At 43.8% G+C, this 54,013-nt stretch overlaps 3 protein-coding genes across 5 annotated transcripts; 2 read left to right on the top strand and 1 right to left on the bottom strand.

The window, feature by feature from the left end:
• The first annotated feature begins 382 nt into the window (after nt 1-382).
• LOC142592684 (syntenin-1-like) lies at nt 383-26,801 on the top strand. Of its 2 annotated transcripts, none has more exons than XM_075704249.1 (8): nt 383-591; nt 1,286-1,344; nt 2,557-2,754; nt 7,150-7,329; nt 11,977-12,152; nt 14,380-14,521; nt 19,856-19,977; nt 25,495-26,801. In XM_075704249.1, the coding sequence occupies exons 2-8, from the start codon at nt 1,291-1,293 to the stop codon at nt 25,547-25,549; spliced, it is 927 nt and encodes a 308-aa protein (XP_075560364.1). In that variant the 5' UTR covers nt 383-591; nt 1,286-1,290; the 3' UTR covers nt 25,550-26,801. The 2 variants fall into 2 exon arrangements, with proteins under 2 accessions (XP_075560364.1, XP_075560365.1); XM_075704250.1 differs by lacking the exon at nt 383-591 and adding an exon at nt 598-762.
• A 2,252-nt stretch (nt 26,802-29,053) lies between these two features.
• Nucleotides 29,054-40,596, bottom strand: LOC142592685 (uncharacterized). Of its 2 annotated transcripts, none has more exons than XM_075704252.1 (4): nt 40,434-40,596; nt 39,236-39,357; nt 33,911-34,132; nt 29,054-30,097 (listed from the first exon to the last, which is right to left on the bottom strand). In XM_075704252.1, the coding sequence occupies exons 2-4, from the start codon at nt 39,316-39,318 to the stop codon at nt 29,944-29,946; spliced, it is 459 nt and encodes a 152-aa protein (XP_075560367.1). In that variant the 5' UTR covers nt 39,319-39,357; nt 40,434-40,596; the 3' UTR covers nt 29,054-29,943. The 2 variants fall into 2 exon arrangements, with proteins under 2 accessions (XP_075560367.1, XP_075560368.1); XM_075704253.1 differs by lacking the exon at nt 40,434-40,596 and adding an exon at nt 40,239-40,392.
• A 212-nt stretch (nt 40,597-40,808) lies between these two features.
• Exd2 (Exonuclease 3'-5' domain-containing 2) lies at nt 40,809-52,218 on the top strand. Its single transcript, XM_075704248.1, has 3 exons — nt 40,809-41,954; nt 47,919-48,160; nt 51,301-52,218. Exons 1-3 carry the CDS (start codon nt 41,016-41,018, stop codon nt 51,929-51,931), a joined length of 1,812 nt encoding a protein of 603 aa, XP_075560363.1. The 5' UTR covers nt 40,809-41,015; the 3' UTR covers nt 51,932-52,218.
• Nucleotides 52,219-54,013: the final 1,795 nt, after the last annotated feature.

The raw sequence follows: 54,013 nt of genomic DNA, 5'->3' as shown, positions 1-54,013 counted from the left end.
GGAAATCGCCACGTGAATCTGGAGACATTCCCTTTAATAAGTGGTCCGTCATGTACGACAAGCGCTCTAAGCGCTGGTAACAGTTTTGATCAAAGAAGTGAAATTTCATATCCACCAAACAATGCGATTTGGCGCGTCTAAAAAGTTTCGGTTTCAGTTTCTTATCGTTTCTTTCAGTCTGTTCTTTGCCTTTTTATACTTGGCGCGCATTTGTTAAACATTTTAAAGGTGCCGCTAAACTCATACCGCTCTTTTATTTTTATTTGTTTAATTTGGCCGTCTTTTTCATTCGTTGATCGTGTGTGCATGGTGTGCGTGTGTACAGCGTAGATCACAGTAGATAACCTGGCACGCTCCTCGCCCTGACGTCAGTCGCTGTGTCTGTGGCTCTGTGCTCTTCTTTATTCTATGGTGTACTGTTAATCCTGATGCGACGTTGTGCGTGATAAGCTTCGCCTGTGGCTTCGCTCTCGTCACTCGTGCCTTCCGAAAACTGCCCTCCCCTTCTCGTCACGTGTGTGAGTCACTTGCGACCGGAAAAACGTAACGGGTGTGTGTGGTTCTTGCTTCGGCAGTCGTCAATACATTGAGGTAGGTGTGCGCGTATCGCATTTGACGTTTGTTCAGGATCCTGGTGACGACGGAAAAGCTTGCCAGCCGCTAAGCTCCGTGAAGTCAACGCAACCGACGAAGCATCTTCGCCCCTGTGCCGTTGCAATTGTTTTGACTGTTCTTTGAAGCGCAGGACTGACGTAGAGAGAGGTAACCGCGTTGACAGGGTCAGATTTAGGCAATTCCTGCGTCTCAGTGCTTACAGTTGAGAGTAATGTGGTACGTCGTTTAAAGCTGACGTGAGTGCGGGCCGGAGATATGTCCCGTTAACTCGTCTAAGTTCGATTAAGGGTCATTTTTATGATTTACATCGTCGCTGTCTCGTGTACATTACACTGTATACGCTTAGGACAGAAATAGTTCATGGTGGCAGAGCACTTAACAAAACAAGCGGCACTACTCGTGGCCTTGGTTTCTAACTTTCTGCCGCAAAGTTTGTTTATGCTCCTCGTTGTACTTTTCTAATCCTATTGGTGGAATTACTCATGCGACTTTCCTGTGACTCGGAGCTGATAAGAGTGCTGCCCGTTATCGAACAATCGTCGTTCGGAAATCCACACTCTGGCGTATCTGCAGATAACAGCTATACAGCGCAGTGTGCGCATGCGGCTTGGCATAGGTTTTTTCTTTTGCCCGAGTTCTCAGCTGGCAGTGCTTTTTTTCCCCGCTGCAGGCAAGATGTCGAGCCTGTACCCGACTCTGGAGGATATGAAAGTGGATCACATGATCCAGGTAAGTGCTCTATTTCATTCACTGCGAAATTGTGCTCGCCATGGTTAGTAGCTAGGTTACATTGGTACCAAGCGTTGTAGATAGTTACTGAGTGAGGCTGCAATGAACGCTGCATAAATAAGCAATTTGGTCTGCCAAACTGTGTGCTGGCTAGGGCACTTCCATAAGCCACTGCTATAATTTTTACTTGAACAGTGCTTGCACACCATCACACGCCTCAGGACAAATAAAAGAAAATTGAGTCAAACATGTTTAGGTCGACCAAAACGTGTAGCTTAGTAAATTCTGTTACACGCTTGGTTCCGCATTGTTGCCTGTGGAAAACCTGGTAAATATACATGTCTGGCTCCATTATATTACGAAGTGTATACATCCTGAAAATGTTACTAGTGTTGGTGCATTGTTATAACATTGACAAAGGACTAAAAAGAAAAAAGTTGCACGTGTCTGCTGGCTTAGCAGCTGGGATTCCAAGTCTGTGACAAGGCACACTTCCAGGGACTATGATTATTGTTTCAGTAGGTTTTATAGATGAGCTTTCTGCACATATGGTTTGTTTTTGCAGCTTCATTTACTTTCTGTTTCTTTTAATTTTTTTGCCCTTGCAACTGTATGCGGTCAAAAGCGGCAAACCATCTTTTAAATCATAAGGTGTTGCTTGATAAATTTCTGACCTAACCTTAATTCCTATAGTTGCAGAGGCCAAAATGCTTCTCTTCTGACTTCATTTTTTTTCTGTTTAGTACATATATTGCAGTCTGTGTAGAGCACAAGCAGGTAGAATTTGTACTTTAGGATTAAAGGCAACAATACATTGGGTTGAAATGAAGTACAAAGTTTTTTATCCATGATAAAAATTATGAAAAAAGTAAACATTTATACAGCAGACCAGCGTCAGAAGTACATAATACAGGAATTGGTGCAAAAGTGGGACCTGCTTCTGCATTCTATTCCCTGTTATGTCGTAATAACAATGAGCCCTGCTAACAACTATATATGGCGGAAGTAACAGCACAAAATATCAGTGTACAAACAAGTTTAAACGACCAAATGGAGAGAAAAGGGAGAAAATGTGTGTTATGTAGGTTTTGAGTACAGATTGCCATGAACGTTGCAATTTATTCAACGCAGCGACTCCTTTTATTTGTTCCGCAGCCGGATGTTTCCATTCAGCAGAAAATTCATGCTGTTCATTCCCTCCCACATGCACAGGCGCAGACAAAGCCCCTGGAATCGTCTGTCCCAGCAGCTCCAGTGGCGTCAGCTCCCCTTCCTTATGGACTGTACCCATCAGCACCAGTTGATCCGGAGAAATTCGAAACCCTTTACCCCACTCTAGATGACTACATGGGCCTCTCTCTGTCTCGGGATGTCCCACCCGAAATTACTGCTCTGGCAACCATCTCCCAGGTTTGTCCACGTGTGGACAACACTGGGGCTCTTCGATTTGCCACGCTTGGGCAGCCCGCTGGCTGCCCGCTAGCTTAAGGAGAAGCATCGCATTGTCTTGAGCCGGGAACGCTAGTTAACCGGGTCTGTTCGGTGTGGAAGGGACCAGTCTGCTTGAAGGCGCGCAGTCACCCCCAAGCTAGTCCCTCGCAAGTTACAATGTTGCTCTTTACCATACTTTTCGAATGCAATTCATTCGATCACAGCTGCCTCAGCAATGAATGCCATATTTGCAGATCTGCAGGGGAGCTTGGCACTTGAGGCTAGAGGAAAAAGGCCATTGAAGGCATCCAAAAAGTGCAGCAAAACTGGGTACTTGGCATTTATATACATTGGCACAGTCCACTGTGGTACCGATATGGCAACAGCACAGTAAATGGGATAGATTCGTTAGTATATCTGTAGCCCTGTCCTATACAGAGTCTTTCTCATTGAATAATATACTGTGCAGCCTAGCTTAGAACTTCTACAGTGTACCGAATTGGTAAAAAGTCCGTTACAAAAGTGGGCAGTCAACACAGCAATCTTACAAGTGCTGGAATTTTATTTTTGTATTTTGTTTAGAGAGATAATACCAGAGTATTTCACAACAATTGAAACGTAAAAAGTTAAGGCAGCAGCAGAAAACTGAATTTGCAAAATATGAAATGAGATGAACGTAAGTGACCAACCACGCTCCCAATCAAAAGTGCAAAGTGTGTAAATGCAGGATGGGGCAAAACTAATGCTTTCTATAACAGCCACCAAAAAAAAAGCAAATAGTAATTGCACTGCACTCAATTATGCATGGTGGCAAAATGCCAGTGTCATGCACACAACGCACAGTGCCTGAGGTGATGGGATAAGTCGGGTGGAATGCCGTCTGCACTTGACACAACCAGAGACCGTCCAGACAGAATGACAAATGCCTGGCGGAAGTGCGGTGGGCTGACTAATACAAGGAAAAATGAAACGTCTGCGTGTGTGTGCTGTGGCAGCCTGTGGGTAGCTAGAAGTGGAAAATCGAAGAGGCCCACTTCGTTATTTCTTTGTGTCTACTCAACTGTTACAGCTACTGCTGTGCTGAGAATTGTTTTATTTTGTGGAAGTGCATTACATTTTCATTTAATCCGCTAGTTCTATCAACCTTTAGTTAGCACAAAAGTAGCCCGACATAGACACGGTGGCCCGTCATGGCAGCATTGCATGCAAGTTCTTGCGTAAAAGTGGTACCTTACTTTCGCCGTATGTATGATGTCACATGTTGGGCCGTTCAGAGCTGTTCATCATAATGTAAAAAGTTTTGTTCATCCATAAGCACGGCTTGGACAGGTATAAAGAGAAAATGGCAGGTCTACACAAGGACTCTTGAACCTAAGTGTCCCGAGTGCGTCGCACTTCAGAACCGTGTCAACTGTTCTAAGTAGATTGCATGATGTCGCACAGTTGTCTTGCATGGTGCTCCCTACTTGGTATGACGAGCTCCAGGCATGCCTTGTAGAAAGTTTTCCAAAGCATGCGTTTGCACTTGCTCACACTAGAAGGAGGCTCCTTGCAGCTCGTCGCGAGTGTTTAACCGTGCACTTGGAAACTTTTAAAGGGGCCCTGAATCACTTTCTATCAAAGTCGAGCAATGCATTTGAAGTTAAAATAGACTATTTCAGAAATATTTTGCCGCAGAAAGTACTTCAGTGTGATCAGCAGAAGCAGAGATATTGGCAGTCAAAGTTCCCGTGTAATCTCCTTTGCGGTGCTCCTGCTGCTTCGATGCCTTGCGCTGCAAAGGCTGCGGCAGAGCAGGCAATGCCCACAATGCTCTGCCTACTGAACGTTGCTGTGGCACATAGTTCAAATTTGATTTTGGATGTTCACACAGACTCCACTATTTCCGATTTTGGTGCCTAGGGTGCGCCAAGCCTGGTTGTCCTCGGCGAGCAGGCTCGTTGCGGCACCCCACGGCGGTCGAGGTGTCTATACTACATAGGAGATCGTAGCTACATGCAACTGTAGTACTAATGCACCGCATTTGCTTTATGCACGACAGGGCTTGAGTGCTTGCTCGCACTCATGGGTGTGGTGTGGACTGGCTTTGTCCTGCACCAGCTTCACCGACGGATAGTAGCCACATCCAACTTGCCCATCTTGGTGAGCTATCAATAGATTAGTGCGAAGCAAAGCCTGCCAAGGTGTCTGACCTTAAGTTTTGCGTGGTTCGAGGCTAGTTGAGTGTTCAAGACTAATCAAAATTAGCGAGCCCGGATGGCCACGACGTCAATAAGCAATCTGGTCAAACTTTAATTCCTACATGGGCGGCCGACCGGGAGCAGATGATAGCCAGCTTCTACCGGAAGTATGAAATCTTTATAAAAATTCAATAGCAGATTTTCCTTTAGTTTAGCTTGTTTATTAACCTGTATCAATAAATATACACAGTAACTGTAAGAAGTGTACTACTCCAAACACCCTTCTTGGTTGACGTTGGCTATTGGCCAATAGCAGCCACATATGGGAATCTGCTAGATAGCGAAATATAGCGCCTGTAGAAAGGAGAAGGCTTCTTTTGAAAAGCGAGCAGTTGAGAGAAAGGTGAATTCACGCTCCGCTTGCGAGCTCCGCATGCCATTCAGTAATGCAAAATTTGGCCGCAATGTTCACAGCAGCATGTGCTATCCGTGGACTGAGTTTTTTCACCAAGCCCAAGGTGTGGTTCAGGGCCCCTTTAAGATGACATTCTGACATGCCGCTCTGGATGACCCGGCATGTAATGTCGGCGAGACCCATTACAGTGGCTAAAGTGTTCCGATGATACCAAGCATGAGGTAACGGGTTCAGTACCTGGCTGTACTGGCTGCATCACAATGTGGGTTGAATGCAAAAATGCTTGTGTTCTTCACTTTAAATCCTAATGCTTTAAATCTGCGTTACGTATACCTCAGGTGGTCAAACTCAATTTATAGCCCTCCACTACAGCAGCTCTTGTAGCCCTCATGTTGCTCTGAGACATAACTCGTCAGCCAATCAAATCTCTTAACCGGGAGAACGAGATGTGCTGCGAGTTTTGGCAACGCAAAAGAGAAATGGCTACATTGGTGACTAGGGAAGAGAGGGAGATGTCTCTGAAGTCTGCCTTCGTATTTTATGCTTCTGCTTAAACAACTCTGGTAGTGGCAGTTTTTTTTTTAATTTTTATTCCTTACATATGTATGGTGCATATCTGTTGACAGGCTGTGGATGGTGCATAAAAGCAAGCTATCAGTTTCACTGCTTAGGGAAAAACTAGTTCACAATGGCCCCTCGTTAACTTGATTTGCCCTAGTGAAGGCTTTTATTTAGTGCAACTGAAAACTGAAATCCAAGCTTCATCTTCCGACAGTCGTATTCTGTTTCTGCATGAGGCTGCTGTTTTTGTCAAGGTGCTTTCACTTGCTCCATCAGTCAGCCAGTCCTTTTTGGACTCAACCTTGTTTCGTCTGGCCACTACATGTCGTCGTCCTCTTTCCAGTATAGCTCTTGTTGGGTTAGGAACAAACAATATGCTTCCATTCTTGAATCCTTGCTACACTGCGTGCTACTTGGACAATTTCTATGATGCCATCCTGAAAACTTGCCTCTGCATTCCATGCATGACTGCGTCCATCTGCATTCGAGCCATTTGCATTTCTTCTGGATGATAGACCTATATTGGTATTGCTTTGGCTCCACTCAACCTTGCCAGTTGTACCATAATTGTTAGTTATTTGTGATGTTTTCAGATCTGGGGCTTCAGGAATATTTAAAACGGACACTAAAGAGAAACACCAAATCAGCTTAGAATGAGAAACCACAGTGCCAATTGTAACTAAAAAAATATATTGCCTCTTGGTTATTATTATTCTTTCTTGCTGTGGTTTTCTAAATCTTCTCACATACTTGGGCTGTTTTGGTGCAGTGAATGTTATCAAAACTTGCAAAGTTTTTCTATGGCTCCTTTAGAGTGCAATGCAGTCCATCTTCACCAATTAAACAGGTAACCATAGGCACAAGCAGATGGCGTCAAACTTTATGACATCATGGCTGGCTAGTGCTGGCTTGGCAACACTCCAAGGCAGTGTCGCCACTTGTCTTTTATTTTTGTCTTTTTAGCATCGCTTTTGAGTTTATCGATAAGCAAAAATCACATTGCATTCTAAAGGAAGCAAAAACATGACCTAGCAAGTTTTTCAGAAGTTTGTCTAATTAAATGTGTCCCAAACGTGTGAATAGACTTAAATATCTGTGACATCATACCAGCATTTAATAATTGTCTTTGGTGTCTCTTTAACCTTCCATTCCACATTTGAGTGTCGTTCTGTAGTTGCACCTTTTCTTTTGTGCATGTGACCATCATGTCTTCCACAGAACCAAGTGGCAGTGCCACAGCCTGTGGGAACCGGCGGCTTCCTCTCAAACATGGTCGCGCCAATTTCGGGTTCCTCGGTTGGCCTGAAGAGGGCACACGTTAGCCATGGGATTCGTGAAGTCACCCTCTGCAAAGACAAGAAAGGCAAAGTTGGACTGCGTGTGCAAGCCATCAACCAGGTAATATGACTGCATCTCTTCTGTTTCATCTATATTTTAAGTAACCAGCGCTACAAATACTGGAGATTGCAAGAGGTCAATAGAAAAGAAATTTCTTTTTAAAGATCTAATGTCAGTTTATCTGATTTTTCACTTATGGATGCATCACATGTGACTTTGGGCAATAAGTTTTGTATCCAGTGCATGCTATAGGGGCAAGATCCTTTTTCACATTTCTTGTCTATGCATCCAATAGAGTACTGCTGCCACTAGTTGAAATGTACAATGCTTTATGTATACAGCAGGCTTCAGCCAATTCAACACAGGTTTATTCAATTTTTCGGTTAAGTAGATCCCGGCTGGGGGGGAGGTCATAGCCGATTCCCATTTGTGTCCAATTTTTCATTATTTCGCTCCTAAAATTGGCCTTCACTGGATAATTCAAACTTGACCAGTCAGCGCATACATACTTGACCCCTATGGCGACCCCAACACAAACCCCTTCAGTGGGAGCATCTGTGTCAGCGGAGCGTAGGGACATTGTATGTGTTGAGCTGTATATACGTATATGTATATATATGCTCCCGTAGGAAGTGGATATTTTTGGCCTGTCATAACAGTATTTTCAAGCAATGAGAGTAGCTCACACTGTCTGGCCATGATACTTACCCAATTCTTATGCACGCATGTCTTTTTTTGATAAACATTTGTCTGAAAATTGCAAAAATGCTTGTGTTCTTCACTTTAAATCCTAATGCTTTAAATCTGCGTTACATATACCTCAGGTGGTCAAACTCAATTTATAGCCCTCCACTACAGCAGCTCTTGTAGCCCTCATGTTGCTCTGAGACATAAGTCGTCAGCCAATCAAATCTCTTAACCGGGAGAACGAGATGTGAAAATCAGATATGAAGTCAAAACCGCCTTTGTGGCATTAAAATGCTTTACCGCATAACATGGATATAGGGCGCCAAAGCTGTCTTAAAAAACCTCAGAGGCAAAGCTGGCTTTAGAAAACAGGCTGCCATTGTGCCACATATATCAGACCTTTGTCCATTTTTCTTGCTAAAAAATTCGGTGTGCGCTAGATTTCTACTTCATTTACAAGCTCAGATGTTATTTCTATGTTAACTTTCTACTTTGGATACATAGGAAGTGGGAGCACGTTTAATTTGGGGGCTGGTGAATCGATGGTGTGTTGATATTTTTTTGCATCTTGTTTAATTCGACCCGCCAGGTAAATCGATCACTTTTGTGGACCCTGTCAAGGTCGAATTAACGGAAGTCTGCTGTAGTGCCTGCCATCTTTCGTCCTTTTCTGTTCCTATTGTCGCCAAACTATCCATTTACTGTTCTATTATGGACCTGTAATGATGTAGGCGATTCATTTCTGGACAAGTTAAGGAGAAGGATTGAAATCACCTCATCCTCCGAGGCTGAGAAAGGGAATGGCTGAGCTGATTCTGCCAGACCAGGCAGAATGTCAAGTATATACACAAGTCACAACTGCTAGAAGTATCAGCACAGCCTCATATCGGTTCGCCGATATTGATCTTGTAGCTGACTTCTTTCTGTTAAGATCAAGTCCACATAAGCAAATAGTCGATGCTGCACACGCTTATGCTGCTTGCATGTTTATATGCCCGTTTAAACGCTTGTTTTGAGTTTGTAATTTGTCTTTTCCCTGCCATCTAGGCCAAAGTTAGCTGTTACTGTTTAGCACAATGGGGCAAGTTAGTGTCGATTGGTGGTTGAGGACTATTAATGGCAGTGCAAATTAGGGCAGAGAAGGAATTGTACAGGATGTCCTGTGGGATTTTTCTGTCCTCGTTGTTCACGCTTCAGCATGTCTCGTATAACTGATAAGCCTTTCAGTCACAGTCAACGCTTTTGTCATCCCCTGTTCCATCTGGTATCCTTGTTTTTTAGCACACTTTTCTGTAGTGTTTTTTATCAGCTTGTCTATCACCTGTGCTTGTAATCTCGCTGGTAGTGTCTGCGGCTATCACAAAGCGGTATTGAAGGCCAGGCTCTTGCATGATGTTAGTAGCGGTTCTGATAAAGCCCCATTATTTATCTTGAAAATGAGTGCTGTCATTCTCTTTCTCTCTCTGGAGAGGCGTTATGCACCTTCCAGAATTCCACTCGCTATCTTGCTTGTGCATGCCATGCTTTCTCCCCTCGTCGTTGTAGTTTGGCTGTGAAGTTCAACAAGCACATCCTTGCAGCAGCAGTGCAGCACATCATTAACTAAACAAAACTGGCATTACTTGACATTAAGCCAATAATGACTCTTGGCATGAACATCTCGCTCTTGTACTATAAAAAGCAAGCCCATGTGCTTTTAATCTGACTTTGCGGACACTTCGCATATTAATATCAACGGTTGCTGCAAGAAGTGCAGCTTTGGTAAATATGGGCACTTGAGGTCATACTGCAGAATATTTGCAGAAAATTCATGATTAGTATTTTTCCACCTTTCTCAAGAATTACGATAGCTGCAGTGTGTCTGCACATATCGCTTGGGGCCTGTGCTTCCTTGACTACGTAGTGCCTCCATGACTGCTGATGGTGTCTGTGCTGCATTTAACACCTTTTAATACAATATAAAAGGTGTTGGCTGCAAACACCTCAAATCTAGTGTCATGGATGCAATACATTGCTGAATACACCTCTTTCTGAAGTGTTCTCTGGGCTGATTGAAGTTAGTATTGGTATAGCTTCTGTTCATAATTACCTTAATAAATTCTTTGTAGATTACTTGAAAGCAAGCTAGGGGTCTATATTTATTCACCCGTTTGAACATGTCTTTGCTTATGTTTTAATATTATTTTGGCATTCTTACAAGTCTAGTACGTGTGAAGTCACAGGGCATCTTGTATGAAAGGTCGCAAGCTTAAAATGGTGTCTTTCAACTATGCCTAAAATAAACCATGACTGTTGTAGTTTTAGGGAATTCCATACCCACGCAAATTGTTGGTATATTCTAATTCAAGATGTGTTGTCATTGTAATCAGACACATGATAATATTGCTTTGATAGCATTAAAAATCTTCTGAACAGGCCTGTCGTAGACCATGATTGTCATTTTAGGGATCACTGCACTTGCAAATTTTCGGCATATTGTAGGTGTTTATTTTCTGTTTGTTATGCCATCAGACCATTGCTAAAGGGGACAGTTGTTGCCTCCAGGTGACCAGCTTCGGTTAATGCAAGCAAATTTTGCCATCTTTTTGCCAAGCCACTTCTAAATTCTTCAGTTGCTGTTTCAGTTTTCTAGTAGTGTTTATGTCTGAAAGTACAGTTAAACCTCGATATAAAGAAGTCAGTAAAATCGTGAATTTGCTTTATGTCAAAATTTCGTTGTACTGAAATTCGGCCTTTTACGCAAACAAGTACAGTCGTCGATCGATTTTCCTTGCATGAAAAAGGGCCACAGAATTTTTCGAATTATCGGCAGTGGAAAAAAAACAAATTTGAATGAAAAAACAATTCATTTTAATGAATTTGGGAGTCGGCAACAAATGATATGCTTTCATGCCATGTCAACAATATCTTCACAATGGCAGTACAAAGTAAGCGAAGCGCCATAGTTTACTTTGTAAACTATGGAGGCAGTGTGCTCACTGGAGTAAACTATGGCGGATTTCGACGGAGAGATCAGTCGAGGCCACAAGTGCATCTCGCATTCGACCATCGTGAAGTGCAGATGTCACACATGCGACCTTGAGTCCACGACACAGTCAGTTTACACTGTTTCTCCAATTCATCAGTTCGGAACTAGGTGCACGTGAGCTTTCACCTTTCCTACCAGTATGAGCACATACCATGTTTTGCTATACGCGTCTGCAGTGGTTGCCAACTGATTGCCCGCGAACCCTGCTTCGCGCATGTTGCCATTGACGCAGCCTGTGCGCATGATATCATGCCAGATAAACATGTATTTGGCCATGGGTACGAACATTTATCAAGGCAGTGTTGTCTAATTGGGATTCAGTGGCAAAAATTTTGGGGATGCTTAAGCTTCACCTTTAAGAGTGGAGCACGATAGCATTCAAAGAACCCTGAGTGCTTCTTACGCTTCCTGGCAACTGTTGCTTATGTAACCGTAATGTTCACCAAGAAACGCTGGTGGCGAATGCTATGCATGAAGGCAAGCTTTGTAGTTCTTTTTTGATGATGTGCAAGGAACTGAGGGTACCACGCCACTCATACTAAGACCTGAAACGGCAGCTGGAAAGCGCTACCGTATTGAAAGGAGTTTGTGCTTGAGCTTCCGTGTAACAGAATTATGTTTTCTTGTACATTCAAATTACAATCCAACGCTATCATGTGTGTACGTTGTGTGTAAGTCGCACTTTACGATTTTTCTGTATATTTTACCTTCAGAAATCCGATTAGTTCAGTAACTTCCTTGTGCCGCATGGAAGGCCTGTGCGGTAGGGTATGCGTGGTTTGAAATGGGTTGGCACTGTAAGAGTTAATGATATTGTAAACTTTACACGCGATAAAGCAAACATGCAGCTTTTGCCTGTTTGCCGTGTGTTACCAGCTCGCCCAAGTTTCACGTCCGGTTCGTGGTAGCATTTTTGCTGTCACTGTGGACGGCACCTGTGTGGCGCTCGCGTTTTCTCATGAACTTGGTGCGGTGTGCCTGTTTCTTTATAGGGCATCTTTGTTGTGCTCGTCCAAGCCAACAGCCCAGCAGCCCTGGCAGGTCTTCGCTTCGGCGATCAGCTGCTGACCATTAACGATGAAGTTGTCGCTGGTTATTCGGTCGACAAGGTGCACACACTCATCGTCAAGGCCAGTGCAGAGCGCATCGTCATGGCTGTCCGGGACAGGTGAGCGTTGCAGGCAGCCACATCCCTTGCTGGTTAACCTGCACCGAGTGCTAGCATTTGCTACTGATCACCGCAAACTGTTGCATGGAATGCAAACCTGAATGTAATGTAGAGGCTAATTGGGGCCATGAAATGTAAGATTTTTCATTTATAAACACAAAAGAAAGAAAAGCAGATTTATTTTAAATGTGCTATACTTAAAGAAATATGCTTAAACAGATGTGAACTTTGCTGCCCAAATACAAGATTTAAATTTGACATGCTGATATCTGGAACGAGACTTCATATTATATCCAGTATTCTACTATACTTTCTTAGCACAGTCAATTAGCTGACCTACATAGAAGATGCATTAATGAAAACCTGAACTAAAAGCCCTAGAAGTAGGCTGAACCTTACTGTGCTGTTATTGACCGCCGTTTTTATTTGAGCAATGTACAAAGCATTCGCAGCATTGAAATCATTGTAAATGTGTTACATACTGCAGAAGTGATGGAATAATTGGAAAAACGCCTATAATGGTAACAATGAAATGTAGAATGGTTTCTGGTTGTGCTAGCACGATTTTCCTCATCATGCAGGGAATTGCCTAGCCTAAAAGGCGGTGAGAGCTAACTTCTGTTCTTGGTAGCGTTGCTCATAAGAACACGTCTAGGTACAGATTTACTGAGCACTGGCCATCCTCAGTACATTTCGTGCATACTCCGAAGCCCTTCTAAATGGAGGGGAATTGCAGAAGTGTATGCCTTTTGGTAAAATTTTAATGCCATGTAATTAGTTTAATTTATGGTATTTTGCTTTGTTTAGACCAGTGCATGGTAAGTTAATGGCTGTGGCATTCTGGTCCTGAATGCAAAGTTGCAAGCTTAATTCCCAGCCATGGCAATCGCTTTCCAATGTGCATGTAATGCGAAAACACTTGTGTGTAATGCTTTGGGTGTCAAAAAAAACTCCAGGTAGTCACAATTATTCTGGAGTCCTCTACTAGTGTGTGCAGATTGTGGTTCTGGTGCATAACATCCCAGAAATTATCTTAATTTTTTGCATCTTTTGCATCGCCCAGGCATCACTCGTCACTTTTTGCAGCCTCGTGATGGTTATCAACAGCCCAGACCATGTCATCAAGACGGCTCGTTCCTTAAGGGGCCCAGAAACACTTTTTGAATGTAGTAGAACGTTGCCGATCTGTTAACGACGTTCCTGTAAACATGAGCCAAATATTATGGCACTGCAGGCAGCATAGAATTTGCAAACCCATATCAGAAGCAGTAAAAAATCACTTGCTCTTGCTTCGAGAATGTCGTTGTGCAGCATCATCGCAAGCATTTAGACCCTTTTATATTTAGTGATAACTAGAACATTCTTGGTAATACAATTATTGCTCACTTGGGTGAAATAAATGAAAAATTATTTCATCTGGTCTAAACACAACAGTTACACATTGGTATGGCTTTTGCTCCATCTGCTGCTCATGGCCGTCTCGTGTTCAACCTTCATGTTGAGGCCAGAGGGTCTTTCGCACTTGTGCTTCCTTGCTGTCTCCCCTGTGTAGCTTCCAGCATGCTAGTGGAAATGAAAGACAGAAAGCGACTGATTCGTCCAATAACTACCTCCAGCTTCGCTTGTGCTTGAAGGATTTGAAAAATTTGTGTGTCAAGATATTTGTTAAGTGGCATGATTTTGATAATATTATTCTACGATTATTTAGAAAAGTGTTTTGGGGCTCCTTTAAAAATGCCATGCAGACCATTATACAACCAAATTAACTTACAGAGTAGCCATAGTGTCGTAGCAACTGCAGCTCCTACAATTTGGCCGACATCTAAATTGGTTTGGACTAGAGGAATTTTCGGTGCCAATGACAGTGTGTCTCACTATTGCAGTTTTTGTTTTTAATTGTATTCTAATCCATATGTTATCATTAGAATTGAGTAAATATGGTAATCCAGGTGGCACCTCTCATAGCCTGTGTGTTGCATAGACATTAGACCATACCAATCCAATGCAACTCGAGCTTCAGTCAATCTTAGCTTTGTGCACAGTTCTGTTGATGTTGCGACTTTGAGATTTGTTGTGAACCTGTGTGCAGAAATAAGAGTTTACAAATTTCTGCACTTCAAGCAGGTGTGAATTGCAGGCCCTTTGTGGCTTGAGTTCCAGCAGCCAATGGGAATGTTCTAACCACTTCCCATTAACCACTTTTTTTTTTTTCATTCGAATTCCACAGGCCATTTGAACGCACAGTGACAATGCACAAGTCAAGCACGGGCCATGTTGGATTTGCATTCCGAGATGGCCGCATCATCTCCCTCGTCAAGGACTCGTCGGCAACACGGAACGGCCTTCTAGTTGACCACCAACTACTTGAGGTGGGTTTTGCTTCGTGTGTTGGGAGTAAGCTGCGGTTTATTGAAATGGCAGGTCTCTTTTTCCACAGAATACTGGAAAGCAGGGCTTTGTCATTAATGAATTTTTACAGGCTTAAACATGTACACACGTAAGAAAAAAAACATACAAAACGCAGGATACACTTGTGCTGTGTCTTTCACATCTGTATGAAAAAAGAATAGGGTTGTTTGAATAGTGAAGCTTTCTAATCAAATATGAATATTCGAGAAAAACCGCCACCAAATATTGAATCAAATGTAGAATATGTTCTCATATCTAGAGCAACATGAAATATGAAGTTTGCACGGAGTGCATTTGGGTAAAAAAAGGAAATGGGGCTTATACGCCGTTCACATTTAGACATCCAGACAACTGAGCAGCTTGTAAATGTTGAACTGCTTTGAGTTATTTCGGGCACCATGACAATGACAATAAAAAAGAAAAGGAAGAATGTATTACCAGATGCGCGTATACGGTGTTGTTAATCGTTGAACAAAAGTGTGATATACTACACTTCATGATGAGACTGTCCAAAAAGTAAATAGAAAGAAATTTGTACATAGGCTGCCATTGTTGGTGAATGGCTTGGAATTACTGAGCAACTGTTACCTGCCTTGTGCGTTTGCTCAGGAACTGGTGTTCCTCCGCAACAACCGCAGCTATCCTGCAATGTGATCATTCAGAATGCCGTACTTACTTGAATCTAGGCCGGCCCTGATACTAAGCCGACCATGAATGTCCGAAGCCAGAAAAAAATTTTAAAAACTTACCTCGAATGTAAGCCAAACAAAAAATTGAGGACAGCATTCACAAAATGAAAACAGTATTTATTTAATATGAACATGCCGACCTCACTCTACATAATCATCGCTGCTAGCCTTGTACGCTTGCATATGCGCGCAAGCTCGCGTCCGTGCACCCACGCATGTGCAGACAGTTCAGCACGGTTCATACACGTCGGAACACAGCGCAATCTCAGTGAAGGCTCCTCTCTGTTATCACATGCTTCCCTATCGCTATCATCTCCTCACTGCGGCACCCGCAAAAGTCATCTCCCGTTGCCCCCTCTAACAGACATTTTTCTCATCGATGCTGAAGTCCCGCCCAGCTTGAATGTTTGACAATACCTCTGCGGCTAGCACAACTTTTCGTATGTGGCATCGCCTGTTTGGTGTGATTTGGTTTGGTGTCACCGATACGACACAGGTCAAAATGGCGACGACCCTTGTGTGCTTCAGTTGGCTATTGACACGGCTAGTAGCAGCTGCAATATTTACTTTTCTAGATGTCACTAGCTGTCAAATGCCCCAATTAGAAACTGGGGCATTTTTTAAAATCCTCGAATCTAAGCCAACCCTAGAGTGTGGTATAGGATTATTTGAAAAAGACTATCGCCTAAGCTCGAATAAATATGGTAGTCCTTGCATTTATCGCCCTGTTTCCTTTGATGCTCCAATAAGTCTTTTTATCACATGTATTTGGAAGCAACAAATATTTGACAGCTTAGAATAGTTGGTTTGCATCTGAAGTTTTTAACATTTGCGCACACCTAAACAAGGGGTAACTACACGCTCGAGGACATACCTGTTTAATTGAGCCCAGCAATTCCGCATGACTGTCCAGGCACTGCACATGCTCATGCAGGGAATCTCTTCTGTGTGTAAACAGGAGGAGATGACTTTTTGCTGAAAATAGGAACACGACTGCTGCTGTGTGGCACTCTTTGTTAGAAGTGTACTTTGCTTTTGGCCTGCCCACTCCCATTGGCAGGTTGTCATACCAGGCATCTCCTCGTAGATGACACATTTTGTGGTTTCTAAAGCTGAATTCATGCATCAGATTCGACGGACATGCATGATGTGGCCAAGCTGCACTGAATCGCTCCACCAGCAACCTACATGCTTTGTGCTTGTGTGCAACATGATTGGGCAGCGCTGAGCCACATAATGCTATTCGGCAGAATGTGTTCTGTCGTGTGAGCTCAGCTTAAGGGCCGCAACTTTCACATTTTCTGTTTCTATAACACTTTTTCCATGTGATTATGAAATATCTTCACTGGAAACCACATAGAAGGGCTCTAAAAAAGTTGTTCTATCAGTCAAGGTAGTGAAAATTTTTGCGGAAATCGTAAAAAAAATTTGTTTTTCAAACCGCAATATCTCCAGAATGGCAAAACTAAGCTATGCCGTTTTTTTTTTCTCATAAGAAAGCGCATTTCTCCCTTTTCGAGTTTGCCACTTCAGCTATCTCCTCCACTTGGAAACAAGCGCACAAAAAGCAAATGATTGAAAGTTGTTCCGAAGACTCTGGTTGGCCGCGTTCACTCTGTAGGTGTGTCATCTCCTCTTTTTGTTTAAACCTTGTGAGCTCTCGACCACCGAAATCCAGACAAGTGCCAAAACGGGCGTGACGCGCATGTCGCAGAAGCGCAGTCTATTCCTCCATTTCTGGAGGTTTCAAACCCGTGGCTAAGCATTCCAAGCATTGGTGATGCAGACGCCACACATGGCTAAACCTTTACAGCCTCGGTGCTTTGGAATCTGCGACCGTGCACATAGCGCAAGCAATAGTCAAACCCTCGGCTAAGCACTTCGCACATCAGTGCCTCTGACTCCACGATCAAGCACATCTATTGCAGACTCCCAAGATCCGCGGCTTAGCAGTTCTCGCATCGGTGCCTCCAACTTACCAATAAATACTCATAACATTGTGCACGGTTTCCTAAGACCTATGGCTAAGCATTTCACACATCAGCACCTCGGCCTCGATGGTCAAGCACATTGTGCATAGATTCCTTGAGCCTGCGGCTAAGCATTTCGTTAAGGGTGTGCGAATATTCAAATGTCATCGAATATTTGTGATATTCGTAATCAATTCGAAAAATAAATGTTATAATATGTTCATATATTAGGTCGAATATATTGCTGGCTGTACAAATGCAAACACGGTTATCAGCATTTGTTTCTATCTAATCTAAGAATATTGGGGCGTTATTGTACTGAATTTTGTTACGATTTAATGCTGCTAGCGAAACTTCGCCTGTAAAGCACACTTAGCCGCTACACGTATAAAGTGTGCTGGAAAGCCAGCCTCTCAGTAGCAAGTTGCACAGGTTTGCGAACAGCGAGGGTGCACTCTTTTGCAGGTTCCATCCCTAATCTTGAGCTTATTGCTTGACAGCCAATTCGATGAAAGACTACTGGTACAGGGTCAAATGCCTGTGAATTTACGGGAAATTGATGCACTCTATTAAGGCACAGTTTGGCAAGAACGGACAACTAGCAGAAGTTATTCACCTTTCCAAAGCTAGCATGAGCCAAATACACAATCTTTTCGTATACTAGCTTAACTTTTTTACCAATGACAACGTAATTGCAGCGTTCCAACATGTTAAAATTAACCAACTTGCTAATAAATACATGTGCATATCATTATTCTATATTCAATTCCATGTTCGATGCTAAGTATTCGATTCGTATTAGAAAACTTTGATATTCGCACACCTCTACATTTCATGCATTGGCAACTGGGGCTCTGCACAAGACCTATCACATTGCACATTGATGTCAAGTATTTATTGATTTTTTTGCCACGGTTTTCCAGCTACAATGCAGGCTGGGACATTCTCGCTTTTTTGGCTTGATTATTTCATTTCATTTGCACCCAAAAAGTGATACGAAAAATTTAATGTGGAAGTTTTTCTGTTAAAGAAAGACATTACATTTGGCTATACTGACAATATATAATAGACCTTCCACTGCATTCCATAAGCTCTCCAGGCCCTGAAGAGGTTCAAAAGAGAAAAAGTTTGTACAATGTGCTCAAAATATCGTAGCTGGTGCAAACACTAGGCAACAAATGCACAGGCGAGACTTCTGCATAAGTGCTGTATTCCAAGGCATGCATGTATGCCAGTGCCTTTCTGATGTGCACTTTCCTAGTTGTGGCCTCGGGAAAAAAAATTCAAAATGCTGCAGAAAAGCTTTGTTCAGTCCTGTGTTCATAGCTACAAGAAAACAAAAGTGCAGCATTGAATGCTACAGAGACATCTTGTTGCATGGGGTAAGCTTCCCTGCTCCACTGTGACAGCTGTCAAAAAGGCAGTATGCAAGTACAATTCTGGGTTCCGCTGTGCCTTTGTAGGAAATTGTACAACATTCGGTCTGCAACCTGGCCAATATGCTCCTCGCAGAGTGGTGGAGAAGGATGTCTTAGCATTTCGGACTAAAGGGGAAACACTCCAGTAGCCCCACATTTGATACATCAATGACTACAGCCCTGGTGCCTTTTGATAAAGTGAAATCTAAGATACAACTTTGAAAGCCATTTTATTTTCTTGGCACCTGCTCAGCTTGTCCCATTGATTTCTTCACAACTGCTAAGTCTGCTACAATTCCTCCTTTCCCCCCCCCCCCCCCCTATGTTTTTCTAAGTGCAGACAGGGTGTGACATTCTTGCTTTTCCAGAGTGACATTTTCTGAATTAATTATTCAGCTACCTGTTCATGATCTAGATGCCTGTTGTACAGTCACCTCATGAAAGATGAGAACAGGAAAATAATATGTAGCAAATAACAAAATCTAGGAATGTCGCACACTCAACCATTCATTTTGGAACACGCAGCACTCTGAACGAGTCTTCAGTCACGTTTTGCAAGTCGTTCAGGCTAGGGATAAGCCCAAACAGAGAAAAAAGAAATTGTAAATAGGGAAGTTCTTGAGATATAACTTGGAAATCTTTATGGTAACATCACAGAGACATTATCAATAACACTGCCAATTTTGTCAAAATCCGTGATGATATAAAGAAGGAATAAAGACCCATGTCTGCTAAAGTAGTGAGAGCACTGCAAATTAGCACACCTTGTTGCTCTAATTAATGCAAGTTTTGCATTCTGAATTACAATACTTTTTTCTTTTGTAGCCCACTTGTCAAAAAGAGTAGATAAGCTTCCCTTTGCCTCAGCACTATTCATGCTGTCAGGTGGTGTCAGGTGGTGTAAGAGAGCTTGCACCATCTCTCGTAATAGCTGTATACTAACTACAACATCACTTTCTGCATTACCTTGTGTGCTGTGTGGGGAAACCGAATGTCAGTGACACAAAAATTGAGCATCCTTAGAATAGCAAGAGGTAGCATGAATGTGGCATCCTAAGTGTAGCACCTGCAAGTATACTGTAAGTAGGTTGCAGTCCCAAGACCACGTTTGCTTTTCTTTCAGCCAATTCATGTGAAATGCAAAAAAAGAGAAAAGATGTGACAGATTACCAGATGAATTTACAGTTTACACAACGACTGTTTGTGGCTCCTTGCAGGTGAACGGCCAGAACGTGGTGGGAATCAAGGACCCCGAAATAACGAAGATTATTGAGAGTGCAGGCAATGTCATCACGGTCACAGTGATTCCATCGTTTGTCTACGATCACATGATCAAACAGTAAGTGGGTGTAATATTCTGTTACATTTTGCTCTTGCCCTGATGATAACCATACTTGCTTGGCAAATGAGGAGGGAGGAATACTAACATCAAAGGCAGACACTGGGTGCCATGTTGCTATGTCAAATCTCCGTAACGTCCTCCTCTAAGTGTCTCTATATTCATAAATATAACATAACCACTAATATACAGTAAACCTTGATATAACAAAGTATTTAACTTTTTATAACTTCTTTTCTATAGAATACCATGTATGTTGAAATTTAATACAGTCAACATCTATTAATTTTACCCGGACGGGACCAACAAATTGATTGAATTATCCATGAAGTCAAATTAAGATGCAGAAGAAACACCAAAATAGACTGGCAGTATTTGGGCAATTTGGCAGTATTTGCCAGAGTCTAACACACCCCCGAATTAAATGCGCACCCACTTTCTATGTATCCAAAGCAGAAAACTAACGTAGAAAGGACAATACAGCTCTTAAACAAAGTAGAAATTTAATGTGCACCTGATTTTTTAGCAAGAAAAATGGCCAAGCGTCAGGGGAGTGCGTAAACCTGAGAGCGGCCCATTTTGCCACAGGCCAGTGTGACTTTTCTAAAAGAACATTTGAGATCCAAAATGCACTAGGTTGGCCTCTCCTTGGTAGGTGGAAATATTTACTTAACTCTTTTATAAGATGTTCTATGCTAAGGCAAGAAGGCTACGTACATACCTGGCAATATGGACCATTGTTTGAAGGTGCGAGAGCTTGCATGCAGGATCAGTTATTCAAGAGTGCTTTCTTTCTCCAAAAAATTTGTGAATAGGATAAGTTTCTGCAGCAAGTTATCTGTTTCCCCCGAAACATTTTCATTCATGCTTCAGAACTTTCTTTGCAGTAAATCTTGTCAAAGTTGAGCATGGTTGCTTTTTCTGTTTTTGTCACTTATATTAAACTTTTCGTAAACATTTGTTTCCTATTGTGATTATTAAAGATCTTTATTGTTCTCTGAACTGTTATGAACTGTTATCAATCTGTGTTTTGTTACGCATATGTGTCTTTGTATTTTGAAGGATTTTATTCCTTTTACACGAAAGTGCTACGGCGTACTGTAGGTGCTGTAAATAACTGTTCAAACCATGGTGGCCATTTCTTAATGTCTGCTTCGCCGCAGTGCCCTTCTGTTATGCGGTAAAGCATACAAACATTGCGAAGGTGGGTTTGGTTTCGTATTCACTTTCACCGCTCAGGCAATGTTCAGCTAAATTTTCCAGCAAAAAATAGGCACACATTTTAATTTGGTAAATAAATACTGTGGTTGCACTGTGAGCTACAGTTGCTGCTTGAAAATCTTTCTAGGGCGGGTCGAAAATAGGCATTTTCGGTGGGAGATAGGGTACGCGACACATTTACAGTCCTCTAAGTAAACTATGCCGAGACAGATTCTGCTATAAGAAAACAATTTTCTACATTTAACAAAAACATGCAATGAGGATGCTGTCAGCTGATTTGAAAGAATGAAAACTATTCCTGAAGAACTGTGATAGAGGCATCTCAAGATCAGTTGTACACTAGGTGTATTTCCTTCATAGAAGAAGCATAGTGCGCCTAGAGGAGTTCACAGCTGCGTACATATTGTGACCTCTCCTTGAACAGACTCTAGAGCGTGGGGTCTCTCACACCCGTACTCTTGGGACAAAGGAACGACAACACAGTAGTGCAAACAATCACAAGGGCATTTATTGCACCTTTCATAGATCAATGCCTGCTAGCCGAGTTGCTATCCACAAAACATGCCGATGGGCGCGCGACAAACCTAGAAGTCAGACTCACCGCGACCGGAAAACGAGCGAATATGTTCGCCCCATGCTGGATCCCAACGCCTGGTCGTTCGCGTGTTCGGTCACGCCAACGGTCATGCGTTCGAAGGCGGCCACGCGAGGCGGTCTCGCAGAAGTATGGGCCGCCGCGCGTGCGTGGGACGTCCACGCCGTGCGCCGACCCGCCGGGAAAGAGCCAGCCCGTCCTCCCCTGTGCCCCCAAGTAACCCTGCCGTGAGGCGGCATTAGCAACGCAACACTCGCGCCATCTCTCGCACTGCGCCCCAACCACATCGACCGCCGCGGGCATCACGCAGGCCACGCGGCGAAGCCGGATTACAGGAGACGCGCCATGCGGGAAAAACATATCAGGGGACGCGCTAGAGTCGCGCATCCCCACAAGAGAAATTTTGAAGAAAAAAAAAAGTTTTTCTAAGCCAACACGCATACTCGCCCGTTATGAAGCAGGCAGTTGCAGCGCAGTAATGAGTGAGTGAGTAAAAACTAAATTGAAAACAAATAAAAGAAGGCACGTGATAGTTCAGGGTCCCCACGGGCACGAGCGGCTCACTGGGCTTGGTTGAGAAGAGCCAATTGGCTCTCCCAGCGCTTGTCCGCAAGCCATGCCTCCCTCTGCCTACTCCTCATTAGTGGATGTTTGTGCAGTAATGAAATACCATACATTTAAGGTCCTTAGTTTTCAGATAGAACCTGCTAATTTTCTATTTTTTCACCCCAAACAAAATTTATAAAGATTAGGTTAAACCCAATATCTCCTCAAAGTTGGCCCTTTCATAGAGGATAACAATTAATGCAGGTTTTGCAAAAATAATGAATGCTGCCCACCTTTTGTGAACAAGTGGCTGAGATATAATCAGATGAAGAAGATTAAGTGTGCAGTAGAGTATACAGTTGACTTCAATTAATTCGATGACGGTTAAGTTGATTTTTTTGTTAATTCGATCGTGGCTGAAGTTCCTGGCCAGCACCCATGCATTCGTGTAGCCCAAGCTTTAGTTTTTTTATCCTAAAATTGACTTTCGCCAGATAATTGGAAGTTGACCAGACAGCAGGCATGTGCCCAGTCCTTATGGTTACCCCACTAGCGACCACTTTAGTGCAAGCGTCTGTCTTGGTGGAGCTTTGGGGATAGTGAGTGCATTGAACATGCATCATATTCCATCAGAAGCACCAATTTTCGGCCTGCCCTAGGAAGATTTTTAAACAATAACCATAATCCGCAATGTTCGGTTATGGTATTTACCTCATTCTATAGTTTCCCCACTTCATCTCGAAGAAAATTGGGCACAATATTGCCTGCGGGGTGCAATCGGACATGAAACCAAAACTGCCTTTGCGATGTTTGTACGTTTTGCTGCATAAGACGGGTGCATTGCGGCGAGGATGACTTTAGAAAACCAGCCACCATTGTGCAACATCTGTTGCCTATTTTTCTTGCTAAAAAATCGGGTGCATGTTATATTTCTACTTTGTTTAGGAACTTTCATGTCATTTATATGTTGTTTTTTTTACTTTCAACACAAAGTAGGCCCACATTTTAATTGGACGAATAATGCCAAATGAATTGGTTATGTGTTTTACAGTTTTTTTTTCTGCATCTTGTTTCATTTCAGCCGCTAGATAGTTAGATCAATTTCGTTGGTCCCGTCTGGGTCTAATTAACGGAAGTTGACTATATATGACTATGGCATAAGCTTCGTTTGCAGTTAACGCTCAAGTGAAAATGAGCATATATAAGAAATATGTTTTTTCAATGCCTACCAACATTGAAAAGGAACGAAAACTTGTTGCTTTTATGCTAGCCATGTACATGAATGTAATAGTGCATTGCATCGCATTTCCTGCAAGTAGCATACATATAAGTGGCAGTAATGTGCTAGAACGAGAAATAATGCCAGCCCTGACATTGCTGTTGAGAATGGCAGCTGTGACGTTGAGGATGTTTACACAACTACACTACATTCAAAGAAGGGTGGCTGATACGTCTAATTTTGTTGCAAGAGCATATATTGGGAACCAGTAAAACAGGAAGAATACGGACAAGGACTAAATGTCTGTCAGGTCAAAGATGGACACAGAAATGCTTTCAATGCATATAAAAATGTGTCAACATGGACTTATGACATAAGAAAGAACATCACACCTTCCGCAAAGCACCCCCCTCTGTGAACTAAATTTTGTGCATTTCTTCTTCTGTTAAAAAGTGCAGATAAAGAAAGTAAACAGGGGATCATCAAACCCGTCTGTATGTTCTGTTTTTTGGTAATGTTGTTTAATAATGAGTATTTGTAGAGGTAAGTTCGTTATGCGGGGGGGGGGGGGTGATTTCCGAGCAGCTCTTTGCTTTTACAGGTTACCGTGGGGATCTTTAAATAGTGTGTTCATATTCAAAAGGAGGCCATTGTTTGTGTTGTTCATTTGTAAAACTTACAAGCGAAATTTCAAACATTGGGTTGCCAGATAACAAGACCCTTTTATTTCTCTGCAGTTTTCTTTTTTAAACAGAACACATGATTTTTACCTCCGGAATTTCAAAAAGTATAAACTCTAAAAAATAAAGGACCTACGTATGTTCTCGTGTAAGAGCCACATTTCTTTCCCATAATTTGTGGGTTCGAATTTTGTGTGTGCAGCCCATACATGAGAAAACATAAATAAATTTGTTATCTCCTTTGAAAAACTGCATGCTTGCTGCCATGTGCAACGAGCTTGAGAAGCTTTTCTTCTTCTTTTTTTAAGCTTTGTTTGCTACTTCATTTATCACTGATAGCATGTAACCACAGAGCTAGAGTGGCTAGCATTGGTTTACCACAAGCAACTATTACACGGCGGAGCTGTCCTCGAACAGGCTCGTACATTGCGCCACCCATGTTTTATGGAAAAACTGCAAAAAACAAGCCGAGCCGGCCAGATGAAAGAACAGAGCGCGGTTCTTTCATCTGGACGGCTCAGCATGTTTCTTCCTTTCTATGTTGCGCTGTACCAGTTTTAGAATGCAATACCAAGTTGCCCAATCCTCAACCCTAGTGAATAGCACCCACGTGCATTTCACGTGGCGCAAGTGCGACCAAAACGCATTGCATGAACATGTGCATTACGTACAAAGCTCTGAAGCCCATTGGCAGCTTGGCGTACATGTGTCGCACAAATACATTCGTGCAGCGCTACACGGCAAGCTGCGAAATACCGGGAAAGGAATTTTTCCTGTGCTTAGTCGACGACTGTGGAAATGGCCGAATTGAGAAGATCAATGTGGCATGCGACGCAGATCTGTGCCGCATCAATCGTGCATTGTTCAAAGGTGAAGCCATCTTCAGACGTGGGTTCAGATGTTGCGCGGCTCGTAACATTGTGCACACACCCAAGGTCATCGCAGGAGATGTGAACAGAATGTTGCGTCAAACAGCTGCGTGCTTTTGGGTAGTGTGGGAGTGATGACGTACGCGTGTCTCTTTACCCATATCATGTAATCAAGCTTGCCTTTCTGTGTAAATATGCATTTCGTCTACAACTCGCCTCTGTCACAGTAGTGACGCAGTGGTTGGAAGTTGGAACTCTAGTTTAACCTTTTGCTTTTAAGCTTCACTTCCAGCCCTTGTGTGCAGATGGTTTAGTGCTATCTCTGGTTTTTGTTTTTGTGTGCGATTCTAGCATCATTCACGTTGCCCTTGCTTCTGCGGTTTTCAGCACATCTGGAGGCATGCTTAAGAAGCTGATGGACCACTCGATTCCGGACATGTAAGAAGACCATTGGCAGGCCTGTACACCAGAGTCCACCTTGCGTCCAGACCCGTCATGCCAGGATTTGGCGGAATCCGGCCGTGCTCGATTTTTTAGCCGCAAACTGTTGCTGCTTCGGCACTTATTGATGAGCCATTTCTTTGTCATTCCCCTCTAATGGCATGTGTATCATATTTGATGCTGTTTTTATTTACACATATATTTTGCTAAATATGTATTATGGCCTGGCTGAAACCTCATGTTTAAAGCTGTCGACTGTGAGCAAAATGGTGAAGGGCAACAAATGTTGCCTGCCAAAGAGCCTATGAAGAAAGAGTGATTGGGGTGTTATGCCTTTCTCTTCACACTTGGCGTGTCACAATTGGCAGTTACCCATGTGTAATATGCACCCACTTTTTTTCCATGTATCAATAGGCATGCTGTGGCATGCGAGTCACGAGACATGTGTATTTAGTTGTTGAGGGGCTTCAGTGGGTAAAAAGACAAGAACTGAATTCTTCGGGAGGCTGGTGTGAGCACTGCTTATAACTATCGTGTCTTCTCGGATCGGTCGTTCTGTAGCTAGGCGTGGTCATTCGGTGAGATCACATTTACACGAGCTCTTTACAAATGAAATTATTAATTCATGTAGTGTGGCTGCAATGAATCGAGAGATCGCAGCGCAGATGAGTTGTAGTCTCTGAATAAACTGGTTTAACTTGTGGACAAAGTTTTAATACATAAAACTGTAGCAATCATTTTGTTGCCCTCTGCGGCTGACGAGGGGAGTGGTGCGTGGTATTTATTTTCTCTGTTGATCTGTTTGTTTTACTTGCACAGATTCATTGCATGAAGATATGAGTCGGCCTCAGTGCTGTGATTGCTGACGGTATTTTTTGCTCTAGCCATTATGGCTCCTTGAAAACAGTGCCATGCCACAAACTTCGCTTGTGGCTTTATCTGTCAGCTGCCATTGGTGTTTTAAGTAATAGATGTTCCCGGCAGTCAATGTGCTTGAAATAAGATGTGACCTAATGATGTGATTTAGCATTTTGTCTCTGAATGTTATGTTGCATTGCTTATTGAATCCTTCTTATTCAGACCTCTGTTTACTCAAGTCCTGGGTGGCACAATGTCAGTGGCTGTGATAGCGTCGCCCTTGACAATGTTATAACAGAGCCACGGATGTTGTTCCCGTGCATGGCATTCAGGTACATGCTGTGTGCAATGTATGGTTTTTAACTATACTATAAAGATACTTAAATCACATATAATCGCTGCCTGTTTTCTTGTCCCAACCTGTTCTGGTCTTGGAGCAAATCGTTATGTTCCGCTGCAAGTTGCATCAGGAGGGAAATGCTCCATGTCCGGCTTTCGAGACTGGTTTCTGCAAAAACCCTGGATGTTGAAAATTGGGTGGCTGCTGTGCGTTCTTCATTTTGTGCCCTTTTTTTTTAAGTTACTTCACAATACTGCAGGACATCTGTGGCCTAAGGAGCAAGACAATTCAGACATATACCACATAACAGAATTTTTAAAAATCTCAAAAAAAGAGATACAGTAAACCCTCATTAACTCGGAAGCTGTAAAAACTGGATCGAATTTCGAGATAAGCGATATCACGAAAAAAGAAACCCTTTGGTTGCACGCAGACAACGTGTAGCTTTTCCAAAATACTGCCAGTAATATTCTTCGTTACTTTTGCATGCATGGGCACCGAATAAGTCTGCTACTACATTGCTAGCACTGTGCCCAGATGGCATGTTTGGCATACAGCCAAGATGATTGATCCTAATGCAATATTCGAAGCCAACCGTCCCAGCATAACCATTTTCAGGCACACGAAATGCCGGCGCAGCTACTTTCTGCATCGTAATGAATTCCGGACAGTTTAACTTCAAAAACCGAAACTACGGAAGAGTGCGATTTTCACGCAAGTGAAGCCCAAAAGTGATGCGGCACTTATGTCTCGTCGTCTGCAAGAGCATGCAGAGATTGTCAAGCCGTGATCTTGCTGAAACGCTGTGGGCTCGCATAGTGGTTCTCTTGGCACAGCATACAGGCTGGTCGGGCACGCTCAAAAGTGCCAATCATCACACCCAAGGTCATGATTAATACGCTGTGACTGTAATACGCTGATAGCGTCTTGCACGAGAAGTGGAAATATAAGCTGCTTAGCTTGTCGCTGCCGTTGTGTGAAAAGAGAGTGTGAGCGACACTACCTTTTTTCTAGCATTTCTGAATTCGAGATTTCAAGATATCCGGAGTCTGGTGCAAAAACTTTTCCGAGAGAGGTGTAGAACTGATGGGTTCGGCATGACTGATGTTTTGAGATATCGGAGTTCAAGTTAGCGAGGGTTTACTGTTCTACAATGGGTGCCTCTAAGTAACAAACTGATCTTGAAGGCTATGCTTTTGTGGACTGCATGCACCTGAAGAGATTGCGAGACCAGAAACATGTCATGGCCGTTGTGTTTTAGACACCAGCTATTCTGGCCTATGAGCTGGATCACTTGCAGAGGCAGACGTTACTTGCATGAGGAATGAATTGCATAACTCTTTCATGAAATTTTGCTAGTCAACTCAATTGTATAACTCTTTAATGAAATTTTGCTAGTCAACTCCGTCGTGGCACATATTGCAGTTTACATCTTGCAGTCCCCGTGCTATTCACCCAAAAAGTGCCAGCCAAGTTTTTGGAAGGTCTGTGTGCCAGTGCAATCTGATTTTGCATTCACTCTTGGGCCCCTTTTAGCCAACCTGTGTGCTGGAGAGAAGCGAACATCATGATGGACACTGGCTTCACTCAACCTGTGGCTGTACCCATAAAACTAGAGGGAGATGAACAGGCAATGCAAAGCCATTTGCAAAAATGTCTTAGAATGTTACGACCTCTACTTTTGCTTTAGTGTGAATGCATTACGTGCATTTCATTGTAAAGTGACAAATCCCCTGTCATAGATGCCGAAATTCCTTTGTACAGGCAATATTGTCCTAGTCTGCTATAGAACCATTTGCTATACACATGAAAGCTAATTCAGCCAGGACACATGGAATGGTCTGTTATACAGGTTTTTGTTGCATTCAGGTGTGAATAAAATTTTTAATGAGGCACAATGAAGAGACCCGGAAGCCACAAAGTCAACTTTATGACAGTAATTATGCCATTTTGTGTAAGCGGGATGTTGGGAGTACTGAACCTTTTTCTTCTAGCATGCTTTAGGTAGGTGTTGACTCCATTATTACAATATGAAGCCTCAATTCCTTGGGAGCAGCACAAATGAAGCACCTTTTACAAAACCTGTTAAAAATGCAAAAAGGCAGACATGACGTCTCCGAAAGAGGAGGTGACCAGTCGCATGTTATCACAAACTTAAAGGGGCTGCCAGTCGGCATGGAGCAGTGTTTTAAGGCTATACAACGACCCTGTCGCTGAAAGCTATGTGCGTCACACTGGTTGGTGTGTGCACGCCAACACTGTGTGCTATCCAAGTTAAAGGGAAAGGAGTATCAGAGCAGCAGGAAAAAGAATTCGAAAACATTTTATTCGTTCGTATGACAATCTCCACATAACACTCACCAGAGCGAGCCACACACCAAAGGTGCCACCACGAGGCATTAAAAAAATTGTAGTAAAGCTAGGAAAGGTTCAGGGGGATCTCTTTGGCGCACGGGATACACCCACCCAGCACACCCCTTTGCGGCTCGGCCAATGGGCCCCTACTGCAGTTTCCACACAGACAATTCACACACTGCTGCAGACATTCACTCGGCTAAATTATTTCTAAAATGCGTTCACCTGACTCCACAACTTCACTGCTAGACTAAAGACTGCCATGAACAAACGGGGCACAACTCTGTGCCATGCCAAGGAATGGATCTACATTTGGGGTTTGACAGCTGAACACTTTTCCCCCAGCGGAAATCCTCCTTATCACTCGGGCACCCGTTTTATTATTGCAGCATGTTGTATCCAATACACATTACCAACTTGATCTTTGTAAACAAAGTCTTGCGCAGTTTGGCAACTGCAAAAAAAAAAAAAAAAGCTCAATAAGCACACCACCTTGAACCACTGCTCTCCTCAGCTTGCAAAGACTAAACCTGCAGCAAAGACAAGCATGCACTTGGCTTTGCCTACCTGCACGCGAGGGAAGCAGGGTTTACTTATCACAAAAGAGTAGGGACAAACGTTTTGCTCTAGGCCAGTAGAAGCAAGCGCAAAAAAAAACCTGTATCACGAAATCACGAAATATAGGGTACGGGAAGGGGGGGGACGACGATGGCTTGCTACGTCTGCAGCCATCGTACGCCTACGGTTTATTGCCTCGGCACAACTTCACACGGGCAAGTTACAGAAACGGAGGTCAACTCCGTTTCATTCCCTGGCTGCGGGTCATTGTGTGGCGAACAGTGCTACGTGTACATCATTTCGGCCATTACTGACATCTTTCGCGGGATGTAGACAAGGTTGTCGAAGTATCCCGCAAGCTCGTCGACGGTCGTGTCGTCCATCCTTGCCTGCTGTGAGCACGTCAGATCCGGCCCGGTTGGTGTCTTGATCGCAGAGCTGCAAAGGACCAGTAGCCCGCACGTAAAGGTTGGAATTTGTAACTGCTCTAGTTTTCTAATCTCACATGCTGCATTTCTGATGTCCGCCACTGCAGAGTTCACCAGCAAAAGTTATCACTGGCCCCTATCCTTAATCACTGGAAACTCTCAGAGCTGAAACCTGCCATATACTATTTGGTGGCGAAACGAGTATGAGTGAAGGACAGGACAACAGAAGAAGACACCGAAGTGCTTATGGTGTGCGTCTCCTTTGGTCACATTTGTTTTACAAGCATCATAGAGCAGCCATAATTGTTAAAGAAATTGCACTCCCTTGGCATACTTCAGCCCCCAGATGCACAATAACAATAATTATCATGGCAACATGCTTAGCAAACAAGCCCATTGTAGAGCCCACAACAGCAACAGTGGAGACCGCCTTTATCATATTTGCCTGAGCATCATGCGCATGCACAAGTTGCAAGAGAGACATCTGGGGCAGTACTATTCTGTAATGTTTTGCTTTGGAACCGGTTCACACAGGCTGTTTTGTCACTTGGAGAAAGAGTGCAACGTTGTGGCACTAGGCATACCAATCAACGAACAGCTATCTGCCGGCAGTTGACATCATAGCTTTTGTTTGTATTTTGGAGACGACAGTACTCGAGGATGTCGCTATACTTGCAGACAACTTTTCTTGGCTATGAAGTGAAAGCTATGGAACCAAAGCGAGTCTCTGTCGCCACTGCTGGAAGTAGTCCTGCAGTTTTACTCACGCTTTCTTATTTAAGAAATAGGAAAGAATATATTTGTTGTTTTTGACCGCACATTCACTAGTCAGCTACTCGTTTTTTATCGTATTTTAGTTTCCCCTTTTGCATTTTCGTAACAACCGAGACGGTCACATGTTTTACACATTCATCAAAGGTAAAGTCACCAGCGCGTCTTCTGGTGAGTGTTCGTCGCTTGCTGTCCTACTAATCAACTCCCCTGAGAGGCTGTTGACTAACTTCAGCAACAAAAGGCTGTCGAAGCACACAAAACAAATGTCTGCAGCATCTACGCAGAATCCAAGTGAAGCCATCTGGAAATCGCAACCATCCGCGTGTACAAATGAGTGAGTGAGCCGACTGCAGCGTTGGCTCTACCGACACCAGCGTTGGTTGCGCTTCAAAGTCCAAATCAACGCCAAGGTCATGTGGCCTCCTCAGGGCTACATACCACCAGCCACATGCCAAAGCATAATAACACGTTACTGCGAATTCATTTTATTGTAAAATATTCATTTGCAAGTTATGCGTATTTTAGCTTTAGCTCGGGTGCTCCTTACTAAACACATGTTAAAAGGAGAATTCCGTTTTTCTCGGCAACCCCTGCACCAAATTTGACAAGGTTTGTTGCATTTAAAACAGAACTTAAAACCTAGTAGCTGTTGGTTTTGAATGTCCGATTTATCTTGTCAAATTTTTATTAAATATTGGCAAAAAGAAAAAATTTCAGAAAACGAAACCATCAAGTTTATAACTCTAACTTGGCAAGGAAAAATGATACCGCAATTCTGTGAATTGCATCTGATACTACCGTATTTACACGATTGTAAGTCGACCATTTTTTTAAAATGTGAAAATCTGAAGTGGGGGTTCGACTTAAAATCGAAACCAAAACATGCCACCGCCAGAAAAGCGAGACCAACGGGAGCTACAACGTAGTTACAATTTTATGTTTGCTCTATGGCCCTACCCGTAGCTTTTTGCTATCCCGCGTGTTTCACTTTTCGGAAGGTTTTTTCAACATTTTTGAGAGTTTTACAGTGCACACAACACTCATAAGGGGGTGTCGATAGTTGATGGAAGCGCCACTGTTCCATTCGCGGCAGCACCCTCAGAACGACAGCGCTTGCAGGGAGCATCGGTAGTTCATGGAAGAGCAGACACCGCTCGCGGGTTTCTCTATCCCTGTTGCACTTAGCTTTCTCTATAGTTTGATGAAAAGCATTGGTTTGACGCGTTCCACTTGACTACCGGCTACGTGCTACTTCTATGCTTCCTCAGTCGTCACGAGTGCTCCAGACCCACTAATCGTTCAGCACTCGTTCAAGAGGGCTGCCATCCTTTACGCTGAAGAAACAAACCACTGCGCAGCGGGCTGCAAGTTCGATGTTTCTGAACGGGTGGTGCGAGAGTGGCGACTGCAGCGAAGCGAAATTTTCACCTGTGACAGCAAGTGAGGAATTACCCACGTGCCGAAGTCTGGACGCTTTCCAGAGCTGTAGGCTAAGCTTGCAGCGTACGTCGCTGAAATGCGCTATACGTCCCTGCCACTGAAGTGCGACATGGTCATGAAACAAGCCCAGATCTTCGCCTTTTAAGGACCTGCTCCACTGTGAGTACAACGAGTCGCTGGCGGCAGAAGACCGTGAAATTATGCCAACCGGACCTGTCAAAAGAGCCTCCCTGACGGCTGCGTGTGGTTGGGTGCATTCGGTGTGGGCTGCTGTTCCACAAGATTTTGTGGTGCGGTCGTTTGTCAAATGTGAACTTTCATGGGACGACGATGCGCTGTGGGACCGTAGCAACGATGACGGTGGCAGCACTAGTGAAGATGAGTAGTCCAGTGACTATGTCAGCTAATAATAAATTTTCGTTATTGAATGCGCCCTCGGGTATGCTCTACCTTTTTTTTTTCCTGTCACGTGATATGGGGGGGGGGTCGACTCACAATCGTGTAAATACGGTACATGTAAAGCGGACCAAATTGGTATGTTCCAGATGAATCTAAAAAAATTCAATAATATGGAAATACAGCTTGCACACAATGTGACAAATTCATGCAAGATATAAATTGGCATATTGAATCTGGCCGCTTTGAATGATCTAATCGATACCGTTTACAGAACTGCAGTATGTTTTCTTCATGCAGAGCTATTAATTTATGAACTTCGTGTGTTTATTTCTTTCGAACTTTCGAATTTTTGAAAAGCGTTTCACAAAAGTCGGGCCCTAGATCGAAATTCTGCTTACAACAGTCACTAGAATTTAACTGTCTCTCTCAAATGCAACAAATTTCATTAAAATCTGTCTAGGGGTCATCCCGGAAAAGCGTTTTTGCATTTTAAATGTATTTGAATAGGCAGCGTCAGAGCTGGGCCCGAGCTAAAGCTGCCTCTTGCTCATGGTTGAGCAGCGCTTACAGAGAGCGTGCCCACCTTCCCTTTGCCAACAACTGCGGCAGTGGGAGAGTACCAAAGATGCACTGTAAAATGGCAAACCTTATTCTACGTAAGCCACAGTGGCCCAGACCATCCATGGACGATAAACAACTGCCGCATTGCCATTACAGACTGTATCAGCCATTATGATCCCGTTTAGACGTAAGTATAAGCACCGCTTACACGGGGAGTCTAGCAAAGTGCGTCGTCTTTCGTAGTATCTAGGCAAACACACACTGGAAGCAAGAGTCCTTAAAAAAAGTCCCCAGATGTCCCTCTAGCAACTCATGCATGTTCACTATGCTCAAATACGAAAAAGAAGCTCTCGTCGGCAACAGAAGTGGAACAGGTTGGATCGGCTTGGATTAGGATTACCCAGTTGCCTGATGCTCAAACACAGTCTGCTAAACTCAGCCAGCAATTAAACTGAAGGACTTTCAAGCATTTTAGAAAAACTTAAGGGCCTTGATAAAGGTTTTTTCAAATTCAAGTGTTTTCAAGGTTTTTCAATTACAATTCAGGAACCCATTAATAAAATGGATCGGCACCAAGCCTCCCAAATGTGAACCTTGCAGGAGGCACCAAACACACAGAAAGTGCAAGGGGCAGGCATGTGTGCTTTACCCGACAGTGGGAGGGCAGGCAGGCGCAGGCAAAGAAGGTTCTAGCCTGGTCTGCTCCAACTGTTCGGAGACGGTCGCCAACTTCTGCTCCGTGCTGCCCTCGGGGATGCTCGTCGACGCAGACCGCGACCTGAACTTGCGGACGGGAGCCGAAAGGTGGTTGTGGTAGTGGTGGTGATGGTGGTGGTGCTTCTGAAGAGCAGGTGTCGCTCGTCTGCCTTCACTGCACGAGTACAGAAATATGGTGTGCTTAGCAACTTGCAGGACTGGGCTAGCCGGTGGGATCCACTATTGTTGAGGTGCAGAAGGAGACAGAGTTTCAACAGATAGGCACCCCTTCAGTACAGCTTGGTCAAAGGTAAAATGGATGCATACCACTAACAACAAAAATACAAGGTGTTCGGGCTCTCAATGTATGAGCCAAAACATCTCATATTTTTGTTGCTTGTGGTCGGCACCTTGTTTTGGGAGTCTAAACCACTTGTATTTTGGTGTTTGTGGTCGCCGCCCAGTTTACCTTTGACTATGAATAATCCGACAAGACGAGCTTTCGTCGAACCCTTGGCTCCTTAGTAAAGTTTGCCAGTTGCCGGTACATGCAAGTGCATGCAATGGCAATTATAAGCAGGTGCACATGATACAGGTTGGGTGCACACTTTTGCGTGCAATCCACTCTAACATATTGTGTCATTCCAGTGTTCTAGCAAAGAAAGAAAAGAGCCACTAGAATGGTGTTCCTACCAGTTCACATTTAATCTCTGTCGAACAAATTAAGGGCTAGAAATCTGGAAAGACTAAACACTAAATAAAAGAGGGAACACTGAAGGATAAACTCCAGTAAAGAAATGCCAACCATCAAATATGTGGGCACATTTTGAACTTATGGAAGGTTTACTTTATTAAGACGCCAATATGACGACTCGCTGGACAGCCGTCCCGTTTGTCCAGGCAAGCGGACCTGTACATTACAGCACACGAAAGTGACTGGCACAAATATGACAATTGTGAACACCAGCATCCAAATACAACTTTTTGTACAAGTGTGCAAGCTACAGTGGCATGTAAAGAGCAGCAGCTGACAACTGTCAGCGCACAGTGCAAACACGTGCTAAATTCATTATTGTTTGACATGTGCAAAACTTTGACGTTGGATTGGAAAGGGCACAGTTGGCACCCTCTGACGTCCAGAGAACTTTGTGCACAGCTTAGGAGGTGCTGCGCAGCAGGTGAAACTAGTAATTCTTTTACAGATAGGTGTCACTCGTATCTCACAAACACCAGTGATGGGGTTCATGACACGAGTGCCTGGACAAGGCAAATTCACACATGATTAGCTGGCATACACATGCAGATTCCCTCTGACAAACGTTTGCCACCAATTTCCTCAACTTGTGCTGACAAATAGTGCGATACAATCGGACACTGATGCAAAGGCATCTTGCCACTATGATAAAAAGTTGCATGTTTGCACCTAATCTGAAGTAGTGACGCCATAGCTGGTGCAATATTACATGCAGTAAACCTTGCACACTTTCCGTGGTATTGGTTGGAGAAAGCATTCACAGACGGTTGCGGGCAATCTTTTGAAAGCAAGACAGTTCATATCTTCATTTGCGGAAGCAGCGTTCTGTGGTGGTGAAGCAGAGGAACACAGCTTCTTTCCCTTTCCTATCCTGCCTTTTGTTTGTTACCATTGCTTTGTTCGAGTTCTCTTGTAGCTCCGTGCTGGTTACTATATCAGCTGCAGACTGTGATGTCAGCTAGTCATAACTCTCCAGCTGTGTTATCCTTTGTACTGTAACACCAGAAGCACAGTACTACAATGCAGTAAATCTTGAATAGTTCTGTGGTGCGGTGTCCAAGTAAATATTTGCATATGCATACGTAGCAACCTCCTGCTATAGTGCCTAGAATATACTTGCTAGTGTGGCAACCGGAGGGCTCTCCCAAAGTGAGGAGGTGGCCAGGCTAGCACTGCCTTCCAACTTTGACTGCCAGGGCACTGCGCATTGTTAAGGTGTCAGCAGCTCTGGCACGCTGCAGTTGCATCAGTTACTTCGCCCTGTGCAAAGCGTTTCGTTCAAGTGAGCAGTATTTTTCGGTTTTCTGCGCTGTACTCTGTGCCCATGTGAATGGAAGTTGCACCGCCTAATGATGTTAAACGCGAAGCATCAGAGCAGGGAGAAGACACGTTTCGTGCCCCTGTGTCGGAGAGGCTACCGGTCGAACCCGGGCAAGACATTTATGTTCAGTTCAGTTTGTTGTCCTTAAAAGACCCCCAGAGGGGGCATTACACAAGGGGTGGGTCTTACATCAGTTCCACGTTATGTATGCATCATTACCTATACGTAAAGTGACCAATCACACATTGTTGGAACAAAGACGGGCAAGCGATGTCAACGTCAGCAGGAAGGCCATGCAAGTCTTTAGCTGTTCGAGGAATGAACGAGGCGGAAAAATGAGCGGTTCGGGCGTGCGACTTGCTGCGGATGACGGGTGCGGTGGGAGAGATGCATGCTGCAGGAATTATGTATGGCGCATGATGAAGGGTGCTGAAAGAGAACTTGTGATAGAGCTCAAGATTAGCAATGCGTCAGCGATTAGATAGTAGTGTTAATTCGGATTCTGCTTTAAGAGCAGAAACACTGACACTGTATAAATATTGTGATTGAATGAACCTAGTAGCGCGGTTCTGAACAGATTCAAGTGAGTTGATAAGACATGCTTGATGTGGGCTCCAGATGGCAGATGCATATTCCAGTTTTGCTTGAACAAGGGATATGTATGCAAGCAATTTTACGTTCTGTGGAGCCTGACGGAGAATATGGTCTAAAAACCCTAGTGTCTTATTAGCAGAGGTTACAATGTTAGAAATATGTTTATGCCAAGACAGATAATTGCACACAGTGACACCTAGGTAGTCATATGACTCGACTAGTTTGAGAGGCATGCTTCTGATTTGGTAAGGAATTACCAGGGGATTACTACTATGAGTGATTGACATAACTTTACATTTTTTAGCATTAAGTGTCATTAACTAATTGTCACACAATGTTAGTATGTTGGCGAGGTCTTTCTGCAGGGCTGTTTGAGGGTGGTACATATAGTGCGATAAATGGCACAATCATTGGCGAACATTTGTATGTTAGAGGACACATGTGAAGGTAAGTCATTAATATATATTTAAAAAAATAGAAGGCCATGAACAGATCCTTGAGGGACGCCTGATGTTACTGGTACAGGGCTGGACAGGTGACTATATATAATGACAGATTGGGAGCGGTTACTAAGAAATTCTATAATCTAATTCAGAACATCAGGATGTAAATTAGGTCTTGTAAGTTTCAATATTAGACACTGATGAGGGACTTCATCGAAGGCCTTAGAGAAATCCAGAAAAATTATGTCAGTTTGTATGTTAGTGTCAAGGTTAGTGGGAACCTCGTGTAGGAAGATGGCCAGCTATGTCTCACACAAGAAACCTTTGTGGAATCGGTGCCGAGCGGGATGAAAAAAGTGATTCAAGTCAAGAAATGCAACGGTGCACCATCGGATCCTGCACGGCTTGCAGAATGGGAGCGACTAATCAAAATGGGGGACTGCAAATTGACACCAACATGTGTTTTCTGAGAGAAGCACTTTTAGGAGATTTACATCAAGAGAACTTTCAAAGTTATGGTGGATGGGGTAGTCAACAAGCTCACCCGAAAGGGACCATTTATTATCATTACTTTGGCTTTTCGGACAGTTTTTTTTTTTTTTGCTATATTATGGACACTGTATATGAAAATTTGCCGTATATATAATTCCCATTTTCTTTCAGTTCGTGCTTCTTTTCTCACAAAAAGAAATGCAAGTTGAGGTTGCTGCATAAGAACTATTTCTATGTAAAGCGAGTGGCGTCTTCTGAATGAAATGCATGAATATTGAGTCTTATTCTGAATTCTTGTGTTGATTATCACATACAATCATGTTGGGAAAGAGCGAAGATGTACTTGCTTTCCTTTTGCATATATGTGACCCTATTTAACATCTACTGACTGATATATCAACATTTCGCATCTGCAAGCAGAGTGTTATATTGACAAAAACGTCTATATACCTTATCCAAGATATGGGACCCGTTTTGATATCTTCATTACTGGACTGCAGCATTGAGATCCCTTGGAGCTTAACAAGAAAGCGAACAAAATGCTAAGCTGGTGTAATGTCTGAGCAAAAGAAAAAAAATAATAACCCACTTTTCTAACCGGCATCACTTGTGGAATGACTACTGCGATAAACCCAATCTAGATTTTTTTTTTTCTGGCCATTAAGAATGGTTGCCAGGATACAGTTGATTCACTTCACTCGTATGTGCATGCTACACCTGCGACTGAGAATCGCGATACAAATTTGCATGAGGCACATTCATCCACAATTACTTACGGTGATCAATGTGTAAACAAACTTTCAGTGTTTGTTTCAAGTGGTGTCTTTTGTTGGACGCTTTAAATTAAACTGGATATCTTAATGATAGACAAAATAATAAAAACCAGCCAGCTAGCCCGGCGGTCGTAGGTGCTCAAGGTTTTGTCGGCCTCGTCAGTTCAGAATTTGTTTCAGATAGGGCTAGGCCAGCAAGTTTGTCTCCCGCCATTAAGCATTTAGGCAAAGGGCTGTCAAGGCAGACAGTTTTGTGGCGAAAAGCGCAGTGTGCCTGTAATACTAATGCAGTTCTACGCCGCGAACGTGTGTGGCTGCACCTTAGTTCAGGGGCTTTACACCGTAGGGATTGACAGCACCATCATGCGACGGCTGAGGGGAAGGCATCACCACAGTGACCACGCACGCCAGCGCCTTCGGCACACTAGCCAGTACATTCTAGGCACTATACTCCTGCCTTCAAGAAGAAAACATCATTTGTTGTGGAGGTGGCTCTATCTGTTGGTGGAGTGGAGACTATTTCTTCCTCCTCTTTCCAATCCTGCTTTTTGTATTTTACTGCTGGCTCATTGAAGTTTTTTTAACCTTGGAGCTGGTTTGTAGGTAAGCACTGTGGCATAAGCCAATCACAGCAGCTAGCAGCATGACCATGCTCCCCAGGCATGGTACTGTGCTGTAGCATGTTATGTGGGTCTACGAATGCCACTCTGTGGGAATGGAGGCCGAATCCACTCGGTGCACTACACATTTTTACTTCATTTAAAAGCTTCTCGCAGAGCACATTAATGTTCCCACAATGGACACCGGCAGACCTCGAAACGACTAACCCATTACCAAGGAATATTAGCATGCACATAGCTGATAGACGCGCTGATGGCAACCAGGCAACACAGTTTCATACCTGCTCAAATTCACCCTCAACTTCTTGAACGCAGTCTGCAGGTCGTCGACAGCTGGAGCGTGCTGCGGCTGCTTCTTGTCCATCTTCTCAACATGCCTCGTCTCTTTCCCAACTGCCAGTTACTGCGAGACAGCCAAAGGGCAAAACATTGGTTTACTGCTAGCAGTAACAACACAAAGTGCATGTGTATCCAGGACACTTCCATTTTGTGTGCGTGTGTAGGTGGGAGGAGAGCTTACAAACTTTTTTTTTTTTCCAGCAGTTGACTTCACTCTGGTGTGATGAGGTAGGATCACACAACTCACTATGGCGTAAGGATAAGCAAATTCGGCGGCCCCATGCGATTGCAGTTTACAATTACGGTGGGAGTCATTGCATGAGGGCGACACAACACAAACAGAACATCAAAAATACTTAACGTGCATACAACACACTAACGAAGCATTTCTTGTTTAGGTCTATGACACAGCGCACGTTTCCACAGTACACTTGACTTGCGATTCGCGCAGGCGCTTCTGGAGCAACAGAAAATGCCCAGTACTAAAAAATCCTAAACTAGCACAGTGCGCTGTCAAGATGTGGTGCCAACTCGTAGAAATGGGGATCATTCCATCAATTTACCACTTGTTATAGGTACTATTTATCAGCAGGATTAACGCACTCTCGTGTTGTGAACATTTCCATTCTCTTTCAAGCGGAGCCGACGCAACGCGACTATGCGCGCGGCGTTTCTACGACAGCTCCGTGCGCATCGCATGGGCAACGCTGGCACGATAAATGACCAAATTCCAACGATGCAAGCGGTATTTCTAATTTCAATGTATGCGAACCAGTGCGAGGAGTTTTATACGTGTGAACCAAACGTCACATGAAAAAAGGCCCGTAGAAAGCGTAGCTGAGCAGCTCGGTTGCGGACGACAAAGAATTAGGTCACTTCCTGAGAAGTCGAAGTAGAGCGCGTCTGGACGCGACAAAGATGCGTTTTCCACAACCCGTAACTTACCGGGATGCTCTGGTACTAGCGCGTTAAAGAAAACGGGCAACACCTTCGGTTGTGAACGAGAACACTGCCTCAGTAGCGTGCCGAACTAAATTTCACTAGTCACCGCTACTGGAAACGCGCGAGCAAGTCGCGCGCGCCGAGACGTTTTTCTTCGTTTATTTGTTCTGATGATGTCATCAAGGTCAAAATGCTCACCGTATTAAAAGTATCCTGCGTCTTCCCCCTCTCGCTACGAATGATTATCGCTAGATACAAAGCTCAGCAAGTGAATAATTTTTTTACTCAAAGTTAGCTTGACCTACGCAGACTACTCCGTCGCAAGACAAGCATATGGCCATTTCTATCCCATGATGCAATGCGCTTTGTTGATTTTCCGCTATCTCATGCTCCGAATGGGGAGTCGCTTATGTAATGATTCCTGTTACATTTCTATTCCAGAAACCTGCAGCTAATTTATGTGAACTTCACTTGCATTTTCTAACAAATATGCTTACAAATTATTTTTTTTTGCGTGTGGGCCCTGTGACATCACCGAGAAAGCTTCAATAGGGAATATAAATGTAGTGCATCTGTCCACTTATACGTTTAATTTATCATGTTCATTTGTCTACGAATTGCCGTCTTCCGTTTCTGCCACGTGCTTCTGTTATGGTCGCTTACCAATCGTCTCAACGTACCTTTTGTGTCTTGCGGTTTCTTGTCATTTGATTGACGATGCTGCTCCGGACTGCGGACAACGATGATGCCACATTATACTAGGGCATTCTGTAACTCTGGATGCGCGTCATAAGCTCTACCATGGGCACCGGTTCCTCGCATAACCTCGTCGTGCTCGCTGCAGGAGCCGCTGCGTGTGTTGGACTCGGCGCGTACCTGTTCGAAAAGAAGTTGTACAAATACTTGCGTCGCGTGTTTCCCACGAATGTCTTTGTGTGTTCCTCTCTCGACGATTTCAGAGAAGTGGAACCTCTCTTTCTGGCGCTGTGTCGCCAGTCCAGCGTCCTGGGGCTCGACTGCGAATGGGTGAGCGTCGGCAAGCAGAGGCGAAGAGTCGCCCTGCTTCAACTGGCCCCGACGAGAGACTTCAGCGTACTTTTGAGGCTCTGCAAAGTGTTTCCAGACGCTGCCGCGGACGTGCAGGAACAGTGTCTTTCTACCCTTCCCGAGTCGTTGAGAGACGTGCTCAACGACGACTCCATCATCAAGCTGGGGGTGGCTGTCTGCGATGACGCCGCCAAGCTCCTTCATGACTACGGACTGTCCGTTCGCGGTTGCGTCGACCTGAGACACGTGCTGCGTTCTTTTCCCGAGCTCCGGCACTATCCCCTCGGCGGGCTGAAGACGCAAGCCCGCACGATTCTCGGCGTACAAGCGGACGACTCCAAAGTGCTCACGTGCAGCAACTGGGAGGCGGAATCGCTTAGCGCGGCCCAAGTCAGCTACGCTGCGGCCGACGTCCTACTTTCCGTGCAGATTTTCGACCAGATAATTCGAGACAGGCTGACGCTCACCTCTTACTGGCCCGGCTGGTATCGCCGGCTCAGGGCTGAAACCCTGGACGCCTGCGAACAGCTCCTAGACGTCCCTTTCTCCAAGCCGGGAAGGAACTTGATCGAAAACGGCGCGTCCGCTGTGCCCATAATGCCGAAGAAACTAGGCTGCTTTCGGTCGTATATGACGCGCAAGACTCCGCTTTACGACAACTGCATGTTACAGGTAAAGATTTCAAAGGCGAGAAGCTTAAACCAACCTTGCTAAACTGATCTTAATGCCCTACTAGGAAGTGGTAGGCAGCACTTCGAAGCAGTCATATTAAGTTTGAAGGTTGGCACAAAGAAGCTTCATCGTGTACCACAATTTCTCACAGTTGAAGTAAAATCCAAGTTTATTAATTAGTTTTAGTGGAAAGTGTATACATACATACAGACGTGGGGGAGACTCAGGCATTCAGTGTAAGGCTTGTGTTGTGGTTTATGGTGGCATGGACGGTCAAAGTGTCGACGAACTTCGTAATTGGCTATAAGGCACCCGTCTGGCACATTTATTGTACCCGAATTGCTGTCGATCAGACACACCCAAATACCAAAAAAGCTATGTCAATGCAGGCACACTGTAAGGACTGTCAATTGGCGCATTGTCGGGGACCACTGTTGGGCGCACATTTGTGGTCTGTTCGATTTGCCTACACATTTTAGAGTGCAGTTCTTGGACGCCCATTCGTGCGGCAAGCGTCGAGGCTGGAGTAACCGAGCGAATGAGCACAGCAAAGGATGAAAGACTGTGATAGCAAAGAGAGCATGAGGAGGAAAGCGGAGGAAGAGGGTATGGTGAAAGTGTGAGAAGAAAAGCATAGTGCCACGCAAGACGAGCTCTGCGGCGACAAAGGCTACGAGATGGCGCCAGAGTAGCACGTGTCAGACGTATGGAGACGAAGTCTGCATGAGCAGAGGTCTGTCTGTGGCAGCTGCTTCTCACACGCTGCTTCTCGCGATCTCCCGATTAGCGAGGAAGTCCTGCCACACTTCGCTCCATTCGCAACGTGCCGCACGAGACCGATTGTCCGCATCAGCCAATATATAACGAAATGAAAACACGTATAGAGGTGCACTCAAATTTCACATTAGGGAGTATCCTAATCGTCTGTGAATTTTTTTGTCACGAGATCGCTGCACAGTGCCAAATTCGTGAAGCACCAGTTCACAAATGCAGCCATAGTGTAATACTAAGGTCTTGTGGAAACAAACACAAAAGTGCCATCGCAGGGCAAATTTTCTGCTTCTACGTTTGCATCTTGCTCCTTTCAGTTCTGGCATTGTCCAGCGTGTGCTGCGATTGCATTGGCAATGCCCATTTTTGACAGATTTTACTTCTTTCCAGCACTCCAACAGCACAGAGCAGTATAACAGTAGTTGTAATGCTGACACATAACCTGGTCGGATGTGAAGAATTGGTCACCTCAATATTGTGAAGACGTTGAGTGAGACTACATTGAAGTCGATTTTAAACACCTTTTCCACCTGTCTTGGTACACATCCGAGAATCACGTACGAACACTGGCTTCCCTCGTGGACATGGGTGCCGTCATTGCCCATTAGCGGCATTTCTGTCAACAGCACGGTCCCATTTCTTGCCATGTCATCTACTGCCATGATACCAGAAAAATTGTCTGCTGCTTTGTCACTGCATGACATCGGCACTGACAGTCCCAGCAGGGCAGAAAGTTCAGGAACTGGGCCTGAACTGATCTCTGCCTTCTTGTGCTTGTCCGTTTTTGTGCGTCATCTTTTTTCCAGAGTTTAAAGGGTACAAGTTAAGTTCAGGATTTTCTGTTTTTAGTTTCCTGAAGTTTGGTAAACTTTTCTTGATTCTTATTTCTACTGAGAAATTATATATCTATAGTTGTCTTTTTGTGTGCGAATATCTGGACCACTAATTTTGCAGATGCTGGAACTTGCTGTATAATTGCAGGTCCTGGTCTTCAGCACTAGCTGTATTCAGCACACAGAATAACAAAGTTTTTGAGAAGCAGTCTAGCTAGGGCACAATGGCTTATGGCACTGACTATGGAGGGACATAGTGAGTGCATTTGGCATTCTAATGCAAATTCAATACGTCTTTATCGTCAATACTATGCGGGTACAAAGCTCCAATGTATAAAGCAGAAAAATTGACATGTGTAGCTGTCATCCCACATACCCATCAGTAAATTTGCCCAGTTTATTCCACAGCATGAAAATTGCAAGACCTGGGCCAGGCCTGCCTTGCCCCCACTGCATACATTGGTGCCTGTAACATTGGTGGGCAAAACAGACACAGAAGAGAGGAAGAAGAAAGTCGACATTGCTTTGGTGGCAGGCTGGTTTTCAGGCATCACACTTCGCCTTGCTCCATGCATCGGAAAGTGTGGGAGCTGACTGCTGCATATTGATTGTTATCTTCCCTCCCTGTTAAATCTGCTTTCACTGACCCTTGTCAGTCAAAACTGAATTCTCCCCCCCCCACCCCCCAAAAGAAAATCAAGAAAACATTTACATTTTTGTGTATTTTTTTTGTTGTTTGTTGTTCTTGGTTTATACTGAGGACACTGAATTCTGTGTATAAGACAATTTACTTTTGAGGCACTTCATATTAATTCAACAATGGACGCATGTTAAAGTATAATGGATATGCAGTTGTGAAAGTGCATTTTTTAGAACTTGAGAGAATGACTCTTCGGTTTACCAAGCATGAAGGTACATTACCCACGAGTGCAGAGGCACAGCTGGTGGTAGTGGCATGAAGGGAAAGCTCCTAGCTTCTGAAGGGAAAAAGAAATTACTTTACGTGCCAAAACCATGATCCGATTACGAGGCACACCGTAGTGGAGCGAGATTAATTCTGACCGCCTAAAGTTCTCTGTCGTGCACCCCAAATCCAAATACCACGAGCAGTTCTGTGTTTCGCCGCCATCGAAATGCGCCCACCGTGGCCAAAGTTGCACCTGCGCCTTCACAGCTCCACGCCATAGCCATGTAAGATATTGTGGCAGGTAGTCGTGAGACTTAAAAGAGCGGATGACCAGCGCATTGCAATGCTTGTGCGGGCAGCATGATGTGCAGTGAGGGATGAAACTATGGAGCGATTGGGCAGAAAAAAAATGAAGACAAAGGCTGGTAATACTGCTGTTATTTTCTTAATCTTCGTTTTGTACACATATTTACATCCAAGCACTTTCTTTTTTTTTTCATAACTGTGCGGACTAGAGGGGCAGGTTGCTTAGATTTGAAGCTAATAAAATGATAGTGCTAGCTATGTACAATAAAAATGAAAACCTCGTGGTTGATCAATTGGTTGATCCGGCGGAAATGCATTGGCATTAGCCCGTTTCCCCTCTGCCTATGCCTGATGCATAGCAGGGTGCACCTCACACTTAGCCCGCTACGCTTCTGCATCGCCTGCTAATCGACGTTGGTGTTCGTCCTCTGACTATGCAGCACGCTTTTGGCACATCAGCTGTTGTAGCCAAATTAACCTTGCGAGCTTCCTCTGATTTGGCCTAACCGTCTCGTGGCATAACCGTCTCTAGCCTCAACCTTCTTTCGGTGACATTCCTTGGCACACCTTTCCATACGGCTAGTTGATGGCACAGCATCTATCTTGACCTAATCAAAAACATGCGCCTTCACAAGACATGTCTGGACCTGTGGAATGCCACAAGCAATCTGTGAAGTCTGCTGCAGTGTGCCACAGTGCGATTCCCTCTTCCCTGGTGGTCTGCTAGCTGCGAGCGCTAAGCGTGATGTCACACACTACCTGTATTCCTAGGAGCTCCTAAGGTGTGATGTCACACCGCCCTCTCCCTCTTTCATATCCCTCCTTTGTTCCTCCATCGCACACTCCCCCCCCCCCTCCACTGTTTCCTCATCACCTACACCAGGAGGTGACCGACGGATGCTGCCGGGTTTTTTTTAATAAGCATTCTAATGCTGACACATTGAGGGACCTTTCGATATATGGATATGAAGAGACACTGAAAAGTCAACAGTTGAAATTGTAAGGACAGCTATGGTATGGTAGCTAAATTGCTGCTTGCCATCTCTGCGCTTATATATAGTCGCTGATTTGAAGCAGCATCCTTTATGTTGCTCAAGATGCTGTTTTCGGCAGCCCTGTTTGCCACACTTCACAGACTTCACTGTGACTACCACATTCAGAAACCATGCAGGTGTTTGCATTTTGTAACGGGTACAGCCTCGCTGTCATCTACCCTTCATTTGTGCTGGAAGGAAACCCTGAATAGATGAACAGGTGAAGGGCTTCATTCCAAACTTTCATTATGAAATAAAGAGCCCCCAGTACTCTGAAAAGTGTCTGAAAATCCGGGCACTGCTCTGGCCATGGTTGCCAACTGCTACACAGGGTGCTCAAATAAATGTTTCTTTATGGGTGCGGTGTGCGCTGCAGAGAAGTGTGTTGTACACATGCCACAACCAGGCAGTACCTCATGCGGCCTGTCTTGAGTTGGGAATGCTGCAATTTTTCTACAATTTACCCTGCACTTTGCCTACAATACTTCTTTTCATCGCACTTTTCCATTTGCTGTAAATGGTACTATGCAAACATATTGCGCAGACCGTTACACGCATCATGTTGGTACGTCGGAGTATAAATCCAGAAGTAGGTAAAGATATGGTGATCGCCATGAAGCTTTAGGGTTTAAGAAGGCGCATGGATTCCAGAAAAAAAAAAAAAACATTTTTGTTGGCTGTTGGGACATAACATTTTCATGAAATATTCAACCTTGTGTACATATTGCAAATATATAATTCGCATTTTTTCTAAATCAATCCATACAAAAGTTAAGTTTTTTTTGTGTGTGCAATAAGCTTGAAATGTGAGCTGTAAGAAAAGTGCTGCAGCAAGAGAGCTGAAATTGAGGAGGTATGTTTTTCAATGTCTAAAAAGTACACTTTGGCATTTTTAATTGTTTGTATTTTAGATGAAGTCACAAATTTCTAAAGTTGCAACTTTGCAAGAGTGTATATTTGTTGGTGATTACTACAAGATTTCAAAATGTTACCGGGTCCTAAAACACTATATCGTAGTGCTTCTACACACTCTCTCTACCATTCAGGCAAAGAAAAAAAAGGTAAATTACTAGCAGAGAGACAGTGCCGCTCCCAAAATTTGCAAGAAAAACATGAAAAACTAAAAGGCAATGATACACATTTCATGCTACAAAACCAGGTTGCTTTCTCGTAAAGCAGAATTGAAGGGCTTGTTTTTAGCAGGAAAGCAAGCTGGAAAGAGTCGTTCTCAAGTGAGACCAAAATGGTGTGGCTCTGATGAGCAGTTTTGGAATGGTGAATAGAACAAAGAGGGCCATTCTCACCACTTTCATGAGCAAAACTGTGTTTCATAGGATAAATGCCTTCTTTCCCTCAACAACGCATTGTCTTGTGCTAGGTTCTTTTTTTTTTTGCCAGATGCGCAATGTGTAGATAAAGAAACTATTGGAAATGAAAAATTTTGTTTTTCTGCGATATCTTTTTGCCTCGACGACCCATGTCCCTAAGATGCTAATGAGAGGGCAAACATCGGGCAAGAAACATTTGGAAGATTGAAACAAGTCGGAAGGTCACGTGAAGATGGAGGCTTGAAGTGGTCTAACAAGCTTCATCAGGGCAGAAACTGCTTTGAGTTGCTGCCCTGACGAAGGTAAGTCCCCTTGTTGAAATCCTGGCTCCAGCAAAATTCCTTGTCCCACCACTGTCAAGTATGGAAAATTGGCGTGACATAAGTAGAGAAGAATCCGTGTGACATAAATTCAAGATTGGTACACAGCCACTGGATAGCGTAGGCTATGGTGTTGGGCTGCTGAGCGGGGTCGCGGGGTCAAATTGTGGCCACGGCGGCCGCATTTCTATGGGGGCATAATGCGAAAACACCCGTGTACTTAGATTTAGGTGTACGTTAAAGAACCCCAGGTGGTTGAAATTTCCGGAGTCCTACACTACGGCGTGCCTCATAATCAAAGTGGTTTTGGCACGTAAAACCCCATAATTTAATTTTTTTGGATAGCGTAATTATGTGCTTACAACAGACCGCAAGTAATTGAGATTAATCATCCATCATTGTGGTTGGGAAACGAAACTACGTCCGCAGCATTGCATTTTCACCTCGCTGTGCCTGTGTTTGCAGGCACCAGATGGTGAACCACTCAGCAGCTGCAACTACAAGAAGGTCCAATGGTACATTGACAAGGGCTTGGGAAGAATCGTCTCCCGCGATGACGAGCCACTAGCTGTGCAGCTGAACTTTGAGCCATCCAACAGGCCAGTGCTCGACAGCCAATACTACACGCAAAACAAGGACAACCTGTGCGTTGTCTGCAGCTCGACGCGGTCTCTTGTGCGCAAGAATGTTGTTCCCCATGAGTACAGGTAAGGGCTCCTGGAGCGTGCCAGAGTGGAAGCTTGGGCAAGTTGGTTCGACATCATCATTAGGATTAAAAGAGTGCGAAATGACAGGACCCCAGACAATGTGTGTGTCTTTCTTTGTTTGGTCTCCCATCATTTTGCACTGTTTTAATACTCAGTTATTCTGGAGCATTGTTTCCCTCCTTGACGGTGTGCTTTGAGATGACGCTCTTGTATGTGTCCTCTGCAGTTAAACAGAGTCTCCTGCCTGAAAAAAAATGTTTTCCTGGTTAGTACAGTTAAGGATTCCTGGAACACAATTGGATGCTCTCCTTCTGGCTGTGTCGTGGGATGTTATTCATAAAAAGGAAGGACTGTTCTTACATGGATGTTGTAAGAAAATGGTGAGGTGACAGCCTAGGCAGCCTCATAAAACCAAGTGTAGTTATACATTGTGCTGTCGTTTCCTTAAAGAGACACTAAAAGAAAACTTCGAGCTGTATTAGTAAGTTACCCTTCTACTATACCCAACAAAGTCACTCTTATTGTGTGAAGGGGCTTGGTAAGAGAGAAAAGACACATAAACAAAAAGTGTGTGGCAATCCTTAAATAGAATTCCCCCACTAGCTTTCCATGACATCATGGATTTTGACAGCGTTTGCTCAGGCCTAGTGTTTCTTTATCAGTAAGCGTAAACTACATTGTATTTTAGAAATGCCAAAGACTGAACTTGGCAAGTTTCAAAAAATTTTATTCAGTAATAATGGTACAAATGTGCAAAAATACTTTTAAATTTGCGGCTTCATGTCAACACACCAGCACTAGGATTTCGGTGCGAAATTCAAGAAATTCGGTGCCACGGAAGCTTTAGCTCGGGGCTAGCTGCAATACTGACTATTCAAGTATATACATGTAAAACACAGAAACACTTTTATAAGGCAGCCCCTGAACCAATTTGAGTGAAATGTGTTGCATTTGAGAGAAAAAAAAGGGTTTTAGTGACTGTAGGAAGCAAAATATTTATTTAAGGCTTTAAATTCTTTTGCTTTGCATAATTAATGAGCACTAAAAACAAAAATAGCATGAAGGAAAGGGAGGGTGGACACGAGACAAGTGCCACTCTTAAACTGTTTATTGCACAGCGTCGTCATGAAATATATAAACGTGATACGTGCATACATATGCACGTTAATGAAAACAGCAAAAGAAAAGTGTGACTATGGGATATACTTATTGAATTCCTTACAGATATTTATACAAATTGGTATGCTAAAAGAAAATTGAAATACAATGTTTACAAATCTGTAACACTGCATACACACAAAAAAGCTCACTGCTTTGTAAATTACATGTGTTGGAGCATCTAAAGCAGACAAATTTGTTACATGAATTAGCAGCTTACATGAAATTTTTATAATGTTTATGAGGGTTTTGCAGCAGCCCTGCTCACAAATTAGTGGCATTATTTTAAGGCAGTGCCCAATACAACAATTTTGGCTGCTTTTGAGGTATTATTAAATTCAGTTTACAGAATTGTGATATCTCATTTTTATTGTAGAGTTATGAATTGTGAACTTGATACATGGGATTTTTCTTAAAGAATTTCAGAATTTCTAACAATTTGCATAACTAATAATCTGTTGTGGAATATGCATGCTAATTATATTACTGCTAATGCTAATCACATGTTAGGATATGGTCGAAGTAATTTTTCTAGTGTTCCTGCTTCTGCAAAACTGACTGTGCAAAACCCTCGTTCGCTCAAAGCTAGATTACGCATCTGCCATTTGGGGTAACGTTCAAGCATCATTAACCTTTACTCTTAAAGTGATTCAAAATCGAGCATCTCGCTTTATTTTATCTAACTATTCCCGCCATTCCAGTGTAACATATATGGAATAAACCCTGCATCTTCCAGATCTTTCATTATGCCGCAGATGTGCTGGCCTTTGCCTATTCCACAAGGTTTATCATTCCAATCACGTGCTGAAGAAACAACTTCTCAACCCACCTTTATATGTTTCATCCCAATCTGGCCACAGATATAAAGTTCCCATCCCATCCTGCCAAACAAACAGGTACCATAATTCTTTTTTGCCCAACACAAGTGTTAACTGGAACCACCTTCCTGCTTCCATCATTCACATCACAGATACATTTTCATTCAAAACAGCACTCTATAACGCTATCACGACATTTTTTCTTTATATAATTGTCTGCATAATATTTTGCTTTGTTACCACTCCTTTCTGTAGTGCCTTTGGACCTTGATAGTATGTATGTATAACAAATAAGTAAATAAATAAATAAATGTTTTGAAAAATTTATGGCATAAATAAACAATTCACCTTCTACAGCTACTAGATTTCGACTGTTTTTGTTAAATACCACAAATCTTATCTAATTCAGTGCGGTGGTTGCCGAGAAAAACTATTTCTGAGTTCTGATGTATTTAGATAGGAGCCCCTGAGCCATAGCTTCCTCTGAAGGCACAAATATAGCCTTGCATCTCCTCCGGCATACCACATATGTCACACAGGCGACACCTGGATCACCAAAAATTTGATCCCTGTACAGTTTGGCGCGTTGAACATGGCCTGCAGCAGCGTGCTGATTTGCTGTTGCTGCAGCGCATGCTCGCGAGTGCATATTTTGTTTTGCAAATGCACTAACTCAGCGCACCCTCTTCAGTATTGGAACTGTAGGCCAGCATGCTGCAGTCCAACCAAGCTAAGGCACGATACGCTGTGGTCCAGCAACGAGAGCATGAGATAAGACATGCTCTATTGCTGCGCCGGCTGCATCAAAGCGTGTTGAATGCCGTCAGTTATATTGCCTGCACCAGGATGCTAGCCTGTGTAGAGCATCCACTTTTTCGCCAACATAAGCGTAACTGCGTGGTGCATGGCCACGTTGTACCATACTCTATCCACACCTTTGAGCCTCATTATGAAAGGCAGTGCCAATGTCTTGGAGCAGAGAAGGTGCACCGGGGATGCTTACCATGCACTGGAAAATTCCAGCGCTGTGTAGAACTGTTGTTTTGAGGATTGTTAGAAAGGTGAGCTTTGCAAGTCAAATTTATTGTAACCAAGGGGTCTACTGCTGAACACCACTGCCGTAATAATGGGAAAACTGAATCATGTCCTCTTTCACGTTTTCAGGAAATATTTCCCAGAGATCATGAAGAACCACATATCGCACGACATCCTGCTGCTATGCCTCCACTGTCACCAGATCAGCAACCTAAGAGATGGAGCACTTCGCAAGACACTGGCCAAGGAATGTAACGCACCCATCGAGAGCGGGGATGTAGGAAAAGTGAGAGACGATCATCACCTGCGGAAAGTGCGTTCGGCCGGACGTGCTTTACTGCTAGCACGAAAAACGCTTCCCGAAGACAGGGCAATGGTTCTCGAGAATGTCCTCGAGAAGCACTTCGGTGTTGACGAAGTTACCGACGACATCATTAAGACAGCGTCGGAAATGGACACAAGGATTTACAATGAGGAGTTTGTTCCACATGGCTTGAAGGTTGTGGAACATTTCAAGAGCACAAGCGGACTGGTCAGCTTTGAGATGAGGTGGAGGCAGCACTTTCTGGACTCCATGAAGCCCAAGCACATGCCAGCACTATGGTCCGTAGATCACCATCGTGAGGTGCTGGCGTTAAAGTATGCTCAAGGCAGGGCAAAGGATGCAACCCTGTCGGAGATCGGCATCACTCAGGAGTTTGTAGACAGTGTCCTAGAGAAACTTGGTGTTGCTGCAGAAGACTTGAAGAAGAAAGACTGATGACACAGGGACACTCTGGGGTTGAAAGGGACCACTGTTATGTTTATTCCTTTGGTTGCAGATAAAGTGAGTATCTACTCTAGGAACACTGTGAGCTGAGCAAGTTTTTAAGGTGTCATGGCAAAAAAAGAAAAAGTTAAGAATTGAACAGGAAAGAATGAAAAGAAATAAGCGACTGAAGTGTGTAGTCGCATATAAAGATTTCATCGAATGCAAAGTATTTCTGCAAATAATCTGCACTGATTACAATTTTTTAGCAGTAAATGCTCGTGATCTTCTTTCTCGTTCTTGCCTGTTCTATACAAACTTTCTGTTGCCATGGGTATCACCTACTAGTCAATGCCATATAAGTGTGCTGTGGACCTCTCATTCCTTTTTTTCACATGTTAGGTTTGACCGTCATGCACCTGGAGCTGTGTGAAAAGCTGTGAAGGAAAGAAAGAAAAGATTTTCTTCCACATTTAAACCCTTCAGCATGAATTCATTTCGAAGCCCCCGTGCCGTGTGAACCACCCCCACAATGTTGCTCTTCCCATCTCTGTCCTCTTTCTGTCCCCTCTCCTCCTTGACCAGGCTGCTGACCGATGCTCAGGTGTCAGCCGTGCACTAGGAAATCACGGGTGCGATCAGCAGGCTTTCCTTTTCTCTGTCATTCAATTTCTCTTTCTCTCCTCTCTGTCACGCTGATCTTTTCTTGTATTCGTTCTTGCTGAAGACAGCTTGCGGACACTGGAATCGCCTTCCACCCTCTTTTACTGCCACAGAAGATGGACAGTCACCCGCAGCACGTGGGATCCACAGATTTTTCAATTATATGCACTTGCAACTATCTGTACGCAACCTCTATGAAATGACCTCCATGCCTTGAAGGTATTATAATAAATAAATAAATAATATCGACACACATTTTAAGTTGTAGAAACTGCACCACTGGCTTTAAGCAAACAGAAAGTATCATCATCATCAGCCTATTTTATGTCCACTGCAGGACGAAGGCCTCTCCCTGCGATCTCCAATTAACTCTGTCCTGTGCCAGCCGATTCCAACTAGTACCTGTGAATTTCTTAATTTCATCACCCCACTTAATCTGTTGCCGTCCTCGACTACGCTTCCCTTCTCTTGACACCCATTTTATAACCCTAATGGTCCACTGGTTATCTAACTTGCATATTACATGACCTGCCCAGCTCTTTTTTTTTTTCATAATGTCAGTTAGAATATCGGCTATCCCCATTTGCTCTCTGATCCGCACTGCTCTCTTCTTGTCTCTTAATGTTACACCCAACGTTCTTCGTTCATCGCTCTGCGTGGACCTTAGCTTGTTCTCGAGTTTCTTTGTCAGTCTCCATGTTTCTGCCCATATGTTAGCACCGGCAGAATGCACTGATTGCGCACCTTTCTTTTCAGTAATACTTCTTGGGATTGGCAGGTGGTAGAATGTGACATATCCTTTCTACAAGTTACAAAGCACGCTCGAGTGGTCGAAATCCGAATGCATTTCCTAGAACTTCAGTACAAGCACTTGTGCATAGAATTCTACACAGACGCTTCCAAGTCACATGCCGGGGTGCACTATGCAGCCATTGGTCCATCCTTCTCGGAATCTGATTTACTGCATCCAGAAGCAAGTATCTTTACAGCCGAGGCCTACGCGCTATTGTTGGCTGTGACGCATATAAGAAAATCAAAACTTCAAAAAGCAGTTATATATACAGACTCCCTAAGCGTTGTGAAGGCCTTGATGTCACTCTATAAGCACAAAAATCCAGTACTTACTGACCTCTATTCCCACCTGTGTAAAGCTTATCAATCTAATCAGCATATCATTATATGCTGGGTGCCTGGCCATAAGGACATCGAGGGTAATGTTCTGGTGTACGAGATGGCCACATCATTTGCATCACTTGCAGTTAATCCTACCCCTGCTGTCTCTGTCACAGATCTGAAGCCTTTCTTACGAAAGAAACTTCGAAACCACTGGCATGTGGGATGCAAAAACAAATAATAAGCTGCTGTGTGATAAAGCCACAGTGAGGTTTTTGGCCCTCTGCAAAAAAATCACGGTAAACAAATGTCCTATTC

This window comes from Dermacentor variabilis, chromosome 9 (genome assembly GCF_050947875.1).
Source record: "Dermacentor variabilis isolate Ectoservices chromosome 9, ASM5094787v1, whole genome shotgun sequence".
Taxonomy (NCBI): Eukaryota; Metazoa; Arthropoda; class Arachnida; order Ixodida; family Ixodidae; genus Dermacentor; species Dermacentor variabilis.
This window is presented reverse-complemented; position numbering and strand designations above follow the sequence as displayed.

Excerpts from the sequence above, each read along its gene's own strand:
- Exd2 (XM_075704248.1), top strand. The coding sequence starts at position 41,016 with ATGCGCGTCATAAGCTCTACCATGGGCACCGGTTCCTCGCATAACCTC. Across the intron at positions 41,955-47,918 it reads ACGACAACTGCATGTTACAG|GCACCAGATGGTGAACCACT; the intron begins GTAAAGATTTCA and ends CTGTGTTTGCAG. Across the intron at positions 48,161-51,300 it reads GTTGTTCCCCATGAGTACAG|GAAATATTTCCCAGAGATCA; the intron begins GTAAGGGCTCCT and ends TCACGTTTTCAG.
- LOC142592685 (XM_075704252.1), bottom strand. The coding sequence starts at position 39,318 with ATGGACAAGAAGCAGCCGCAGCACGCTCCAGCTGTCGACGACCTGCAG. Across the intron at positions 34,133-39,235 it reads TTGAGGGTGAATTTGAGCAG|TGAAGGCAGACGAGCGACAC; the intron begins GTATGAAACTGT and ends GTACTCGTGCAG. Across the intron at positions 30,098-33,910 it reads GCCTGCCCTCCCACTGTCGG|CTCTGCGATCAAGACACCAA; the intron begins GTAAAGCACACA and ends GGTCCTTTGCAG.
- LOC142592684 (XM_075704249.1), top strand. The coding sequence starts at position 1,291 with ATGTCGAGCCTGTACCCGACTCTGGAGGATATGAAAGTGGATCACATG. Across the intron at positions 12,153-14,379 it reads GTCATGGCTGTCCGGGACAG|GCCATTTGAACGCACAGTGA; the intron begins GTGAGCGTTGCA and ends CGAATTCCACAG. Across the intron at positions 19,978-25,494 it reads TACGATCACATGATCAAACA|CACATCTGGAGGCATGCTTA; the intron begins GTAAGTGGGTGT and ends TGCGGTTTTCAG.